A 72,089-nucleotide genomic window follows, 5' to 3' on the forward strand; every position below is an offset into this window, starting at 1 on the left:
ATCTAGGATTTCCAGACCGAAATCCAACACTAGTATTTACTATTGTATTATACACACAAATAAATATATATTTCTATCGCTGCAATATTATAATAGACTTTTACATAAAAGTGCATTTTTATGATATCTTTGAAATAAAATGTTTTGTTAAAGCAGACAAAAAAATATTTATTTTGTAGAAGAATTAGCACACAATACAGACAAATTATCACAATAGATTTTTAATCTATTATTTTTAAATTTAATTGAATTGATTTCAATTTTACTACAACATTGACTCTGTAAGTCTTTAAAATAGATTTGATTGATTGGCTTTTAATAAAAACTTTTGTTATTGAAATCTAATTAAAGTCACAAGTCAACAAGAAAAAATTAGATTTTCTCCCTCATTTTTGATCTTATCACAAGTCTTAATCATGATTTTGTTATTTTTTTCATAAACTTGTAAATTTAAATTTTTAAGCAATTTTAATTTTCTTTCTTATACTAATAATTTTACATACTGTAAGTTTTTGACCCTTTTTGTGGATTAAGAAATACAAAATTATGATTGTTGGTCTCAATTATTGTTTGATATTTAATTTTGAATGATTGAATCCTGAAAAAACTCAAATTCTATGCAATCATTTATAATCTTGATATAATCTTGTTTTTAATTTATTTATATTTTCAGCCATTTATAATCGAGGTTTCTAAAATTTAATTAACTCTTTGACTAAAATGTATTCCTTTATTTTTCAATTTTCTTCATTTTAATGTTTTTACTATAATAATAACACATTATATCTGGTTAAACTCAGAAATGCAAACCTATCATTACTTTAGCTAATATTTTTCTAAATATCCCCTTCATTCCGTCTCACACGTCATGGAAGTTCTAGGCGATCACTACACAGTGCTAATAACCAATAAAAAGTAAAATAAAAAAAAAACTCGTCAGACCCTCTGGTGTAGAATCGTTGAATACTTATATAATCGTGTGTTTTTTCCTGGAATCGGTATCGGCAAAATAATGAACCCCAAACTGATATTGTTACAAGAATAGAAAAAATAACGATTTATTTTTTCAAGATGTCTTATATTTATACATGTGTTTTAAGCAACTTAACTTATATTTATGAGTGCAAAATTGATCAAATAAATAAAAAAATTATGCAAAATTTAAATAACGTCATTATGAGAATCGTTTAACCAGTTAAGACGTCATGAAATACGTTATATTTTTGGGATTTTTTTTTACCTAGTTAGGAAGCTGCACTTTGAAAAAGATGTTCACTTAAAGGAGGGGGAGGGGGTTATTATTGTAAAGTAAAAAGCACTCAATTAAAATTGAAATTACTTATATTTTTGCAAAAGAGTTTTTATCCCTCTAGTCTGGTTCGTCAGCATTAAAAGTTTTATATTAATATAATCAATTGTTACATTAAAAAAGTCATGTTAAATTGTATGCCTAAATAAAGCACGAAAATGACAATATTCGGTCAAAGATTTGTGAGGTAGAAGGCCATTAAAAATTGCCCACTTTCTCAAAAAAAAAAAAAAAAAAGGTTTTTAAAAGTAATTTTGAAACCCATGTGTCCAATAAATTATAAAATTCACGCTATATATCCAACCAGATCATGATCAAACAGGATAGAACTAGGAAAAAACACTCAAATACGGGTATATGTTACAATAATACACGTTGGAAAAGTATAGTAGACTAGAATTTACTATTATGGCGATTATGACCTTTTCCAGTTATAGACCTCAATCAATGTGATCCATTTTTTATTGTTTGCAATAATGTTTTCATTGTATTTTTTGCACATATGTCATTTATTCATTGAAAAAAGTTTTGTTGAAGCTCGTACTCTTGAAAGTATTTTAATAGAGAAAAAAAAAAGAAATCGCTTAATTCAAAATGTACTTATGGCTTACTCAAGTTCGAAGGAGGCCAAACTTTGAGGGACCCCCAAACAGGCTTTGGTGCCTCAACAATTCTAAAACTTTACAGATCTTGTTTCTTTGATAGAATAGACATCCTGCCCAAATTTTATCAAAAATCGGTGATGTTGATAAGAGAAGGGGGAGTACACCGACATAGATTATCATAAAAACAGTTCACGATAAGTCTTTTTATGTCCTATAACTTTTTAAAGATGTCTTAATTTACTCACATAAATATTTATATTGTTCTGGGAATAAATCTATTTATAATGTGAATTACAATGTAAATACTTGAAGAGAAAGATAATATGTTGCAATTTGGAAATTTCAAAAGAATGAAAAAAAAAGAAACACTCTACCGATAATTGCCATTGATATATTTTTTTAAATCTTACTCAGCTTTTTTTTCATGGCTAATTGAAAATACAGTTAATTATCTAATGAGGAATATACTCGTAGTCCAAAGTATTTTATATAACTATATTTTTCAAAAATATTTTCAAAAAACTATTTATCATTGTTTTTCTCATTGGGTTGGTTGAGAAGTCTTTATAAAAAATCGCCGTAGCTCATGGACAACGTGTTCGGGAGAAATTATTGTCTTGAATCCAATGTGTGTTCGTGCCCAGGGATTTCAAAGAAAGAAATATACTTTCTGTATATGGATTCCACTAAAAGATTCCTAGGTCAGATGGTGTAAATGTTTACTTATACTTAATCAGTGCAACTCCATAACTCTATCTAACCAATTATAGGAATATTAAAAAAAAACAATAACATGTTTTTCCTACGATTGCGTTGTCTTTTTGTGCAAGATATTACTTCTGAGAAATGATAACAAACCTATTTGGTATAAAATAAAAATATAATACCTAAATAGAAATGTATTTAATTAAGTATTTATCTAGTTCTTTATGAATTTGTTCTTTTTATAACGTAAGATTTATTGATTTGTTGGCAAAAGCTAAGTAGATATTATTTTCCACGTTTTTTTTTAAATTTTCCTTTTTGTTAACAATTCCTACATCTGCCCTAAGTTATTTCAAGCTGTTAAATTTATTGTATAGTGTGCAGGAGCAAAATTGTTAAAGTTGATTCTAGAAACCTTGAAAGCACATAATTTGAGATAAATAAGTTTGACAACTGCAATACTTTTTAAAATTTATTCACCAAACTATTAGCTATATTTTCTATTCAAACCAAAGCCTCCACACGAAGCCTAAATGCCTTTCCAACATTAATAATATAGTCATATGGCATGTTGGTCCACTCACTCTCCATTGCAGCTTTTAAGCTGTCCACATTCCTGTGAAGAAAGCACAGGCCTTGTCCTCCACGAAGCCCCATATTCCATGGTTCAATGGTGAACAATCTGGAAAGAATAGAGGCCACCTTAATGTTGCCCAGAAATATAATAGATTTTCTCCAAGTCACTTTTGTATCTTCTTGATTTTGTGGCTAGGGGCACCATCCTGTTGCCATACATAGGAGATCCCAGTATAATTAGCATCAATTCACTATGTTATTCATGACAACCAGATACTCTTTAGTCCCTATCCTGAAACCTTGGGAACCAATAATGAGGCATCTTCTTCCCATCTGATGCAATCAGCCTGAGCATCATGGCATCTGCTCACCTCCACAATCTCTACAATCATCTTTTTGATCCTTTGGGCGTGGGAAGGCCCACAATCCTTTGTCTTTTTGCCTCCTCCATCCTTCTTCTTAGTCTGGTTTTCATTTTTTTAGAGAGGTTAAGAGAGTATCTGTATTCTGACCAAAATGTATGAATAAAACATCTGTGTTGTTAGATTACATATACTTTTTGAAGCGTAGCAATTTGGCTCGCTCATACTGTATCTTGTAAAATTACCTCCAAAAAGAAAGATAAAAAGGCCAAAAATCTGTTGGTAATTTCCCAACTTTTGCCTAATATAGAATACTACGTTGATTCAACTACTGTTGTTAATTTTTCCCAGGTTAACAAAAGCTACTTATAATTCAGCCAATCAACGTTGTTCACAACACTGATTATTTGAAGAGAAGCAGAAACTTCAAAAGTAGACAACAATATATTTAAAATTGATTTTTTTGTGATATTGAAGTAACACCATCATTTACATGCATCACTAATTTTTACACCGTACATTCATTAATGCAGTAAATCAAATTTAACTCCCCACAGGAAACCGATTCAAAAGAAGAAGACCATTAAAATCAGGATGTAGCATAAATGATGACTGAAACGTAACATTTAAATCAACTTTAATATGTAATTATACACTTTTCTTTTGAAAAAGATTTAAATAATCAAATGTAGCCTCGTTAATTCCAAATAAATGAAAGGAAGAAGAAACTTAAAAAAGTTGGCTTTTATACATATACAGGGTATAACAACGATGTCCGGTGTATTTGTTCTATCTAATTGAAATTATCATAAAATGGACATTTTTTAAGATTTATTCAAAAAATTATAATTGACCCGAGGTACAATCATTGAAAATCTATCTTACTCAATGTAGCCTCCGTTGGCCTCAATAAAAGCCTCGATTCGGGTGGTGAACAGGGTGCAGGCCTCGGAAACTAGATTTCGATCTAAATTATTACATAACACCAGCCCAGACCATGACATTAGGAGGCTTCTGGCACCTGGTGATGATGTAGTGCTCCTAAGGGAGGCTGTCATTGATCTTTCCTAAAACACGGTCTTTTTGGGCATTGTGCATGGCTTCAACAGTAAACAACTTTTTCTGTGTGGTCTCTGCCTAAGGCTTCTACGTGTTTGCCATATAATCCGGGAAAAGTGTGGCTAATTAAATTAATTTATGTACCAATTTGATTATTTTCACGATAGTTTATTCTAACAAACTAAATTATAAAAAAATATTTCTTCCTTATCTTATTCCTCACCCTGTAGTAAGTTTGAAATCGTCTGTTTTGCCTTCTAAGTGAAATGTTTGTTTATATATTTCACAACAAAATAACCATTGCGCAATTTTGAAGTTTAACCCACTTTGTACATCCTATAGTGTTGATGAATTTATTTCATATTATCTAAGAATATTTTACTGACGTCATAATAGTTCATTACTATTGTTTTATAGAAACTAAAATAAAAGGTTACATGTTATATCTATAAAAATTTGTATGGCATAATGCTATAAGTAGCAAGTGTACTTTAGTAGGAACAATATTAGAAATATTTAATTAAATTAACGTCGAAAATGACTATTTTACAATGTAACAAAGACATCCTTATTTAGTCGGTGATCGTTTCTTTTCTTGCTCTTTACTTATGAGTGCAATGTAAATAAATCAACCTTTGACGCATTTTTATGCCTTTTTATGGAAATGTCTTCAATTCAGATAGGCTTAAATCTACAAAAAAAATCTCAATTATAAGGAAAGCGAAGCCAGTTGGTGTAAAATGCAAGTTGACGTTCTTTTATAAAATTAATTAATGTTATATTTTGCGGTTGACACCATAACCAAAAACATAATTATAAGAATGTAGATAAAAAAATATGCTATATATACAATTAAGATAAAAAGATAAGAATTTAAACCTACCCAGTGTTCTTAAACTATAAAATACTAATGATCCAATTTAATATAAGGTTTAGTAGAAATAATTCTGTTATTTTTAATGGATTTGGTAATGTGTTTCAATAAATGTGTATCTCCTTGTCAAGGTTGTGCCATTTATCCGTCTAGCGGTTCTAACGGTTTGAGCGGTTCCGGTTCTTGAACCACTAGAACTGGAGTCGACAGAGTCGAACCGAGACCGTAATATATTCATTATGCGTCTCAGTTCTTAACCCTATTTCCGTTTGTTTTATTTTTTGGTATATTTATAACCTTTTAATATTCCATCTACATAATTTGATATAAATGAAACACGTCGTTACCTTTACTGTATCACGCAACCATTCATCCATAAAGAAAATGGGAAAAGGCCGGAAAAGTATCTGGTAATTAGCCAAATAAGTCAACTATAATCCTGCACTACCCCTAGTTCCCTCTCCTTAACCTCCACTCCCGACCAAACTTTGAAAACCATTGTCTTACGCAACCTTAATTTTAGGGGCCACTGAAAGAACATGGGGCACTGCGAACTCTGCGTTTGATGTAGCTACAGCCCTGTTTGTATCTTATATAATTTACTTGGCCCGAGTTTTCTAGTGACGCCCCTTGTTTTAAGGGCCTGTGACCAAACTGAACCTGTATAAAAAAGAACTGAGACCCTTAAAGCTGAACCGAGACCGAAACTGTTGAAACGAAAGAATCGAGCCTTGGACCCATAGAGCTGCTAAATCGAAACCGGGCACAACTTTCCCCATGGCAATAATTAAAGTGCTTAAATGACTCGACTTTTACATTATTCTATCCACATTTTCGACATTTAGCCTTCCAGAGCCAGAACGGAATCGTTGGAAGAGAAATTGCACGTGATTGGCTCTTACAGTATCCTAACCATAAACGCTCTTCTCAATTTCATCTGCCTGTCTTGCGTTTTCTCCTTGTTTAAAGAAATTCTGTCAAATATGGAGTATTTTCTCGATAAATTGCTGTCTATATTGGATGGGCGCTCAAGCAATACTGAGGTAAACAATTACAAAACTTTCGAAGATATTTTTTTAGAGCCAAATATTATCTTACTGACGCTTTCCAACGTAAACCGATAACACTTATAAATTACGAAATACACATTACCAAACCTATCTATTTAAAAAATAATTCTTTGTTTTTACTCCCATTATTATAACTATATTAAGAAACAAATCTAGTGCTGAGAATCATTTTCTAAATTTACAACTTCGGATGTAAAGTCAATTCTTAAATCCTTCTATTTATACGAATATCATGTGAATAATTTAAAAGCTAAATGTACTTCATTAAGTATACATTATAATATTAGTAGTTACGAAAATCGCAAATACATTTTTTTAACGTGCCGATTTTTTTGTTTTGTTTTTATTTGTAATCAGTAGAATGAATTTTCTTTTTCTTAGTAGTTTCCATTATTATTTAATTCATGACACGTGAACATATGATTAATATTCCCTAAATAGATTAAATTATATTCAAAACCTGTTTGAACGTTCGTGTGTGCTCACAAAAGACAGAGCGTACCCCTGAAGATTTGTTATAGAGTTATAAAAATAAGACCTTGTTGGACTCAGAGTAGAATTGAATATCCAGATGGAAATAATTTTTGCCGATGTCCTAGTTTATTTCCTTTCCTTTCCTCCCTTGTCACAGACTGATCTTATGAAATATCATGACATCTAAGCTGATCTACTCCGAAACTTTGTTCAAATTGTGAGGGTTACCCTGTTTCTTTTCTTTTTTACAACTAAACCTGCACTCTTTTTCTTGTTATCGATTTTAATGTAGGTAACAATTACTATGAGGATCAATATCAAAAATCTTCTAATAATATTATGTGGAGAGTAACGACTAAAAACAAAACATAAATTCAGGATATGATATGATGTGCTGTCATCAAATTATTATAACGGTCCGAGCGAGAGTCTTTTGTAATTAAACAAAAATAATAATGATTGTAAAAACTCTTAAATACAAATTAATGTTTAAATATTTTTCTCCAGTCAAGAACTTTGTATAATAATATACAGTAAAAAAAGGTCAATATATTTTTAATGGCAGCAATACATGGAATTCGGCCTTTATGGCCTTCATGACCTCTGTCAAAATGTGACGTGGAGTTCTCGTGTATACATACAATCATAAGTCTCCTTTCAAGGGTCTCTTGATGGTCCGAGCAGCCACAGATAAATCGTTGGCGAGGCGATTCATCGATTTGGTTGTGTCCTCTGTGATCTTTTTCTCCAAGCTGGACAGGCCACTCCGGATCCCTCTTTTAATTGTACCCTCCATTTGCTTTCCTGGAGAGGTCTTCTTCATCATTCTTCATACTGGCCACCTTGAAAGCCAGGCTCTTTTAGATCCCACAATGTCCATAATATTCGCCTCTTCAACTGTTTACATTAAAATATAATATTGATTTATTATTAGTACTATGAGGTGCATCATTTTTTGCACTGAGCAATAGCATATAATTTGAACTAAAGAATCTTAAATAAATCTTAAAACTGTATATCAAATAAATCTTGAATATGTATTCAACATGTTATTTAACTGCATAATTTCCCAGGAGACTTTTTTGTGGATGTAAAATTACGAGAAATCCCAGGAAATTGAATCCTGCGGATACTATACCTCTTCATAGGTCCTCTGGGTCCAAGGGATATCTCTTTTCTCAAATAATTCATGTATATGACTGAAAAAGGCTAAAATACCTCCCCTGCGCTTCATCTCAGTCGTCGAATTCAAGTTCCCCATGATGATAATAAGGATGAAATGCTTAATCACTCTGTTTTTTAAATATTTTCTAGATGCCAATAGATTAACTGATTACCTCACAAGAGTCAATCCCAACGCTACATCACATTTAAGGGCAAATTTAAAAGTATATCATCTTAAGCGTCACTAATATATCAAAATGACTTTGAAGGTCATTTTAGGCCAAAGGTAACAATGGGTTAAACAATATAAATGTGCAGCAGTGTGAGCCCAAGGCTATATAGCAATATTTTTTTTATAATATCGCACACACAATATTCCTGATTTGTTATAAAATCGCAATATACAATTTTCTTAATTTACTGACTCTAAAATTAATGGATTTTTAATTTTTGGTCCACCTTGTAGAGTGTACTGAGTTTTGCTTTTACACATAGCTTTAAAAAAAAACAGCGAAAAAAAGTGCAGGTAAAAATTAGACAGTTCCATATTTTTTGGGATCCGGGTCGGTTCAGATCTTTAGACTTAAATATTTGAGTAAATTTCGGTAGCCGAACTTTCGGATCTGGATCCAAACGAAAATTAGCGAATACTTGCGGCGAATTTTGTGAACATTTTATCCCCAAAGCTTAGACCAAACTAAAATATTACCGAGATTGAGGTTACATTTTAATGATAGCTGATGCCGAAACGATGAATAACCCAATTTAATTATTATTAGAACATAACTATTAGTTATTATACGAATTATTGTTAAAATCAGATTGGAATAAGCACAGCGATAGAATTGCTTATGTAGATGTCACTCCAAGCACTGATCACAAAAAATAGAAATGCCATGTTTAATATTAAGTAAAACTATAAGCTTCTTAAATCTAGAAAATACCTCGGATTTTTTTAGAAAAGTAAAAGTTCGAGTCCCCGAAGACAGGTTTTTGGTTACAACTTGTACAATTTGTTTATACTAGTTGCAACTTGTACACAATATTTATAATATTAGGCTGGGGAAACCGTAATTTCGTATTTTTCTTTATATTTCAATGCTTTATAAGAAGTTTTACAATCATCGAATTTAAGCCAAGTGTGCCTTGTTCTGTTTGATTACTTGTTGTCAACGAGAATCCAACTTCCTATTGTCTTCGTCTTTTGTCTCTATTGAGGCCAAATTTGTACCACAAGCGTGTTGTCCATAGACAGGAATATATAGTAGTCAGTTGGTGCTAAATCCGGACTGTAGGGGACATAACTTCCCATCAGAGCTCCCAGAGCTTCTGGCGCGTCATCAAAGAAATGTGCAGTCTGCCTTTGTATTGATGTAAAACAATTCCTACCATATACCAGTATCTTTTATGATCCAGCCTTCTTCAAATTGTTCAAAACGGGTTTATGATAGATTCTTGGGGCTGAATATTTGGTATAGTAAACTCTTTGGACCTCTTCTTTTGTTTTCCCAGCCAGGGATCGTTCCGGCTGTTGTGGAATTGATCAACTGTAAAAAAAAAATTGTCCGAGAAATTTTTCACAATTGACGTATTTTCTTCGATCCAGGTAAGGATTTTCTTACACCTTTCTAGCCTTTTGGCTTTCATGCCTCTGTCAGAGAGTTGTGTGGGGTCCGTGTGGGAAAAAAAATAAGCCCAAGTTTTGCTTTATAGCCCTCCTGATGCTCCTAGGAGCTAGAGAGAACTCAATGGCGAGGCGATTTATCGACTTAGTGGGATCCTCCTTAAAAACCAGGCTCCTAGAACACTTAACAATGTATGTAATTTTCCTCTCATCAACTCCGGTATCCAAGAGACTTAAGAGGTGCTGCCTTTTTGCTTGTTGCTTGCTCATGATGATGTTTGGTTATGTAAAAAAGAACGGCGGAAACAAAAAATCAATAATAATCACTAAAGCTTTTCATAGTAATGAAAAAACAAACTTTGATTATAAGTCCACGTTTTGCTGCCCTACCCTGTATATATGCACACCTTAACAACACTCTATCATCATATTATTTGATGTGAACAAGTTATACTTAGTTTTTAAAAAAGGTCGGGAAATAAGAAATTACTCTTTTTATAATATTTTTAAAATCAAACAAAAACACACCTTAAATGATCCCACAAATTTGTTATATACTCACATTCAAATAAAAAATGCATAGACGCTTCCTTTGATGATTTACAAAATAAGCCAATTCTCCCTTTAATGGTCTTCCATAACACACTACCCAAAACATGATATTGAAATCTATTTCATATTTTATCTAAAATTGTGAATCATCGAACAAAGGGTTCTCCAGGCCTTTCACTATATCTTGAACGGAGCCATCTAACCCAAGCCCAGTTTTTATTCTTTCGATTTGATTTAAAAAGTTTTGTTTCGTTCATATCTCAACTAATTAATATCGAAGATTGTTAATGTTATTCTAAGCCTGGTCAATTGTTATGAAAACAGTCCCTGGGGCCTGTTATTTCCTTCTTGAATCCTATTTTTTTTCAAAATGTGTCTCCTTCCACAATGTCATTGCGCGAAAAAATAATCTTATTGTTGAAGATTGCCCAATAAAAATCGATTTTCCTTTTAATTTACGAGTCTGGTCGGTATCAGGAAAAAATGGAAAGGGAAGAGTGATTAAGTGGAAAAAACGGCAATATTTTTTTAACTGATATAATATCGATCACAAATGTATATTAGAATAAAAGAAAAATAAACAAACACGACAGCTACTCGAATGGAAGTACTGCTTATCACTTAATTCTCCATTATTAATTATAATATCAGATATCCATTATTACAAACATATGGTATTGTATCATACTAGAAAAATACTCTAAAAATTTGATCATAGACTCTATAAGCCACTTTTTTCAGATTGTTTCAACTGTACTGAGCTTTACAGTTTTCCTCGCACTCTCCAACTACCGGACCTATGAATGCCTCTTCAAATCTTCTCTTGGTTTGTCTTGCCACTCCTAACTGCCTTTTGTTCTGACACATCCTAGTTCATAACAAAGTGAAAATAACTGTTCTTGTCTAGTATTATGTTAATGCTTGTTCGTCAATCCATGAGTCATGCCTAATATGAATAACGATATTAACATTGATAACAGAGAATTAAGTGATTACCACTTCTTTCATTCAACTTTTTTTTTTTTCTATTTTAATGTTTACTAAATTAGGGATAGGTATTACAACAGTTTAAAATAACCCTACCATTCTTTCCATAAGTCATTTTTTCTTGACATTTTTTCCTAAAATCGTCTGATTTATATTAAAATCTTCTTCTTGTTTTTGGCATCAACCTCCGGGTCGTACACAGGGAAGTGGGCTATAGCCCCCAAAGTTCAATTTTTTTTTGTCTTAACCAAGAAAAAATTGTTGATTTGGAACAAAAATTTTAAGGAGAAATTGTTTTTAAGGATCTCTTTTAAAAAAAAACAAGCCATAACCCCCATAATATATATATATATAATCACTTTTTTGTGACAGTTTCTAGTAAATTTCAGCATTTTTCTTCCAAAAATCAATGAGATCCAGAAATAACTTTTTTTTTTTTTTAAATTAATATTCCTTTAATTGTCTTGGAAGTCCATATACTTACATTAAGTATATTTCTTTATCTTGGAACGACCGAGTGTTGAATTTACGCACGTTGAGTTTAAGAAACCGCCTCTCCCAAGCGCGTTGTCTATTGAGCTACGTTTTTACATATTTGTTGTGACCTTCCATAAGTTTTTTAAGGTACTGAAAACCCTTCGTATCTTTTTTAGATCCGTAAAAGCTTGAGCACCCCAAGCTGAATTGGGTCTCGGATCTTTTTCAAATAATACAAGTTTACTTTTTCCGTACCTAGGTACTTCGAATCTGGGTTCACTACCCGTCCGATCTCTAGGTGGGTTACCTACTAACTACTTCTAATAAATAGAAAATTACCATTATACTTAGATTGACCAAATTTATAAATTTGATTTTTATCATGTTGGAAATAAAACCCACTCTGAAACGGAATACATTACCAGTTGCAAATACTAGTTTAAATATTTTATTTAAATAGGCAAGTGCGTAGTTATTATTTGGAATATGCATGCTACTTAACTCAGTATAATTTTCCCTTGAGTGGGTTTAATTTTGATTTTTGATGAAGATTGATTTTTTTTAACAATGTATATTTTACAGTATTTAATTAATCTTTAAACTTTTTTGTGACTTGCTAAATAAAATAAAAACCCTTTGTGTAAAAAATATTACCCATAAAAGAACGTCAAATTAGGATTACGGGAGATAATATCCAAATAGTTTCAAAAAATCCCAGACTAAAACTATTTATGCATAAATACTTTTTGTACTTAAATAACTTCTTTTTGGAAGTATCAAGAAATACTTCATCTATAGAATGTATACCATTTTTAACCAAATTGGTAAATGATTATAATATAAAAAAAGAGATAATTGAATCGTGTAATGAATATCTTAAGGAATTAAATAAAAAACTTTATTTTCTTAATTATAATTAGGTATCATTATAATTCTTACAATATACTAAAATAAATTAATAAATAAAAATAATTCTTATATTTCCTTTATACAATCATTTTACAATTCTCTTAATTATTATCAATATTATCGCCTTTCATTTTATAACTAACTTGATATTCTCATAGTTGAAAATAAAATGATGTGTCGTTATGCTTAAAGAAAAGAAACTAAAAATTAACCTCGTCACTCGGACAGTTTGATTTGTTTTTTTTTTACATATTTGTTGGGACCTTCCAGTCATCTAAGTCAGGCATAGCTGTCATGACGTTTTATTGTATAAGCTGCTTGCAGTCATAAAGTAAGGAAATAAACACCAATCCTGCTCCGTATCTAGTAATGAAATATGCAAGAATTATAGGGATGTTGGTCTTCAATTCTACTCCAAGTTCAACAAAGACTTATACTATAACTTTGCTAAAATCATCGATATTACTCATGGTCTTTCAAATACTATTTATCATTTCATACTTTTTTTACCAGCTATGGTAATTTTATTTATAAGCAAATATAAACTTTTCGGTAAAACCAAAAGCTTAGTAAATCATATAAAGCATAAAAATTTTCAGCTTAAAAATAAACAATACAAATAAGAAAATCCAAAATTAAAAATAAAGATAAAAACAAAAAGAGGAAAAAATAAACTAATGTTAGTGGCATTGTCTTCAGTAACTGAAGAACTAGTTTATATCTTTAATTACTTTGATCTATAAATTTAGCATGGGGATGATGCCTGTAAGGTTCAAGTATTTCTTAGTCCTTTTTGCTTATATTAATAGTTGAGTTTTTTTTAATAATGGCGTTGACCTTGCCTTCCTCCTTCGCACAATAGTCTCCTAAAAATTGATTTTATCAGTTGTTGCTCCCAAATTATCAAACAGTCCATATGAAATCTGCTTATAAATTTCTCTTAAAATCCTACACCTCCAGAAGAGATGGTTTGTAGTCTTGCTTGCTTAAATGCAAAACGGGTAAATACTTCGTTGGTAATTAAATAATTTTGTTCTAACCTTTAGAGGCTTAATGGAAAGTGCTGATTTTCTCTTGGCTTACAAGATTGAGGAAAAATAGTGACTTATGGGAGATGAGGATGAAGGGTGAGTTCAAGAAAAAACTGGGCATGATCTTATTGACAGACTATTTATGGGACCATCGGAGCTATTTGGGGTGATGCAAAAATGGGGTAAATACTGGAGACAATAGATCGTGGGAGTCCATTATGAATAACATTCTATGAGCTCTAACGAACCTCTGAACTTTAATCAAAGGTTGAAAGTCAGAACGAGTTTTTAAAGGTTGGAAGACTAACTTTTGTTGCTCAATATCTACCTCGTGGAGATACGGGGCTATGCAATTATTTGTATACTGAATGATATATTGGAGAAAATGAAAAGAGCGAGGGAGGGATCTAGAAAAAAAAGAAAAAAAAACACATCTTAAAAAAAGAAGTTTACCTGTTTTTATGTAGACGCATGTGCAGTGTTATTTTTTATTATTTTTTTAAAATACTTTGATTATGCTTTTAATTTATTCTAACTATGTATGTATGTAGCTGTAACCTATTGTAGTTATATCTTACTTTGATAGTTGATTTTTTTAAACATCTCCTGATCTTTGAATAATAAACCAAGGAGGTTTTCATCATGAACGCCCCAAGGAGCCTTTTCACACCCATAAAATGACCTAACCTTGATTGAAAGGACTGTTCAGCAATTCTATCAATTAGTGAGATTGACTAACAAACGTCTGCAGCAATATCAGCGGAGAGGGTGGCACCTCTTGGAAATTAAAGCATCCTCCTATGGGCAGCCCCAACCGAAAGAAATTCCGAACTTCTTAGTATCATATATGCACCCTTTACATATATACTACATTGGCTTGGAGTATGATGCAAGATTCTCAATATCATTTTTAAAACTAGCATAGTGATTACCTTTAGAAAGACTTTTCTCTCTTCCAGGAAGTCATTAAGAATAAAACACAGGGTGCATCTCTATTCCATATCTTTCTAACCCAATAAAAGTTCAGATACTTCAATATTTCTGAGGCGCTCATCTCAGACAGTCCTCCAGTATTCAGTATACCATAAAATTCCATCATGAGATGTTGCTTCTCCCTATCGCTAGGAGAAATGAGCTCTCTATAGCGGATATATTTTTAAGAGTCTTCCCATTGTATGGAGTTACTTTAATAAAATGAACCACTTTTGGGACAACCTAAAAGTTATTACTTCATATTTATACGTTCTTTCTTCATAAATAAATAAAAATAATGATAACGGCTTTGAAAATTAAAAAATAGTGTACTACAAAAAGTAATTACCTCTTCAATTATCTTTTATATATATATACAAATTCTACTAACTAGCAGAAGTGCTTGGCATTGCCCAGAGTAATTAGGGGTCGACTAAAAACTTTTTTGCTTTAATAATGTAGAATATAACATACCAAGAAATAATCTGGGTTACTTTCCTTTTTCCATGAGCATGCTCATATGTAACTACTCAATACTTATATCGATTTATATTTGTTCTGTCCCCAATAATGAAAGAAAAAAATTAATAATAGTATTTAGTCTTGATAATTTGAATACCTATTTATTCATGATGGGATGATCTTTGAATGAGTTTCGTTGAAATTGCCTTGCTTATATATATTTTGTCATACAGACCATAGGGAAATTTGAGATAAAGAAAAATAGTCATTGGTGTAAGAAATTAATCTTCTTTCTTTTCACTGAATTTTCTCCCTCTATTGCATTGGAGACAGTTTATGTCAAAAAAAAAATGTTGAACATATTTCTAAGAAGCAATAAAAAAGTCTTTTTAATCTTGGATTTAATTAAAGGGAGTAAAAAAAAATTCCATATTTCCTATGTAGACATGACAATGTGCTGGGTCTTGTTGCCAGATCCGAGACCAATCTTCTGTCACATTTGATACCTCCCAATTTGAAATCTACAAGTTGCTATGGACAAATGAACGGCGTTCCTCCTCTGTAAATTCAATCTTCTTTATATCTGGAGCAGCTGTCGCCATGATCCGCAAAATTTCCCTAATGTTACCTGATATAACAACATTTCCCACGTCAAAGAAGGAGACTCCATCTGACAGCTGCATAAAAAAATTGCCGCTCTACACAAGCTTTAGTTTTAGTAGGTAATCTGAAAAGTGTATTGTTTTTTTTAAAGCTATTTTCAATGTTCTATCCTTATTGAAGAGAAAACATCTTAAAGCAATCACGAAGTGGTTGTGCTCATGAAAGACGGATAGTAATTGTTGGGGCTATAATTATAAATCCTTGTTTTATTCAGATTAGAATTGACAGCGGAATATCCCAAGGTCCTTGATAGATACTGATTGATATTAGTGTTAATTTACTTGCTATCATAGCTGTTTATAGCAAATAAACTAAAACTTCATCGCAACAAAGTGTCTCTTCTACCAAACATTCTTCTCATTTTTTAAAGAAGATGGACTTGTCTCAACCAACACAATAAAGCAAAGATTTTCAGCGGATTAGTAACATTTAATCAATATGAAAGTATCTGAAAAATTAAAGGAACATTAAACAATAATGATAATCTTCAGGGTTACTATGACATTTTTCGGTGTCTTATATTTTTATAAGCCAATAGGTCATATATTATAGAATTCAAATAATTACTTCTCTAGGACCACCCGCGAATCAAACTAACGCACATTGAGTTGAAGAAAAAAAATTCTCCTGAGTGCGTTGTTCACTGAGCTACGTTGCTCCTTTTCGTTTAATTTTTTTTAGATTTGATGTAACTTTTTCATAAAAAAATATCTGAATGAAAATAAACCAGCAAAATAATATACTAATTTCAAATATATATTTGTTTTTACATAAAAGGAACTCATTTAAAGCGTAAATAGTTGTACTTTTATTAATAAAAAATAATTTGTTTCTAGTAAGTCTAGTTTAGCAGTAGTGTTGATTTGATGATAATCTTTTTAGGCAGAAGTTTATTGAAGTTAAGTGTGGATATTTGAAGAAGAAAATGCATATATATTTTAACGTACAACAGTTTTGCGACAATTTTTAAAATTTAATAGGTCAACATACACTACAACTTTTACTCTTTTTGTTTACGTTAAATTTAAGATATTAAGAATGATTACCATGTCACAAGAATAACAAAGGCAAAAGATTGCAACCTTTCGGCCACCAGAATGCCCCATTAAAGAACGCCTGGATAAAGTGAGGATCTTGGAGAAGCCCTTAGGAGTAGTTGTTCAAGAAAATTGATTACTGAAGCTTTACTTAAAACATTTAAGTAGCAGCCAGATCTCTCCATGACGTAAAATGACATAGATGGCTATGGATGTCAATATTTCAAGGTTCACCGTGTTAAGGCAAATAAAAGTGGTTGTTGGGTTATTTCTACGATCTCAAAAAGTACCACCCATGACAGCAGAGTAGCTTATAAAAAAAAATGAAGAACTATACCTATTAAAACTAAATGAATTAATAATGTCCGTTTACAATTTGGATTGTATCAAGTTTCCCTAAACCCTATATTCCAAGTTATGCAAAAAAAAAAAAATCATAAATATATCCGTCAACACATACAAAACGATCGTGCGAATTTGTTACTTGAGTATTATAATTTTATAAATTTTGTTATAAAAAAATTTATGTTATAAATGTTCGAAAACTGAGAAGAAACAAATTGAACAAAAACTAAACGTGAACAAATGTGTTCTAAACACAGGTTGACGGTGCAGATATTGTTATTTTAGGTTAGTAATATTATAAAGGGATATAGGAAAGCTAGTCTCTGTACACTTTGTCTTTGGGAAGTTTACCATGGGATTACTCACTCTGGGAAAAAGCTCACCTGACAGAGGAATTGTCTTTCTTTAGTTAATGTAAATATTATTTCCATTAAATAAATTAAGGCGATTTATTTTATCATTTGTAATTCTTAGAAATTTATAGTAAAATGGTCCTTTTTTTAACTATTATTAAAAATATTAAAGAATCGGAATCAGCATTACTAGTTAATTTTTACTAGTATTGCATCGGCATCGAGATTTTTTTGGGGGAATTGTTCTATCTCTACTACCTAGAGATGACATTGTGGAGTAATGAAATTTTTCATTGGTTATTTACTTACCATATCACGACTTTTTCGAACTAGCTGTAATCAAAAGTTGAAAAACAAACGGGCCTATTGTATACGTTGCTCATTATCATCAAAGGCTTTACATCTATGCTTAATAAGTGGACTTTTCGTTACTTTTGGTTGAAGGGAATTTTTATAGCAAATATTATCTTCATAGTAATCCGGGGCATTGCTTCATATCTTTTAATATATTTTACAATCATCAATTGACAGTCTTATTCCTAGTTGATTACATCAAACTTCAATGCAGATTATAATTCAATTAAATATTTAATATAGAGTACATCTCTAAATTTAAATTTTTTCACAGTTATTTAATTAGCATAGCTTTCAATTAATACAGGTATTATAGTCTTATTTGATTTAATTGGTATTTGTCATCATACTTTTATAATCCTATCTAGTTTTTTAAAGTATTGAATATACCTTCATCAATTTATTATCTACTTAAGTTAAGTTTATTAGATTTGAATAATTTGTTTATTGAGCATAAAGGTATTTTGACTCTTACAATATAATATTTTCCAACTGTTGCACAGAAAAAAATGTTATATTTCTCTCAAAAGTTCAATATGTAGCGAGAAAATTATAATATATTTTGAAATATGAAAAAATGAACGTGGAGAACCGAGGAAACAAAATATATTTTTCAAGGAAAGGGTTTTGAATCTTTCTCTCCTTTTTTTTTTCTCTCTCTCTCCATTAGCAACAAAGTATGCCTTTCAATAAAAAACCGAAATCCTCGAAGAGCTAAGAGGAAAGACGAGGAAAAAATATAGAAAGGATATTTAAAAAAAAGCACATGACCCGTCGACAGCGTCCTTATTTAAGTTTTGACATCCTTTCATATAAATATACATCTATTTCTTAATAGTTTTCCCAAGACATCAATTACATGGTGAATAATATTGTGATTGTATCTTTCAAAACACATCAAGAGATAAATATACACTTAATTTAGTATGCCTAGAAAAAAGTGATAGAAACAAATTACTTTTGTCATATTTGTGATTCCTCAAACAAAGACTTTCATTCAAATCCTTGTTTTCAAGAAACAAAATTAAATTTAAACAATTATGGCTAATTTCGCTCAATTAGTTCGCCGACAGACTTCCCGCGACAGTTTAGATGGTCACTTTTCTGCAGATGTTCAGGATCGAGTTGAAATGCATCAGTATATGGCCCCTCATTCTGGAAATGGAAAACAGCAGCTTGAGCGAGGAGCCAAGAAACGAGCGTCTGCACGAGTCTCTAAGAGCAAAAAGTATGGATCCATTTCTGATGAAATTGAGGAAAAGGATTCTCCAAATCAGGAGGTATGAATTAATATATATTCAATAATCAATGTATATGTAGATCTTTTTTACTCATTTTTAATATTATAATGAATTATTGTTCCTTTGATGACATCTTTGTAAGCTTATATGTCCGTATACTTCCTTATGAAAGTCAATATTTCCATTAATAAATGTCTTTTATGGCTCTAATGAAGTACCGTTAAGTAAGAATAAATCAATTAATTATTTTTACACACAAAACATCCTTAAAGAATTATGCCATTAAACTGTCATAATTTTGGAAACAACCAATATGCAAGGAAAGAGCGGTGCAATATTGGCTACGATTAGAGTTGCATAAAATATGACTTAAACCACGTGCAAGAATTTTTGGGAACGTCAAAGTACAATGTAATAACTAGTGCGTGCGCTCAAGAAGGACGGAGAGTAACAATGAGGATTGCTCGAGAAGTGTAAGACCTTGTTGGACTCGGAGGAATTCCTGCATATATCATTGCTAAGTATAGAGGTGGTGTTTGTGTTTATTTTCTTCTACCCACAGCAGCTTGAAGCTGATCGAATTAAAGGTTCATGACTGCTAAGCTAGTACATGTTTTAATGAAATACAGGGAGTAAAAATAAGGGTTTGTTGGGGAAGTGTAGGTCCTTGTTGGACTTGGAGTAGATTTGAGATCGACACCATTGTAATTCCAACCTATGTCATTGCTAGATACAGGAGTTGATTTTGTGTTTATGTCCTTCCTCTCTCTATGGAGGACTTCAGCATCCTGCATAGTGGCTGCATAGCCTGCAAATCTACATCTGGTTGTGATGTCCTTTTGGTTTCCCTCTCCAAAGTGGCCCGTATAGAAAAGTACAGTGAGTTCAAATCTGGTGAGGAAAGGGCAATATCTCTTTGGACCAGAATCGAGTCTTCTTATCAGCCAAGAACTTTCGGCACTTGGCGGATGTTTAAGAGGGGGCCCCGTACTGAGTCCACGCATAGTTACCCTCCGGGTAGTTGGTCTTAAGCCATGGCAAGATGTTGTACCTAAGCATATTATAGTAGGCCTCCTTCTGCCCAGCCTTGAAAAAGAAAAAGAGGCATCTTCTTTCCATCAGATGTAACAACGCTGAGGTCCAATGTTTGGGCCGGATATTTGGTGTGGTAAACCCCCCTGAATCTCTTTTATTGTTTTAGCAAGCCAGTGGTTCTTCTGGCAATTGTGAAATTCATAAACTGTGAAAATCTTCTTGTCCGGGAAAATTTCCATAATTGACCTGTTTGCCTTGATCCATGTGAGGATCTTCTAACCGCTCTCCAGCCTCCTGACTTTCGTGCCCTCTTGCAAAGGTGACACGGTGTCCTTGTCAAAGAAACTAATCCCAAGTTGTGCTTAATATCCCTCGTGATGGTCCTAGGAGCCACAGAGAAGTCGTTATTGAGGCATTTTGTCGACTTAGCGGGATCCTCAACTATATTCTTCTCCAAACATAACAAGAACTTTGTATCCCCCTTTAAAATATGCTCTCTACTTTCTGACATCCTGAAGAGGTTTTCTCTATTTTTTTTTTCATCTTGGTCAACTTAAAAATCAGTCTCCAAGAACACTTAACAATGTCCGTAATCTACATCACATCAACTCCAGTATCTAGGATATCTGCATTTTTGCTTGTTGCTCTCTCACGATGACGACATGACAAAATGATTAGTTTGTGTATGCAAAATAAACATTAATTAATAGTCCACGTTTTACAGCCCTACCCCGTATATTACTTTTGAAATGAAAAATTCAAATTTATACTTAATCTTTGTCATCAGCAAGTCATAGCTCAGATTTTTTGCAATTAATTGCAAGCGTTATTTTGCAATTAGTTTACTCTTAATTGTTCAATTATTACTTCTTCTTTTCAATATTTAATTTTTAACATAGATTTTGTAGCGTTTCGCTGTGTATTTGAGCGTTAGAGTATAGTTAGTAGTTTTTAGCTCAGTCTTTTAATATTAAAAAATAAATATCACTTAACTACCTCTCAAAAATTCATGTTACATTTGGGCTTGGCTTTAATTGGTTTTGACTATTTTATTACTATCATTTGGAAGGATTAAATATAATTGTCTGCATATTTTTTAGACATTTAAAAAAAAATATTTTCAATATATGAGTCATTAGACTTTAGTATACAATATATTTATTTAAGTAAAATAAAAAAGACATATACAAAAGGTATCTTTATATATACAATTTATACCCAAAGTACTGTTAAATTATAATCGTCTTATAAATTGTTTTGTAATGTTGAAAGCCTTTTAAACACGTTATAAAAGTGATTAAACAAATAATGATAACGACAGAAAAACACATTTACGTATTTTCTAAAAAGGTTTATAAATCAAAATGTATTCTTATTTATTAGTAAGTTACTGAAAGAAGAATAAAACCATTAAATAAGGTATATATTGCTATGTTACCAACCAAATATTTGCAAATAATATGGTTGATTCATATCTAAATTTAACTTCCATGACAGATTTTTTTTGTTATTATTGAAAAAAAGATATTCAAAGAATAAAAGGTCAAGGACATTATTTTGTGATGAAATCAAAATTTAATTTATATTAAGAAATCAAAGTTTGATTGAATGTATAAATGTTTTCCGTAAAGTCATTTTTCAGCGTATTTTAGAATGTGTATATTTTTGATCTGAAAAATAACTATACGGCCGAGTGTGCGCGTCATATTAGAAAAGAAAATAGAGTGTTTATGTACAGAGTTGCTTAAAAAGGTATGTAAAAATTAATTAATTCTTGCGAACGTTGAAGTCAATCTTATTTTCCATATTAAGAAAAAAAAAATGTATGTACAGACTTGAGTATTTTCACTAACATCGACTCTTACTTTTTTCAATCTAAAAGGATGTTAAATTCAGAAAATGTGTAGAACATTTGAATTTCTGACCATGAGATACGATTTGAGTATTCAGTAAGTTGATACAGTTTTACTGAATTGAGTAAAAATTTGTTCTTTAAAAAAAAATTCTTATTAGTCGTATTTTTTTTTTTTAAAATAGGATTGATTGAACTTAACAGCTATCTAGCGGGTAAAAAATAAGATGTATTGCTGTATGTAATCTGTACAGTCCGTTTTGATCTAAGAAATAACTTTTGAAAGGTTGTATGGTAGTTGACGTCTCATAACTCCGAACAATACTGGGTACTATTGCTATTATTAAATACTAGCAATAATTTCCGGAGTAATTACCTGGATAAATCAGGGGCTTTAATAATATAGAAGTTAACTCCCTAAGAAATCATCAGGGTTACTTCCCGTTTTTCATGAAGGCACCCCCGTGTAACTACTCAATACTTATAGTTACATCAATTCATATGTTGTCTGTCTTCAAGAATAAAGAATAATATTAAGAGGCTTTAGTGCGTTCACTAATAAAAACAAATAATAATCATTTACCATACCAGCGTTTATATTTAGTTCAAATCTTAACAAATACTGAAAATATACAAGAATTATGATATGATATACATAAGAGACTAATAACAAACAGAAACAGTGCTCTTGTTATACATACGACTGCAATATTTCATGGATTAATACCTTTCTTATATTATATTATATACAACATGGATCACTATATACTGTGAACCTGTTGACTCGTTTTCATATATTCATACATTCACATAGACTAACTTGGCTTTATTAATATAGATATTGAAAGAGCTTATTCATAAATGTTATTGATTATAAAATAATAGTAAGGAGTGTTATAGGAAACGCTATAAATTGTGTAAATGTGTATTTGATCAAAACCGGTTCTAATATATCAATTCAATTACTTTAAGTCTTTGTCATTCCAAATATTTTTTTTTCTTTTTTGATTATACGAAAGACCCGCTAGGTTATAAATCAAAAAAAAAAATATTTAGTGTATACTTTGTCTAAATATTATTTAATACTTTAGCCTATTTAACTTTTTAATTTAAATAAATTAAAAAGATTTATGGTTTAACGTATTTTTAACCTACTTTCTGGAGGATTTTCATACAAGGTTAATACGGAAACAGGATATCTCCTGTCATTTAAACCCCTATCAAGTACTCCCCCCCCCCTTCCGTCCCTTACTTCCTAGTATTGAGAAGTAGAAGTAGTAAATGACTGTTTTGGTGGTTTGGAGCGGTTGTGGAGCAATATCACTTTTAAGTTGGAATTGCAAAGTGATTATAACTTTCTATAAATTCTCCAAATTTTAATTCTAAAATATAAACATTTTTCAATTGAAATAAATACTTTGCCTGATTGTTTTGCCATAGGCATGCCCTATAAGCTTCAATAAATATTTCTACTTTATTTTATTACAAAAAGAATGTCAAAAAGTTGAGTTTAAGTTGGTTATTTTATATCAATTTTTTTAAAGTGTGTGTACATGATGCTATAATAAATGTCTGTGAATAGATTTTAGGATAACTCATTAAATACAGTAAAAGAGGGTCATGAATATCAATAATAAATATTTAAATAGGTTAATTATATCAAATTTTTAATAGATTAATTATTTCAACATTACAAAAGCCAAATCGAACCATGTCGAATCTTCTCAAGTAATGTGAACGGCATATTCATATTGGAAAGTTTTAAAATACTGACATAGGTGCATTTGCATATCTCATGTTTGATGGATATATTAGGCCTAAATACCTTTTAAAGTATTTCATTTTGGTATCAATGACTGTTAATAAAAAAAAGTTTGAATGTTTGGTCTTGTGATTGCTATTTATTGTTGTAGAGATTAAAATGCTGGGGATTAGATGGTTCAAGTATAAATGCTCGGAGGGTGAAATAATTGGGGTTAAAAGGAGGGGATTTACTCGACTAGGAGTAAAAGAACGGGAGATAGTTGTTCAAGGTCTATGTACCCTGGAACCGTTTAATACATATCTTAAATGAAACTGTAAATTTGTTATTTTATTAATACATCCTATTTTTATTTGTTCATTATAGGATGATCAAATAGTCCCTATTCAAAAGCCGAAGGATTCCATCTCTATTGAACTCAAAGACGCATCAAATAACTTCCTCAAACCAGACCTTCCTCTGGATGGAAATATAAGTCGGGCAACTTCAGTGTCTCAATTTTCTCAGCCTCCGGAAGGAGAAGACGAGCCACGAGAGTCTTGGGACTCAAAGCTGACTTTTATTCTTGCAACTATTGGCTACGCTGTAGGACTCGGAAATGTGTGGAGATTTCCATATCTGGCTCAAAAGAATGGAGGAGGTGACTATTTATTTTATTGTGAATAATTATTTCGATTAATGAATTATATTTATTTTTTCATTTTCCTCAACAACAATGGACTACAGGGGCATTTTTAATACCATACTGGACAATGTTGTTTATAGAGGGCCTCCCTCTATTCTTGTTGGAAATGGCGGTTGGGCAAAGACTGAGAAAAGGATCAATTGGTGTCTGGAAACAGATCTCACCGTATTTGGGGGGTATTGGAATTGCATCTGTGGTTGTATCCTTTAACGTTGCTCTTTATTACAATACAATTATTGCTTGGTGCCTCTACTACTTTGCACAGGTATGCAAAAACAGCATAAGGATGTGCCCGTCTAGGTCCTAATTAACTTGAATAAATACACTGTATTTTATTGTCAGTTGTTGACTTGTTTTCTTCTTTTCGGTGTCGTTAATGTTGATTGGTTAAATTAGAATTAGCTCTTGTTAAGCTGTGAATAATTATCAACAGCCATAGAACAATAGTTACAAAAATTGGAAGAATTGTCTTACTAACTTTAGGCCTTATTTCTGTGTGTGCGTTTATATATATATATATATATATATAAAAGTTGCAAAATACAATAAAGGTAATGACGTGTTATATTGAAACAAACAAATGAGAAAGAAAAAGCAGGAATTTCAAATAAGCATTGCGTTTGTATTTAGACAGACACACTTGTACCTTTTTGGCAATAATATTAAATAGTGATGTTATGTATTTGCAGAGCTTTGGGTATCCCTTACCCTGGTCGGAATGTCCTATGGAAGAAATAAATAACACTACCATTCAAGTTGTGAAAGAATGTGAGGTAAGGAAAATATTTACTTATTCGCAGGGCCGGAAACAATTGGATGTTGATTGAAAATCTTAGATTATTTACTTAGTGACTTTTAAAAACATTGAAATGTAGGGTTTTTGTAAAGCAAAATATACCTCTTTCTATAAAAAGGACTATTTAGAAATAAATCAAAATATTACTTCATAAAAAAAGTCCTAAAACTAAATATCAAAAAAGTCAGATCATTAAAAAAAGGAAATACATCATTTTCTTTCTACAAAAAAAACCAATTTGGTTAACCCTCATTAGTGAACATCCTTTTTAAAATAACTATTTTTTATCTGGGTTAAGAGTCAGCCCTTATATAAAACAAATTGTATTATATGATACACCGTAAATATCATCTTAAAATTAGATCTTTTTAATTTGAAATATTTTTTTTTCTACCTTATTCATTTTGTCGTCAAATATATCAATTCAAAGACAAATTTATTCTGATGAGTTCTAAGTACAGAGAAATAAGTATACTATTATTTAAAATAATCTCAAAATACAAGATATAATTTGTTATTAACATATATGATAAAAATTTAGAATTTGATATGAAATATTCATTAGTTTTAGCAAATTTTGGGTGCCAAATATGTACTTACCAATTTCAATAAAGTTACGTAGTATATGTGCATTAAATAAAAAAATATTCTACAGACTTATTCGTTTTACAAATTAAAAACATTGAACGCTACTGAACGACTTTGTAAATAAATTAAATTCACTAAATCTTGTTAAAAATTGCAAAGTTTACGAATACATCCTAAAACCGACATTATTAGAACAACAAAATGTTTTTTATAATTTTGCTTGGCGTTTTAGGAGCATACCACAAAGTTTGGGCGATAAAATGTTGTTGAAAGGAATCAAAAGTAGTATTTAAAGTTAGGTACACAAAATCTCAAATCTCTAGCAAAGGCTTAAAAATTAACCAAATAATTATGTAAAACAAAGCCTGTTAAAAAATGAACAGCCCAATATTTTATATACGAGAAAAGTCACGCCATGTTAACTTCGGTCGAACAATTTTTAAAAAAAAATTTCTCCGCCTAAAGAAAATTAGCCTTGTTTGTTCAATCTTTGTTTTTCATTTTCCTTGTTCATGAAAAAAAAAATACTATGCTCATTCCTATACCAAAAGATTATTATTGATTTGTGAATGAATAAGTGTTTTTACATGGCCCTCATTCAATGAAATGATAATAAATTATCATGTTTTTAATGAATAAGGATAATTAAAATATATTTCGAAATGAATCCATAGAACCATTATTTACATACACCCAACACAGCTCTATCTATTCTTTGAAGAAAAATAGAATATTGAAGAAGAGAAAAACAATTCAGAAATGGTTTTTCAAATGAATTTCTGAACGCCATATTGTCAATTGATAAACAATTTTTATTTTAAATTATATCTGTACATTTGTTATTCTTAAACTATTAAATGTACATAAAAGAATCATTGAAAAATAAGATATTTTGAAGATATATTGTAAATGATTTAACGTTTTACTAAATATAATCTGCCTTTTTAGGTATATATACCAAGAAATTATGATTAAATCAAAACTCTTCAATACGTTGAGGTTAAAATGTTATTTTTTAATCAGGAATTATAAAAAAAACCATAAAGGATAATCTATTTATTATAAGAAAAAGATAAACTATTTAAAAAGTTAATGATGGTTGATTTTATCAATTAAAGGGGATTGTAAACTTGTTAACAGAATAAATATCATAACAAATTGTTAACCATATCTCTTGGTTGATCAAAAATAAATAAACCTCCATGTTAAGTGAGAGACAACAGGTGCCATAATCTTTAAGTAATTAATTTCTTTAATCTACAAATAAACAAATATTGATGGGTTAAAATTTTATAAATATTCCCAAAAAATAATATGTTTTTCTAAATTCAATCATTAGAATAGTGATGTTCAAAAGTACTGAAACAGTTTTACCCAGATATCTAAATCTTGAATCCTATGTACATACATTGCACAGGGTTGGGCCGCAAAACATGAAAAGTGATATACAAGTTGAGAGAAGAGCAACGTTGGATATACGCTAGCATATTTGGACAGCGTTTTACAACTATATTACAGTGTTATACATAATTAGTTGACTCTCATTTGTAGGTACTATGATAAGCATTTAAACGGTAGTATTAAAGGTTCGCTCACTACAATTTCAACAAACTTTGAGCTCACCTAGATCCTGAACAAATGTATTCTGACGATTTATTTTATTTAATTTTTTAGCATAGACGGTAATCCGATATTCATTCTCAATATAATCTCCATGTACCTCAATCATTGCATAAATTCTCCAAAGGAGTAACCATTTTACTTCATGGAAAAGAAATATTAATCTTGAAAAAACTTTGTTGTAGCATCAGTAGATCTTATGAATATACACATTTTTGAATAATAAAAAAAGGCTTGCATTTTCTGGCCTAGCTTTTCATTTTTCTTTGAGTTGTATTTTTTCAAGGAATAGACGTTTAATGAAAGCAAATTGAAACTGTATTAAGGTACCATTTGGATACTTTGGTATTACTGACATTATATCTTATTTTAACTCATTCATGTCAATATTTGGCCGTGATGCAATTATACGGGATTTGGATAAAGTCAAAGTATGTTCTAATTTTAGTGCATGAACCTGTTTATACGAGTAGTTCGTATTTTTATCTTCAACAAATAAATATCAATAAACTACCTTTCAAAATTTAGCATAATAGGATACTATTGAGCATTGAAATAGGGTTTGTTTGGCTGTTAAATAAAATATATGTAATATTATTATCGTATGGAAGACTTAAGTAAGGAAACTTTTAAGTAGATTTCTGTACATATAACTTGTATTGTTTTAATCCTTATTTAGGACTGAAGACCAAAGTTCCTTCCAGTTCAGCCTCTGTCCGGTCCAGTTCAATAGCGCATACCAGTCCTAAAACTTATAAAAGTTTGTTTTTGATGACGTAAATAAACTTTATTTCTTCTTTATTAAATTAGTTCTAGTACTGATAGTCGGAAGGACCGGTTGCAAAGGCTGATAGGACCTGTCCTAAGACTGGAATGGACCCAAAAAAATAAAGACAGACACAACACTATACATAACCGATATCATCGTTAATGGAAGTGTACAAATGTTGAACTACATAAAATACTCTTATCTAAAAGACTGTGACAACAATTGCATACAATTTTTTGTAAATACTTGATGGATGTTGACTATGACTAAAAGGTTTTAATTTTTCTACAAAAAATAGGATATTAAAAAAAAAAAAAAAGATTATTGTACAAATCAATTAGTCATAACTTGAAACAGGATTTATATTACTTGAATTCATTGTTATGTTTTTATTCAATACTATCAATTTAGAGTGGTTGTCATTAAAAAAACGAATGTGACACTCCGAACAAAGTTTTTTTTTAAATGTAATTATTAATATTTTTTTCTTCTTTCCTAATTAGTTGAGCAGCCCTACTCAATATTTTTGGTATAGAAATACTTTGGATATTGCAGAGCATATTGAGGATCAAAGTTCAATCAACTGGAAAATTACTGCATGCCTTCTTTCTTCATGGATTCTTGTATATTTATGCATCATTAAGGGAATAACTGAGAGTCCTATAATCATTTACATCACGGCAATTTATCCCTACGTTGTTTTGGTCATTTTCTTCTTTAGAGCTGTCACTCTCGAGGGAATGGAGCATGGCATCATTCACTTATTCAAGCCAAAAGTATGCTCTTCTCTTAAATAATTCTTACTATAAATACATTCACAATATTTTGTACATATTTTTTTCTATTAAGTGGCACAAATTGGCTGATCCTACTGTGTGGTTAGAAGCCGGCACACAAATATTTTTCTCTCTAGGCCTTGCCTTTGGGGGACTCATAGCTTATGCATCCTACAATCCTGTGAATAATAATTGTACTAGAGATGCTCTTATTGTGGCATTTACCAATTGTTGTACGTCAATGTTTGCAGGAATTGTAATATTTGCAATCATGGGTATTTAAATAATAATACATTTTGTCGGTTTAATGTAACTTTATTCTTCTTTTTAGGCTATAAAGCAACATTGGTATTTAAAGATTGTCAGAAAGAAGTTGATCAAATGCTCTTAGACACATTCAATACGAGTAACATCACGTTTCCTGAGGAATCCATAGTTACTTTATACTCATCTGAGACAGGGGAAACTCAAAATATGACCTGGCCGATTTGTGATTTGGAGAGAGAATTAGATAAGGTACTCATTTATTAATGTTGATTGGATTAATATGTGTTCGAATGCAGATATATATACTTATCAATCCTCATAGTCAGCAAGTGGAACTGGATTGGCTTTCATTTTGTTTACAGAAGCAGTGAATCAATTTCCAATGGGTAATTTATGGGCAATTATGTTCTTCTTGATGCTTTTTACTCTTGGATTGGACTCTCAATTCGGAACATTACAAGGAGTTGTGCAAGGGATAGCAGATATAAAAATTTGTCCAAACGTTCGGAAAGAAATTATAACTGGCGTTATTTGTACCATTTGCTTCATCATCTCATTGAGCTTCTCCTGTAATATCGGGAATTATATTTTTACTTTGTTCGATAACTTTGCTGGAAATATTCCACTTCTCATTATTGCCTTTGCGGAGTGTACGGCTATATCCTACCTTTATGGAGTTAAAAAGTAAGTATATCATTTTCTTTTCTTGAAGTTAATGTGTGTAAGTTCGGTTCACGTTCCCTGCTAGAGAAGTAAATATGCAGGGTGCTAAGATCAATCGGGAAATTTTTCAAAAATCTTTAAATTGTCACTGAGGCCACATTTTTCGGCGGATTTCCTTGAAAATTGGCTGGAATTGTAGATATAAATAGTAAAAAGAGCTCATTAAATATATTTGATTCCAGTATCAATCATGGGTCTGGGTCCAGGCGTCGAAGTAGGAGAAGGTGGTGACGAGGTAGTTCCTTGACTTGTTTTGCATTGTCTCCTTGATGGAGGCAATCAGAGAAACCTTGATGGCATGAAAGTCCCCATTTCCTTTAGATTCAATGAAATCCCACAAAAAAAAATAATCCATTGGATTAAGATTCAAAATGCTGGGCCCATATTTTCTTCAAAATAAAGTCATAGCAGTACTCACTCGGCACTTCACAGACCTGCCTGAGATCTGAACCATTACACACTCCCAATTGGGACACCAGTAAAACATTCGAGACCTACCATTTTTAAATATCCATCTTTCTGTGGACAAAAATCATCATCAAACCAACGCCGTTCCTCCTCTGTAAATTCAATCTTGTTTATATCTTGAGCAGCTATCGCCACGATGTCCAAAACTTCACTAAAATTTGTTGATACAACAACATTCCTGCTAGCAAAAAAAGAGACACCATCAGACAGCTGTATTATAATAAATACGCTGTTGTACAAAAGCGTCGATTTGATCTTAACACTCTGTACATTATGTATCTGGGCTTCAAAGGCCATTTCTAGGTCAAATGGAGTAAATGTAACTCTATCTCACGAATTAAAGGATATTTATGAAAAATATTTATATTATTATATAATTTTATGTGTAAAGTTAAAACCAATATTGTTTATTTGTAGGTTTTCGGATGATATTGAAACAATGACCGGCTCTAGGCCATGCATGTATTGGCAAATTTGCTGGAAATATTTAGCTCCTTTAGCCATGCTCATCATCTTAGCTGCCTCATTACTTCAAATGATATTTACAGGATCCGGGTATGAAGTTTGGAATAAGGAAACTGGGAAAACAACTGAAAGAGCCTGGCCATCCTGGGCGTTTATCGTCATTTTCTTTTTGATTTTCATCTCTGTCTGCTGGATTCCAATTATAGCTGTAACAAAGTAAATGAATATTTATTTTCTGCTTCCCAAGCAGCATACATATATTAATCTCATATTTTTGTACCTATAGATGGTTAGGATACTCCATCCTTTCTCCTGATCCACCTGGTTGGTTTCCTGAAGAAGAACTTCGTGAATTTCATCAACTTAGTAAAGAGCTACCAGAGCCTACAGATTTTGAAAGGAAAGTATTGGGTGTACGAGATGATGGAAGTGAAGGGATTTTATTCCCGACAAAGTCGAAGCTTCATACAGCACCTCTCATTTCTAAAAATACAGAGGAAGAAGAAGATAAAATTTCATAAAAACAAACCAAAGATCAAATTTTAGTCACATTTTAGATATCACTGCAAAAATAAAAAATGTTGGTTTTTTTTCTACAACTGATTAAATGGCTTTCAGATATTCGAGGAAAATGTTTTGTTCTAAAGTTTTTTTTAAATTATCGTTTGATTTGAATGAAAACAAAATATATATTATGAATATTGTTATTATTGTGGATAAACGTTGAAACTGCTTTTTTTCCTTTTTTAAATGACCATATTGGTTGAGAATGGCATGAAACAGATGATTTTTGATTTTAAATAAGAAACTGTTGTGAGGTAAATTCGTTCACTGCCGTATCCCCCAAAAATACACAAACAAAAATATATTTTTTAGACGTATTATCTTCAAAAAAATATACTTCGCTTAAAATAATTTTATATATACTTTACTAAAAGGTTCTTCTTACGTACAAATATTGTCATTATTTGCTGTTTGTTCTTAAACAAACTTCATTTCAAATCATATCATTTGACTGTTATGACAAATCCCACAAATTGGTCCAAATCATTTTTTTTAAACTTTTTTGTTGCTAATACAAATATTGTAGATATGTTATTATTGTAGTGCCCTGCATAGTTGAAAATAAATACGAAATACTTTAGTTAATTTCTTCTTATACACGATGTAACCTCTAATTAACAACCAACATGATTTTGTTAATGGATTATCTACTCAACTAAACATTCAATTTTAATAAAAACCATTGCGAAATGAAAGTTGAATTAAAAAATTGATTGTGACTCAATAAAATCGTCTGGGGTGTTAAAAAAGTGTCAACTCCACATTAGAAACCAAAACAGGTCTTGCGGACAGTCTATTTTGGGAGATTCCAGAATTCTTCCTGGATCCTAGATATCAACTTGGATTTTTTGGTGGAGAGGGATCTATTGGTTTGCCCCTCAACTTTGCCCCACACAAATGAGGTAATGGGGGTTGTGATCTGGTAAGCTTTTAGGGACTGGGTACAACAAAGTAAAAAAAAATGATAACCAGCTACTGAAGTTTATTTGCACCTCTAGACTCTTCCAGTTATTTCCAGACTCTCCAGACAAAGGACTTATCTTGATTTAAAAAGTTTGCAATCTCATCATTTTCTCGTCAGGCTCGGATTGCAAAAAGGACAATCTACCTTCTTCACAATAGTGGACTAAGTTCTTTGTTGATTGATGCCATTTTTTTAACAGACGCGAAATAAAACTGCTTAGCCTCAGCACAACGTACAACGTCCTCCTAGCGAATGCACAGCTATCGATAGCGATGAAAATTTAATGTTAAACAACAGCCCACGCTACACACATATTTATGACTCTTTTTCTCTGCATCTTAAAATAAAATATAAGAATAATTAGAGCAATATCGGGGTTTTTCGGAACTATTGATTTTTTTTTTAAATATTACGTCAAAGAAATAAGTACCGCGTTTCTTTCCTTTAACATTCATTCTTCTTTAGGTTTGTTTATTCAATAATTAAATTCACATTTATTTCAACCATGTAGTAGATTAAATTATTTAATGTGCAAACAAAATTGTTTTTCTCAATTATTTGTTATTATACTCGGATACGGTGTGCAGAAACAAAACTTAGAATTTAATTGATAGCTCCGTATTTCCCTTTATATTTATTTAAGGAAATTATTTTAAAAATGGGTTTAAAGCTATGTCCATGAAGTCAACGTAGACTGGAAAATCCCTTAACAAGAACAAAAAAGAAAACGTGTGTTTAATTTGCTCCACGCAGAAGTGCCCCAAAAATAGCTGCAGACTTCATTGACGTGTCCACAGCCACTATGTTCAACACCAAGAAGGTTCTGGATGAAGGGAAGGGCATGAGAAGATAGTCAGTCAGCGGTGGATCAAATAAAAAATGTGACGATGTTCTTGTTGCCAGTATCCAAGCAAAAAATAAGGAGGACCCCACGATCTCCATGAGAAAGTTAGCCTTACCCTTGAGGTTGACGAAAATATCATCAGGACCCTGGTCAAAAAGAGATTTGTGTATAAAGCCATATTCATAAACTGTCAAACACCAGGGCGTGAAAACTAGAAGGTTTGAAAACTGCAAAAATGTTCTAACCTCCCTAAAACACCATGACTTCACTGTGAAAATTTTCTTCGTCAATATTGTTATGAACAAAAGAAATGACAGATGCGAATCTATTAAAATAATAGATTCAGGAATTTTTTTTATAAAATTGTCAATGGTTTATTAAGTCAAATAAGATAGATGAGATATATATTAATATAATTGCACATTTCTTGCAAAAGAATATTCCTTTTTTCCTTAATAGTAATACAAATATAATACAACATGTCATATTTTTACTTAGTTCTATAATCGATTGTATTTTATCAAGAAATTATTTTTAAAAAAAAACACTCAATGAAATTACGAGGGATCGATTTTGCCTCTTTGATGACCGAAAATGGGATTGGACTGTACTGCAGCCCTAATTCAGAACTGACACAACATTAGTCTGCAAAAATTCAACTTTAAAAAGGGTGAAATATATAATTCCTAGGTAAATAATTATTATGTTTTAAAAAATTGTTTTATTCAAATGTAGTTTAAATTATTTCAATTAGAATTATGCGTTATATGGAAGAAATATTTTGCTAATTGGATTTTGAAGAACAACGAATACAAGAATATAAATTACAATGCCAAACAAAAATAAAAGTAATTTTTTTTAAATATATAGAAAATAATAAATTATAAATAAACTACGTATCAAAAGTGTGATTTAATTAGTTAATATTTTATAAAATGGGCATAAATCTGTTCTATAAACTTTTTGTATATCTAGGTAATATCTTAGAGTAATTGAACAAAACGTGAGGGGTTTCAAGTATTCATGACTCCAGCTACAGTATTTTAAAGAAGGATATTATTATATAAATTAGTATTTCTGTATACTGGTATGCAGCTTTTTAAGGAACGTGACGACAAGCAAATATCAGTATTTTACAAATCAAATTTTTTGTAGCTGTGTAACAGTTCCATTAATTCAATTAATGTCGAAAATGTATGTATAAAAGGGCTCAGTCCCCCCCTAAACTCAATTGAAAGTTTAAGATTAAGTTGGCACCTCTTGCCCTTGACAAAAATTCATATTCAGATAGCTGAGATCAAAAAAAAAAAAAAATAGGTGTGATACATTTTAGATTTTGAAGAAAAAAATGATTTATATACCTTGAGACACCCTAATGTATCTCTCTATATATAAATAATAATCTAAATTGCAAAAAGTCTAAGCAATTAAAATCACCTGAGTGTCCATGAAATGACTGCACTAATGCACTTTGGATATTAAATTTCATGAGCATGATTTAATTAGGAATATTAAAAGATACGTTAGTGTCCTCAAAATAAAAAAATAAATAATATGTTATTTTCTCGGCAAAGATTGAAATTTCATACGAGAATCCAAAATATATAAATTGATGATACACTATAAAAAAGTATTTATGTAATACTTTATATAATTATCCGAATATCTAAATAATTTCATATTGGACAAATTTACTTTTTAAAAGTGAAAATATCTACAATAATATAATATTATAGTAGGGGTTTGTTTGTATGTTCGTCCGCTTATAAAAACGCATAACCAGAGTATTTACTTCACATACAAAGACAGATAGAGACTTTAGACAAAAAATAAAATTTGTTTAGAATTATTAGTTACGTACTAAAGGCAATGTTTAATTCTGATCAGCCCAGATTACTGGACTCTGGAGGACAAGTTTATTTTTTCGCAAATAAGTTGATTTTTGTCAATAAACAAGATTGATTCTACGTATCTCACAGTTTTTTTCTTAGGAATGGGTTTTAGATTCGAAAATGTACCAAAAAATTAAAAATTTATAAAACGAATTACTCTTCTACATGAAGAAAAAAGAATAACGTATATTGAATACGAATTAAAAAACGGAATTATGAAGAGGATTAGGGAATTTATCTTTGCATGTACTAATAAAATATATAATACGGGTACGTCCTAGTAACTTATAAAATTATACAGATTGCAGCAATAAAACATACTTCCTCCCCCCCCACATAAAAAAGTTTTATATATCAGAAAAGATTTATTTTTGGTTTCATCAATGTAGTACACATTTAAAAGTTTGATTTTACACAAGATAGATAAGAATTAGTCCGTCATTGTCCATTCACTGAATAAATCAAACCAGGGTATTTTAAAACCTGTAGATTTTTTTTCTCTCTCTTTATAATACTTTTCAACATCTACTATTTTATAATTGTGGATTCAAATCATGAAAATGAATTGAAAATTCATTTTTTGTATATTAGTAAAATTGAAGCAATTAACTGCTGTTCAAAAAACTCAGAAACTAAATTGCCAGTAGTTTAATATATAAAATATTAAACCATTAGTATATTGTCAAACCATTTTTCAGCTATATGTATTTTTGAAGGCTAATGCACGTTCCTTACTATTTCAACGTTTGCTAGCAGCAAACTGTATTTTCAAGAAAAGTATAGAATCTTGCCTCTAGAATGAAACAATATTTTCCCCGCTACTACTTCTACAGCCTAATTGACATGGATTATAAAAAATGAATTTATGTTGCTGCACACTGTATATATGGAAAAAAACAATGAAGAGTTTCTATGCCATTAACTAAGAAATCAATTAACTATCCAATGTATTTAAAGCGGGTTTTTTGAAGTGACAAACGGGTCGTTTTCATATATCGATAAAAAAATACCTCTGTATTCTACCTTAAATTTCTTAGAGTCCTTATGAATTTTTATAGATGATTAATTCCTTTTCCACTAAGAATTTTAAATCTTTTAAGTGTGTACTAGAATTTTTTTCAAAATATGGTAATGAGGAATCAAATAGTAATTACCAATTTTTTAAATTGATTTTGCCATCAATATTCTTTAATGTTTAGCATATATTCTAAACCTGACGGCTATTTACAAAATTTACAAAAGTCCCACAGTCATGAAACTAGGAAAAAAATTTATTGACACACTGAGGTAAAAAGAGATGCCTTCCAACCCGTAGGACAAACTTCCAAAGATAAACCCTTTTTTCGGGAAATTCAATTAATTAAGCATCGCCCAAATAAATATCAACAAAAAAAATTCATTTTAGATTACTAAATAAGACTAAACTTTAATAAATAACCCTGATTTTTTAAAGTAACAGAACTAACTCAAGTTTATTAGAATTTTGACTACTTTGTCCACCTCAATTTGTTTGCCACTGCTTAACCCCCAAAAACTAGTAAATGTAAAAATGTTGGCAACTATTAGTTCGTTCAGGTTCTTGTTACAAGCCAAACAATGTAATGGAGGGGGGCTTGAAGTAAGTGGTTATTGAACGGTTGTTATGGATGATCTAATTTTTTTTTAGATATTATATATGTTTTTATTTGAAAAATCAATTATCTCAGTCATATACTTGTGCAATCAAGTTGTTTATTAGGCATAATTTAATCACTCAAATATAATATGATAATTATTGATTATTTAGAAGAAGAAAAAAAACGAATAGACTCAAAATTAGGAAAGACGTAATATCTACTACACCTTTCTCTATACCTTTCTTTATAAGTTGCCCACACGTCATACTTTCTCTGTCTATCTCAAAATTGAAGACAGCGACAGCATATAATTGAAATTCAATTTGACAACCTTTTAAAATATATTCAAATAACGTCGCTTTCTCCAACGAAACTATGCTTCGCAAACCAAAGAATATATTATTGGAGTAGGGAGGAGAGTGGTCTCGACTCATTTAATCACAATAGCTCAAATAAGTTTCCACGAAAGATTAGGCGATCATTGGAGTTTGTAATCTATATTTCTATTTATATATGTTTATAATAATTTTCTGTTTCAGGAGTTAATGTATTTGATGACATTTCCATGATACTTATTACGTTCATCCTGTAATTATACTGTAGTGGTTCATGGTAGACTAAGAAAAAATGGTAGTGATTTACTTAATTAGATGGGATCTCCCTTCCATTTACATTCATGATCCTTCAAAGTGCTAATTGTTCGATTGATTATCTCCAAATAGTCAAGATCCTTCGCCTCCTAATCCAGTAATATATTCTTTGCTTTCTAAAGTAATTTTCATGTTATTAAATAATACTAAAAATTAAATTTTAACTATCCACTGTCTCTAATTTCAAGTTAGAAACTTGCGAGCAAACTTATATAATATACTTCCTTCCTATAAGGAGTTCCTTATATTAAATGTAAATAAGGTTGCAGTAAATTTAAATGTTTCATGGTAAAAATCATTTATATACAATCACTTGAAAATATTTATTTTTGAAATTATGTTTCCATACATTTAGGATCAGGAAAAAAATAATGGCTTCAAATACAAAAGTTTGCTTTTGTGATTAACCAAATTAGAGATACGGGATAAAATATAAATATATATAAAAATATGTATGCAACGTATATAAAATATATGTAATATGACCCACTTGAGTCATTACTAAATAAAGTCAACACAAATGCAAAAATTGTGATTGTCATTCCTTTGCACTTATTTTGATCATTCGTTTTCTAACTCATATTTAAAAACAGTTGATAATTTAATGGATAAACTTAAGTTTGTAGTGGTGCTGCCACGATGTGAATTTTTCGACTTTTTTCAATAAAAAAAATTACTTTATTTTTTTAAACTAGACATTTTCGGTTTTTGGAAAGAGGGTCTTGCGTATACGTCTTGAGGGGATCCAAAACATGCAGTAATGTTTAATCACGATTCTGTTTTAATTATTTTTAACTGGGATAGATGTTTAAGGAACCAAATTAGAGCTGAAACAAAGATATACCAGTTTTGTTTTAAACCCATGTCTGGAAGTGTAAAAATGCCGGAGCAACAACAAAAAAGGCAACACGTGTGCAATCTCCTCCACGACAGTTTTAGTGCTGACAAGGCAGAAAAGACCATTTGGACTACCTATAACATGAATAAGTCCATTAAGTAAAATACAACCAAGAAGAACCAAAATGCAACAATATGGCTGACTTCTAGCCTGCCTCCTTGTGGCACTCTACTAGGACTAACCTCATTCCCATAGTCTTTGCAGTTTGAGGCGTCTTGGATAAAAAAAGTCTACCTCATCTCTTATCTAGATTTTAATTCGCTCCGAGCTGCGTTCAAGACAGCATAGTATGCCTTAGATACGACCTTCATCATCAAGAGCTGCCAATATGTTCAGTAGGGTGGGCCATTTTAGGGGGGTAACCCCACTTTTTTAGAAAGTGATTAATGGCTAGTGATAAAAGGTTGATACGTGCTGTTGAAAAACAGTATGCAAAATTTCAGCTCTAAAAAATAATTTTTGTAACTGCCGACACTTGATTTAAATGTTTTATGTTATAATTTTGCTAAAACGTTGATTTTTATTTTAAATATCTAAAAAATTCTAAAAAAAAATGAGTCATTTTTTTATGGTTATTTCTATTCATATTGATAAGTAGTTATATAAAAAAATATTTTTTTATTTGAGTAACAAGTAGAATTGAGACGAATTGGCCTCACGACAGCTCTTTTCATGCGAATTACTCAAAGTAAACTTATTATTCGTACATTTTTCCGCATATGAAGAATAACAATAACTTATCAGTGTAAGTAGCACTAATATTGGGAATTTTCTTTAACTCCAATAAAACATAAATATATCCGATTCTTATATAGTACATAATACATATAGGTATCTAAATAAACGATAATATACAACAAAAATTTAATTACGATAAACATAATTTATTGAAAAGTATATTCTTTTTTTAGAATCAAACGGAGATATAAGCTCCCTTGATGCAAGTTTTGCAAAAATATAACCATCTCTTGTCACGTCGTTGCAATATTTTGATGATGCCACTGTCACATTTATAATTACTCTTTGAATATTTTACAAGAATGAAAAGTTTTTCATTATTGATTTTGTTATCTATTTGCGCACTGGATAAATATCTTGTGTCAATAAGTCAATAATTTGATAATATTGACTACATTAAAATTTTCTCATGTATTTTAAACACTCTAGGGCACGATTTTGAAGGACTAGCTCGTGAAGATCAAATTCTTTTCCATGCAGTTTCTCGAATTTCATGTCTATCATCACAAACCATACTAAGAAGAACATTTTCTGCATGAGAAAAATAAGCATTTCCTTTTATAACTGGTAGAACAATTTTTTGAACTCTTTCTTCTTGATATTTAATCAATTTTATTGTTTGCAATATATGCCTTGTCCCATCTTGTAAAAATGAATTCTTCTTTAAGTTGAACCACATGGGAGTATAGACAAGTATTACAGAATTTACCAGACAGACAAAGTTATCAAAAGGATTTTTTTCAGCAACATATAGTTGTAAAATCCTATTGGCGGTAGTAAGCCATCTTACATGATTTATATTTCCTGGATTTTTAAAAGAATATCATCCGAAACATGCCCTTCCGATATATCATAATGAATTTGATATAAATATTTTAAATGATCTGTACTCAATTTTTTATAATTTATTGATGCAAGAGAAACTGAAATTGGAACAAAAGTAACGATTGCCAAAGTTTCTTAAGTTGCAAGCCTTTTTTTCTTTGGGTCCGGAAAATCCACGAGAGCCAGCTGTTTTTCCATCTATCTCTGTAATTAAATGACACAGAGAAAGTTAATTTGCATACAGCATACAAATAAACAAGTGAAAAGGTTTTTGAAGACAATCTTCCAAAAGCCTTATAATTCCGTCTTTATAACCCGTATCGACATTTGTACCATCACATCCAATAGCGACAATAGAATATAATGTAATGTTGTTGTTGTTTTTTATGCTTAAAAAGCTTATAATTCCATCACAAAAGCAACAAGCCGTTTCAGTATTTGCTATAAAATGTACCAAATACTTGTTATATGATTTCAAAATCAAGGATACGTGTTCTTTTATTTCTTTTTTTTTTCGGTAAAGCTTATCAGATAATTTTACATTATTATATGAATAATCTCGCTTTGATTTATTACTGCATACAATAAAACATATTTCGAAGGTGGTAAGTCTTTGAACAAAGTATGAGAACCGCTGTTCAATACTTTAGAAACTCTTCTAAACAAGACATCAATTCAAAATATGATAATTCATTCACTATTAAACTTGAATTTGTCGAATTATCATGCAATGTATGCTAAAAAATGAAGTATAATAAAATAATATGGGACATTAATATTTCAATCCTGATTCGGCAGCTAAAAACTTTGTCCCATACTTATGAAATTTAGGATATATGCTTATATTTATGAATAACATTGAAATATAATTAGCCAAATTCAATTTTCTAACTTCTTGGTTTTTGGGCCACCCTAATGTTCAGTAGCATGTTGAGGATATTATTGTTTGTAAAAGAAGACATATTGAATTAAAAATAAAGCTAAGTATAGTATTTAAACTTATTCCAAATTAGTTTTAAGGAGTAATTTCTTTAATAATAAAAATCATGTTTTTTATAATTCATTCATGCTACTTCAAGTTTTGGATCCCCACTCTTAAATTTGTGGATATCGTCAAAGGAAGTTAAATATTTATATGATGTAATGAAACGGTAAGTACCGGTTCTAAATCAATTTAGAATCGTAGTATTTTAAATGCGTTAGTATCCCAGTGCCACTATTGTAAGACTAAAGCTATTAGTGCATACATATACAGGTTGGGATTTTAAATCCAGAAAATTTAAGAATTATTTATCAAAATTAATTAAAATTAAGAGCAAAAATCATTTGCTCTTAGATAACATGGTCCATAGTGAATAAATTCTTCAAACCAAACACTCTTAGCTTCAACCACAGCCTCCAACCTGGCCCTGAACCTGGTATAGGGCTGGATGAGGAACTTTCTTGTCCATGTTAGGCGCTGCCTTGAGAATAGAAGCCTAAAAGGAGTCAACAGTATTATGTGCAAGTTTATTGAAATCTTTCTCCAAGACTCACCCACATATAGTAGTCCAAGGAGTTCAGATCCGTCAATTTAGAAGGCCATAAAAATAAATTCAAAATGTTGGGTTTTCCAGAATAAATCCGTTTTCAACTACCCGATTTGGCCAACTACACCAATTTTAAACTCTAGCATGACATCAAATCTGTTAACATCAATTTAAGCTCTCCAAAATCATTATCTATGGAGTTATTTTTGCCATAGACGTACGCCTGGCACGGAAATGGTTACATTAATGGCTGCACAGCGTTGGTATTCGGAGAACATCAAAATGATTTTGTATATTTTCATATACAGTTTCTGATGAGTACACTTTCATAAGCATAGATCTCATAATTGCCCAAGATATTGAGATCTAAAAGTGTTTTGGAATAAAACCCGCACCCTGATTTTGATTCACTTTAATCATATCATTAAATTTTATTGATTTTGATTTTTTTAATATCAAGGTCAAATTGGTTCATGTTGAACCAAGAAGCATTCATTTTATCATTAATAAAACTATTATCTACGCTCATAAACTTTACCATGAAATTGAACTGGACTTTTTAATCTTTTGGCGTCGATAGTCTTGCTTAACTAATTTGATCAGGTAAATAAAGAACAAAGATTTTCTTCTTCTCTTTAAACATACATTTATGTTACATTGTTTCTATCTCTGAACTCAAGTCTACGATACTATTGAGGTCAAATATACAATTATTTTTTTTTATATCGGGAAGACAGGTACATGAAATTCTCATAAATTATAGATATAAAGTGACCGATCTTTATATTTTTAAAATTGTAGTAAAAACACATCTTGAATAATTTTCTTATTACTTTTCATGTTCATGAATAATTTCCTTTATTTTTAGCAAAAAAAAGATTAAGAGTTTGGATAAAATTTCCTAGAGTATCTTTATAGAACATTGAAAATATTGTAGTATAATAACCATATTTAGGTCGTATGCAGGGGTGGGTTGGAGCTTTAGTCCCCACCCCCAAAGATAATTTGTCTTTATCACTAAAAAAAAATTACTTTGTGAGAAAAATTTATTATGAAAGAATAGGGAAAATAAATTTTCTAAAGGGTTCATTTTCTAACAAAAGCACATTTGGGAAAATTCAAACCAGTCTCCCAAAACATTTCAATTAAATTTTTTCAAAAAAATTAAACCGTCCCCCATAAAAGAAATAAATCTTGCGGACACTTCTAAAAGTGTACTCCAAACTCTTCTATGGACTGATAGAAATTTAAAAATATTATAGTTGTATAAACAGTTTTTTTATCCAAGAAGGTCAGGGGCGTCCTTAGGAATTGGGCTGGAGATGTTATAGATCCCTCCCCCAATCAAAGAATTTTTTGCCTTCATCACGCAAAAATAATCAAATTGAGGGACTGATTTAAATGAAAAAATTAATTTTGTAAAGGATTTATTTTCTAAAAAAAGGTAATTTTGTATGTTTCAGAGCGGCCCCAAAAAGTTTTCAGTTAAAACTTTTTTTATATAATAATTCTGCGGAAGTCTCTGAACATGTACACCACACTCTAAGAGGAACCAAAAATGTGATAAAGATTATTCTTTTCGGGTCGGCATATTAATTACTCATTTTTGAAACTTTTTACTTATCTTAATTTTTATTAAAGCCCAAAATTTGGGCACATTAAAAAAATATTTCATTAAGCTATGTTTTAGTAGCATAAAATGGGAGTTTTACAGGGGCGTCCTGGGGTGGTGTGGCTGGAGGGGCTGGAATCATCCCCCCCCCCTGTCCCATATAAAAATAAATTTTGTTCTTGATAAAGCAAAATTTGTAGTTTTGGAAGAAAAACATTTAATGTTGAATCCAAAAATTTTGAATTGCAAAAAGGGATAAACTATTTTTTTGTAAAGTGTCATTTCAACAAATCCTGTGGCAGAGTATTTAATTTTTGAAATTGAAATCAGAAAAATGGAATTTTTTAAAACCAACGCCTCACATAAAAATATATATATAAATACTCGTATATTTTATAACATATATAATCCTGCTTTTTTATTCATGTTTATATTTCAGTTGAGAGTACATGCATTGTTTATCGAGGTTAATAGAGCACGGCATCCCATTTCCCCATGTAGTTACAATATTCGATTCATGTACGATAAAAATATATTACCTAAACTTGTTACTTGTCCAAATTATAAATTTTTACCATATATAATTGTTCATACCATAAAACAATTACGGAAACAATACTCATAAACTTTTTAAAAGATGTTTCCCCAATAACATAACTTAACATATCCATACTAATTCATCTCCAGCTGAGATATTTATGAAATACTAATCACTCCATAAAGATATGATCTAATTAGAAGATAGAAGTGTTTATGTGTAATTATTACCATTAGTCATAAATTTGTTTACTCTGGGAGGGGAAAGAGATGGAGCCATGTTGAAATGTAAATTTTGTCTGACAATTTCTTTCATGTACATAAGAAATAATAATTTATGTATGTTAATAAAATGTGTATTTATTCATTTAAAAATTAGTTCTTTTAAACGTTCGCAATTTTCTCTGGTCTCATCGCATTCCCTTCATATTCGGTATCAATGCAAACACACACCAATGGAGAATACATCCAGTACAAATTTCACTCTACAACGTCAGTTACTCATTATGCTTCCTTGCGGACAACATACTTCTGGCTTCTTTTATTCAGGAACAAAAACGGTGTGCACTTTCTTTTTTTTTGTGCAATTTAAATGGTGAACAATGCGTATTTGGCTCAAGGGATCGGTTGCACTACTCAATACGTCCAAAAATTCAAAAAATATGACAAAAAGAATGGTGAAGACATACTGAAAATGATTTCCCGGAAACATTGTGATCCGGAAGCGGCCAAAATTTTCCGAAGACCTACTTTGGTGAGAAAAGTTAATACAAAAATTGAAAATAATACCAGCCAATGTATGGATACGAACGCTAACAGCATCGACGTCGGTCCTGCCCAACATTGTGACATCAATGAAGACTTACGATACCACAGCTATACATATATATTAGTAATGTAGGGGTTGATATTTAGCCTCCAGAACATAATGGCTGGGTTTTGTACTTTCAACCTTCAGTTTTTTTTGTTTTTTTTAATCAGTTCGTTTATCACTTAGTACTTGAGTTGTTTTTCTTTTCTTTTTGGTCTTTTACTTTAAACACCATATTTCTACTAAACAAAAATCACTCTCAAGTAGCAGGCAATAGTCAAGAAACTCACGTAAATTCACCCTATCTCACCCTAAGGTAAATGCCACACATTGTATTTTGCACACACTTTTTAAAACATGAAAAAAATTTTTTTGCTTCAATTTGATGTGAAGACCTTTAATGGAAACTAACATTCAAAGTAAGAGTCGAGGGCGGTGGATTGTGCAAATTATGATGTATGTATTATGTGTGGAGAGGGGGATAAAAGGATTTATTGAAAATCACGATAAAAAAGTTAAAGTCTGCGTGAAGAGGTATTAGGACAATTTTGAAAACAATCTATTAATTTCAATTAAATATATTAAATTAAAATGTATTCGAAAATTATGTTGAGGAAAAAATAATTTTCTATAGTATTAAAGTAAAATAAAATGTTGCAGATCGGTTAACAGAATTCAAAATGTTCAGCATCTGAAGGCTCAAAAAAGCCAACCCGGACATAACTATTATATAAAGAGAGTAACACATCAATTAGTGTTCCATCAGATCTTGGACTGATTTCTAAATCCGTTTTTTTTTTCCCACCCTTTCAGTCTTTTATTATTATCAGTCTCATATTTTTTACCAATCAACGATGCTAGGGACCCATAAATCGGTCCTTCAGTCTTAGCTATCTTTATAGCTATTATTCACGTATAGCTAGGATTGAATAATACAATGATAAATGATAGCTAGAACGTATATTAATCAGTTTTAGCCCTCCATCTTCTACTTCAAACTTCAAGTATCTTGTCTCTTAAAAGAAGTATTGTTAAACAACTGAAAGAACATATTTTGTAACTACGTCAATTCATAGTTACCCTAAAAGAACGATAATTACCGGTCCTAGGACTGACAAATTGTATTATGAACAGACTGGTTGGACTATAGTCTTTTTAGTTTTTTAAAACTATCCAACACTAATATCAATTGATTATTATGTGTAATATAATAGTTTTTCGGATCCTGTCAATGAGTCATTTTACGTCACTAAATGAATTTTCAAAACAAATGGATTGACTATCGTATGTATTTTAAATATTTATTACAGTGATTATGACTACAATTGAAAAGTCAGCAAAATAATAGTAAATAAACATATTTATGGATTTTATTTAATCCTTAAGAAAATATCATAAAAAGATAAATAGTTAGATTAAAATGATATAAACATTAAAATTTGTTCATTCTAGAATTGACGTTAGTAATAAAGAATTATATTTAACTGATAAAAAGTGAATTAGCTACTGCAGTTAGATTGAATATTGATTTTCTAGAAGGGAATATATGTAGGTTTTGAGTATATTACATACATAAATGCATTTAGTGTTTGGTTTTGGTTTAAAAATCCTAAGCCAGGCCGGCACGACTAGCTTTTATATCCACTCTCAATCTCACCTGCCAAAGGGGAAAGAAAACGTTTGAAAAACATATAGAAGATAGCCCTTTGTATTCTTCTTGTTGCCAACTGCAAATGATCATTTATAGTTATTAATGATTATTGAGTTAATAATTTTACGAAAATAAGTATTAATGACGGAGTATGAAATGAAAGGAATTCTAATCGAAGGCCCTTGATTGATATAAATTAATATACAAAACCTATGTAATCCTTTTTTTAAGATCCTAATACGTAGAATCAGCTGCTTTAAATCCTACAGGAGTCAACTTATGAAAATGTATAAAAAATAGCTGAAAGGAATATACGCAATAATCTTTTTTTTTATTTCAAAAAGTGGCCCGTGCTGAGACTGTTATAATTTTTAATGGACCGAACCATAGAGATAAAATACATCGAGTGCTTACGCTGGTCAAAAGTAAAGATACTTTTTTGAAGCTGGACATTAGTTTTATATAATTGATACTTTGTCCAAACATATACATACCTATATATATTTGATGCCAAATTTCATTTTTTTTAACGGAGACATTGCCACTTGACTACATGGTCCAAACATATTTGATGATGATTCATGCAGCAATACTATGTAACTACGATTCCTATTCATGTCAAACTAATTTCAAAACGTATTTAATTATTTCCCACGAAACGTAATAATTAAGTGTTGATCAATTAATAATTGATTTATTTCATTATGAGAATGCTTCAACAACCGCTCTTAAAACCTTTGTAACAAAAAGGATAAATAATACTCAATAAATAAATAAACTTGTAAGAGAAAAAATGTATAAAGAAAAGAAGGAGTCAATCAATCGATGAATAATATTCAATGGACAATTCGAATGAATGAATAGTTTAGATCAATGTCCCTGGACAAGTCTTGATCGATATTTCTCAATCCTGATGTTGTCCCTGACTCTAAAATTATCGAAATGCATTTGTCATTCGATTATTCTATTCGATAATTACATAGTATTGCAGAATGAATCATCATCAAAGATACTTATTATTTTTATGGCAAAAGTATCCGTTCGGCAAAATAGCATTTAGCTATAAAATTTACAGCAAAGGATTTAAGAACCATATGATATACTTAAGGGAGCACTATATAGAATGCACGATGTACAAATACTACATGCAAAACGTCAGCAACATTTCAAAGATTTCATTAATATGACTAGGTTAAATTTTCTTCAATCAAAAATCTTTGCGTTATTAATAAAGGCGTTAACTCACTAACAAAAAAATATCCTATGGATTTTCTTATTAGCTCTCGATTCCGTCGTTTGATTTGATACGTCATGGCTATTGTATAATTTTTTCTTTATACGTTTCAAAATGGACATAAATACAATTTTTGTTGATCCCTCGTATGTATATTGGCCATCTTATAATTTCTAGAAATATAAATGAAATACAACGCTTTTAATAATATATTAGAGAGAAATACTATAAAATACAATATAGGATTTGAATATTATGAAGTATATATGTACTACCCGGCATTGCTAAAGATAAAAATTATATTTTAATAATATAAAAGATATCACCCCCAACAAATCCTTGGTGTTACCTTCCGTTTTTCATGAGCACACGTATTTACTCACTCAATACTTAAGCTAAAAAAAATAATAATGACAGATCAAGAAAAAAGTATAAATATGATTTGAGGAGCCAGGATTACTTTAGCTTGTTGCTAAACCTTGTTTAAATCAAATTCATTTTTTGCCAATCTTATATAAATTATTTCCTGTTTTTTGTTGTTGTTTTTTTAATATGAGTTGCACTAAACTCCTGGGAGATTTTCTTCATTTAATACAGGGCTCCCTGCTCATAATAATTTCTATTTTCTTTTCTTCTTTAGACTGTATTGGTAAAGGCATCAGGGAGAACAATATACAGTGCACCCGGTGATGTGTTTTCCATAAATTATTGTTCTTCATCGGTAGATCTTAAGTTGAATCAATGTTACTTTTTAGACTTTTTCACAAGGATTTACTATATTTTTTATTTTTGCATAAGAACGGATGTTTCATTCAATTCAGTCAATGGACTCAATTCACAGAATACTCAAATTATATCTCATGATTACATAATAAAATGCCCTAATTTACTTAATGGAAAATTATTATAGATTTAAGTAAGCAAGAGTTGATGTTAATATGAATACTCAGGAGTGCAAGGTTGTTTATTAATAGAGATATGTAATCTACAATTTTATAAATTGTGGAAAAATAATATAAAATGATAGTCTAGAAGTATATAGCTAAGACATAAATAGCAGTTGGTTATGAAATACTGAATACTAATCTAAATTTGGACTTTATTGCTATTAATCTTTGGAGGAATGGTTGCATGATACAATAAAGATAAGGACGTGTTATATAGTTTACTTTTTTGTTAGTTGATTAATTTTAATTTTGTTTTGGATGTCTACGAATTGTGTCCCATATTACTCGTATTTTGCTGTACTACAATAGCCGAAATGCCTAAAAGTCTAACACAAATATGTACATACACCTGTAGATTGATATAATATGTATATGCCACCAATCAAAAAGGGAATACGACACAAGTGTAAGAGTGAGTCATTTATTCAAGATGTCTGTGTTAACAGTTCATACATATATATATTTTGCATTATATTTTATATGTTGGAAGTTTTGACTTAAAATATATATATCTACCTAGAATATTCATACAATATATATCAGGCTTCTCCATTCAGAAAAGTTTGTCATATAAGGAATTAACTCGTGGGTGTGTTACCAATTTTTCTTTCTACTATTAGTACTATGCATTTAAAGAAATAACTTTACACACAATGAAGTATGATTGAGAATTCAATTATATCACATCTATAAGGCAAAGTTTATTTGTCGATATGTATGAAAAACCAGTATGCCCCTGATGTATATTATAAATCTATTTTGATCTTACGAACAACAATGAAGGCGCATTAATAAAATATTGCAGGCATGTGCATATAGTATCAACGTGTGTACAGGGTGCACAGTATATAGTTATCCAAAGATTATACAATTTCAAAATCTAAACTATACAACCCAATAGCCGTGGTGTATTTTGGGATATTAGAAAGGCTCCTTAATGCTCAGGGAAGGGGAGCAGAGAAATTTAACCTGTTTTGGAACCAAGCAGTTAATCTCCACTACCCGTGACCCAAGCTTTATCTTGATACATTAAAATAGTGACGGGTGGGAAAGAAATTTAACCTACTCCGGGGGACAAAAGTTCACCTTCACAACCCGAGAGCTGGGGTGTCCTTAATTTTTAGAAACTCTGCAACAGTGGCGTTTAAACTACCTTAAAGCCCAATTATTAACATTGTTATGTATTCTTGCATTTTATTTAATTTTATTGTTTAAGGCCTAGGGATTAGTTGTAAGCATAGTGAAGTAATGTACCCTTTAGAGAGAAGAGTCAACTTATATATATATACTTTATTATCAGTCTATGTACATTTTTTGAAATAAGTAATCCCTTACAAATATAATTCAGTGTATGATTGTATCCCCAATCTAATCGTCTCCTTTATTAGCTTTGCCTCTGGTCTGTTACTTCCGTATTATAAGTAGTGTTCGTGAAACACTACAAACCTATGGTACCTGAATTTAAAACTTAAAAAATAAATAGTATTAACAGTTAAAAAATAGTTTTAAAATTATAATTTGTCTATCTATAAAATCATCCAGAGCGGATGACCTCAGAGGTTTACCAAACCTTCTGTTCTGGTAAATTTGCATAGAATCCTTGTCATGGCATTACCTCACTAACACTAAAATACCCTCTGTATTTAGTTATCAGCTGTCAATTCCCTCTTCTTGTTTGATACGTCATAGCTATTTCCAAATTAATTTATTTTTTTAAATAAAATACTTCATAAGTTTTACCATGGACGTCTTGAGTACCTGGACAACAGACTAGAAAATGTGCACTCCAAGGGCTGCCTTAGAAGTTCAAGAATATGTTGTTTTCTTAATAAAAATACATATATTAATACTTAAAGAATTTTATGAGTTAAAATCTATAAATATTTATTCATATTAGGACAAATTATAAGATTTCAAAGCTAAATACGCTCCAATATATCACCAATATAATGTACATTAATTATTTCAAAAATAGATGCATACACCAGAAAAATTAATGTTTATAGCTTAAACAGTATTAGATTGAAGTTTGGCAAACTTTCTAGAATTGAGGTTGTTTTCAGATGATCTTTCTGTCTAATGTTGTCATTGAGTTGAGAAACCAGATTTTTTCACATCACGTTGAAGATGATTTGTGAAATCTTGCAAAGAATGCCTGCCCATTTGTGACCTTGATCACACACAGTATTAACTATTGCTTCGATTGTAGTTTCTGAGCTCTTTCTTGACTCTTTATGGTGGATTTCTTTGATATGAGCAAATTTAAGGTGTAATGATGATTTAACTCCTAGACGGTTCAGGGAAAATGTTGAAGCATTCTTGCCTTTGGAAGCAGTTGTAAATATTTCTAAAATTATGTACAGGGTTGAAGATGAGATGAACTTTTCTATTGATGTTGTGTGGGTAAGTAATTGAAGTCTGGGGCTCACCACCACAAAGAAAATGAGTGAAGAACTTCCTGTTGACTGGATGGTTATCAACTACCAGTCTCTACGGTAACTGCAGTTATCAGAGTTCTATGATACTTGGTACATGGAACTGTAAGGCAATTTGACTTGAAGGTTTGATCATAGAGGGCAGTACTACCATTTTCCCACAGAATACAAACAGAAAGAAGACAAGATGAAAATATCCTTCTGTTGGGTTTCTTTAAGAATTGTGTCATCTGTTCTATAATAAAAGACCATTTCGAAGAATGAATTTGGGGGATTTAATGAGTATAAATCCCAAAGGTAACGTTTTAAGTAACAACTGATCATACAGCCCATTTACGGTTAGCGCCTCTTTTCCAAACATTTTGAGTTCCAAGGGTTCCTGACGCTGGTTTTCGAACTCAAGTCGTTGGCTACTAGCGGATGTTTGGATGGGTCTAGGAACAGGTAGAGGAGAAGAGAGGGCGATCTGAAGGTTTGTCCAAACTCAAGGTACAGCATCCTTGTTCAGTTTCCAGAAAAGTTCAGTAATATTATGTCAATCCTTGAATTTGTTCCATATTTTATTTTAATCTAACTTAGCCTTTTACCCAAAGCTAGAACCTGTTTTTGAACTCGGACTTTTGGTTATGAGTATGGAAGAAAAAAAATCTCTGATTTTTATTGTCGTTTTTCTTATTATTGTTTTTTCATTAACTCATATCAGTTATGGGTAGGAGTGTGTTATATTCAGCTATAATTTTTGTTTGTTTTTCTTTGTCAGAATTGTAAATAAAGGTATTCCTACTGGGCTTTTAAAAAAAAAAAAAAAAAGTATAGTATCTTTCACTACTGAAAACTGACTAATCAATTTTAAAAACAAGCCGTGCCTTGGAGCCAGCGCACTTTTTTATTCATCTCCATGTAGTAAAGATAGGGCTAGATGTCCATGGTTTTACGTATACTCCGTTTTCAATAGGACAGGAATAAAATTTCTTTGTTCATCCCTCGTCCTTAATATAGTATATATTGACCATTTTGTATTTTTGATGAATACATTTTGGCTATCATACACAAATACAAATGTATAACTACTCTTATGATAAAATATTAACGAAACAATATTATATACACTAACGAATAAGACACTATGTATATTTTAATAATATGTAATTCACAAAAATGGTGAAGAAATAATATGACAGTAATAGTCTGGGAGTACCTAAGATATAAATGACAATTGATATGATTGACTTATTTGGCTAACTACCAAATGATTTCGGACCATTTTCTCTTGTTTCTTTTTTGAGGGAAAGGTTGCGTGGTACAATAAAGGTAACGGCGTGCTGTAAAGATTGAGTCAGTTTTTAAATGTTCAGCCCGTATTGATCCTATATTTTTTCTCCACTAACTTTCTCACAGGTTCCACGATTTCACCTTCGTATATAAGATGGAAGGAAGACATAGCAATCATCTTACTGCTTGTGCAAAACCTATTTCTTTCATATGGTTTAGACTTATTTGTACATCCTGTGGATGTGGCAAAACGATTTCCCAACTACTTCTCCCTTGAGTTTTTGTACTGATTCACAACTACAATTTCTATCCCACTTACTCGATACCTTAATCTTCCTGACCTAGCCTATGAAGCCGTTTGGAGACCAAAAACACCTGAAGGGTAGATCTCTTCTTTTTCTCATGCTCCCTTATAATAAACTGAATTGGTGAGTGGGCCCGTGCATGTTTGTTTTATTCTCAAAATATATCCTATTGGTTATGACAAAGTTTTCTGGATGAAGGCTTAGGAATGTGATAGAGTGAGTTTTTTTAATAAAATAGGGAAATTGCAAATTATCTAAACACTTCTTAGATCCATTAAATTATGCTGAAACATTCCATCATTTTCATATGAAACATTTGGTCTACAAGGCCAAAAATGGATAGAAAGGATTCAAACTTTGCCAAATAGTTGTTTGCTTATCCCCAGTAGAATAGGTTTTGTGCATGTGAAAAAGTATAAGCCCAAAAGCAGGCAGATCTAATGTAAGGGAGCGTCCGCAAAAATTGGGCTGGAGCCCCCTCCAAACGGAATTTTTTTTCTCGTTAACATCTAAAATTTATTTATTTTAATGCTAAAACAGTAAAAAAATATTTTTTGTTCCAGTTATATTTTCTAAAAAAAAGATCACTTTTTAAAATTCAACCTCATCTAAAGAATAATAAATCATAGCTTGAACGTAGACTAATAAGTTCTAGTCACACATTTCCTACATTAAAATTCAGTTATCTTGTCTCTTGGACAAGTTTATTTATTGAAACAGCTAAAAGAACATAGTTAGTAACTACGTCAATTCAGCTGTTGTAGTTAACATAAAAGAACGATAAAGACCAGTCCTAAGACTGACAAATTTTATTAGGACCTGACTGATTGGATTGCATTGTTTATAGTGTTTTTAAACTGGGTCCAACACTAACATTCATTGAAATATTTCAAATGAGTGGGAAAAATCATCCTTCTCCGATTTCGAATATTTCGGTTATTTATTTTCTATTTGCACTCAATAAATTCCTCACTCAACTAATTCCCCCATTCTCTCCCCATCTTTCACCGTGTATTAATATTAATAGCCGATATCAATACTATAAAAATGTATATATAATTTGTTTCATCTCAACAAATTTGGAAATATGAACAATTTATTTAATTGTGCTTGGAGAGGAAGAAATTATGCAAGAAAGTTTACATTAGAATCAATCATGATAAAATCAATAAATGTCCGATTCTTACACCATGAGACTCTCTCAATTTCTCTTGGACAAGTAAAAGAGATTGCGTTGAAAAGTAAAAACTAAATAGTAAATGCGTGTATTATTACAATTTTAATTATGTTAATAAGATATTAAAAAGTTTCAGATGTCGTAATAAGAACTGAGTAAATCATGTTTCATTTTGCACTCAAGTATGTAGATTATTTTTGCTTCTTCTCTTCTTTAGACCATTAATAGGATTTATTAATATTAAATTATAAATAAACAAATTAATGGACCGAAAAAAATATCCATAGACAGGGGCGTATCAATGAAAAATTATCAGAAGATTTTATTATCTTGAATTCAATATGTTTAGTTTTGATACACGATCGTCCTTATAGAAATAAACTGTGAAGTAAATCGTATGTATTTTTTACCTGACTTATTTTTTTAGAATTGGTAACCTGAAGAATTAATTTTCTTTTCCTTAGTAGTTGTCATTAATGTTGTGTCAGTCTTTACTTAAACGGCCCAGTCTAGTCTTAGGACCGGTCCTATCGCCCCTTGGGACTGGTCTTTAAGGCCGTTAGTGTTGCGTATGATTGTACCCTCAACCCAATCGACAGCGAAGCTCACCTTGCTGGATATGTACAGCCCTTTTTTTGTCGACGGAGAGACTCCCATTCCGTCTTCGAAAGGTGGGAAAATATGGGTTGTGCCTCAGTTTGGGCCTCATGTAGGATACAAGGAAACTCTAGGCCATTACAAGAAGAGAGGGACCATGTCACCCAGGGTGGGTTTGATCCTCAGGAGGTTATTTTCTCCAATGTTCCTATTCTCCCATTCACCTCAGTGGCTGGTGAATGTCTACCTCTGGAGAACATTGTTGTTTCTACTTATTAAAAAAAAAATACAGTTGAGTACCAAAATTTATAAGTTGTATGACTTAAACGCAGGACTGAACTACATGGGACAGAGACTGAACTGGAAGGGGCTGCAGTCTTTGGAGGATTTAAAAATGCAACCGATTTGCATCACTGAGTAGTAATTAGAATCGTATTTCTTTGGTCTGTAAAAAAAAACAAAGAACCCCTGACAATTTGTAGAATGTTTTGTAGGAGAGCAGCTTAGCTGCCATGACGTTTAATTAGATCAGCTACAATCAGCTGTGACGAGGGAGGAGGGGGAGAAGTAAATAAATTGGCAAGAATGGCACCGATCTCGATCCTCAATTCTACTCTGAATGAAAACAATAGCTTTAAATTATAACTCAGCAATAAATCTTCAGTGTTTCTCTCCGTCTTTTAAGAGCAAACACGAATGTTTCATTAGGTTTTTAATATAATAGTAGTAGAAAAGGAAGTTCACTACTCAGGAGTTAAATAATATTAACAACAGCTGAGTAAAAGAAAATTCATTCTCCAGAGTACCAATTCGAAGGTGAGCTACAAAAAATATCACTTACTATACATATGGACTTGAATGACCATTTCTATTTCAGATGGAGTAATTATAATATTACAATGTGTACTCATACCTAATCTCTGTAACTCCATCTGAGCAACTAAAGGAACATTAAAAAAAATAGATACTATATAGAATGTGTGTGAAATTTATTAATATGAAAGCACAAATGGGAAAACATCTACGGAGTATTACAAAATCATATAATTTTTTTTTAAACAATATGTAGAGCAGCAGATCTTGGTCATTTATTTTTAATTCCCAAAATGGAGTTAATATGATAGAAAAGAAACACATATTCATAATTGTATGACAGGCTTCTCTCTCTTTTTCTCTTTTAGAGAAAGAGAGAGGGAAAAAAAGGAGGAGAGATGATTAATTATAATTAAATGACCATAGAGGACTACTTTTTCCAAATTATTTTCTTGAAATAGAATGAATGATATAAAATAAATACAGTATGCTTTAGAAAAAAAGATCAGTGAGGATATTTTATAATTATGTCATATATTCTGGGGAAAGAAACAGAACAAAAATGTTGTACATGAAATGGGAGAATAGGTAGATATTTACAAAGAAACGATAAAACTAATACTTTTATTTCAATAAATGCTAATATGAACATAAAAACTTGTTTAAGTAAAGATAAAAAGTGATTTCAAAAGCATACTGTACCAATAATATGGAGGAAAAAATGAATGGTAGGTAGTTATCGATATAAATATTATAATAATAGTAATAACAATATTGAAATATTAACATTAAAATATTTTTTAGAAAGCTTAAATATAATATATGTATTGGTATATATATAATCTCTAATTCTTTTTTTTTTTTTGGCATCCGAGGTAAATGAAGAATAATAATATATTGTAACGATTTGGTTAGTGTTTGATTATTCTAAAATAAAATGTTTGTCATTTCAAAAATATGTATCCTGTTTAGTTACATTGGGTTCTTTAAGTATGTGTTTCAGCTAGTGAAGAGGGATTGATTCGATTGTTCTCAGTCTCATGCCACATTTTAGATTTAGTAGAAAAAGTAGAAACCCGTGACTCTCTGTTGCTAGGACAAGAGCTCTCAATTGTGGGTACACTTTGCGAGGTTCTACCATTCGTGAGTAAGGGAAATAAATTTATTTTTCCTCCTCGAACGATTATAAAACCCACGAGTATGCCGAGAGCGAATCCAGCAAAAACATCTGATAAATGATGTCGATAATCAGTGACTCGGCAAAGGCCTGCTCCCCATGCAAATGCAAAAACTGTTAGCTGTAGAATAGGGCGTGCAAGTGTACCAGTTCCAGAGCGAATTTTTGTTTGAAAGTATAAGGAGAGGAAGGTTGCAATGTAAGCTCCCACAGAGGCATGGCCAGATGGAAACGATCGAATGGATTTCTTAATTGCATCTTCATCGTCCCCAAGGCAAACATAATCTTGATGGAACTCATTGACTCCCGGAGTGCAAGTGACATTGGGTTCGCACACGGCTAGAAAATGTGGACGAGGTCTACTCACAAGGGTTTTGCCCAGATCTGTTAAAATAACAGTTACACCACATCCAAAGAGATAGACAATAGAAACATGTGCTGAATTTAATGCAGTCATCTTCCATGCTCTTCGACCTGAAGTGATGAAATCCACAAGGGTTATGACGAGGCATGGAACTGGAATGGCAATTAAGAGAAGGAGCCAAGTGGGGAAGAGCTCATCTCGGAAAGGATATTTTATTGAGGCATCCTCACAAAAGAATCCATTCTTTCCAGGCGATATTAAATCTAGCCGAAAGAATATAACCAGAGCCAATGCCACAAGTAGGCTCAATATATTGAGTATAAAACGGTGCGTAAGACTTAATCCCATGACTTTTCTCTTCCTTTTAATTTGATTATAGGGACATCTGTAATAAAAGAGAATAATTACATAAGTTAAATAAATTAATAATGATTTATAGATCGATAGATAACGAGAGGGATTTAAAAAAATATATTTTTTCCAACGTTTCTTTTGTAGTTCTGCTAATCATTAATACTTTTCATTTCCAAAAATAACATCCTTCACTTTCACATAACTGTGTTTAACTAATTCAATAATAATCTCACTGAAAGAAAACCACATTTTCTTCGTATACCACCCTTGTCATCCCTAGAGCGTAAAAATATATCTCGCCCTTAAAATATTAACATCATGGAATTTCAAAAGTTTCAACAGGATCTTTATAAAACATATAAATAATAATAACAATAAGAGACGTTTTCACTGACGTCATAAAGAGCATCATAATTGAAGGAGACGCGCATCATCTTAGGGGATCGAAGTTCATATTTTGATGACATAAAATGCACAAATTTCGAATAAAGCTTGATGAAACCACATCCAATGTCTTTATGAATAAAAAAGACAGAACAATAGCATTGAATACTAATTGATGTAAATGATATTTGAATATAATCAATGTAATATTTTATAATTTAGGAAAATCCCTTATAATAGATAGATTTGTACAATTATTAGTATTATATATAGGTTTTGTTTTTTATTGGGGGATCAATTAGGCACGAGGAAAAGTAGGATTAATAAAGAAAAATACTTTATTTTTTCCATTTTAATGATTAATTGGTATCAACAATATGGAAATAAGATTGTTTAACGATGTAATAACATATTTTAGATACATTTTAGGGTCATAAATATAATAAAACTAGGCAATTGACCCTTAATTTTTTTACAGACAGTAAAGTTTAAGTACTTTTATTTGTTGGTCCACTTTTTGACATCCCATAGTGAATTATTTTCCTTAATATGAATTAAAAAAGGGGGTTTCACTTTTATAAAGCTAGTTGTTTAGGCTCCAAAATGAACGACATGGAAAATGTGACGTCACGTAAGTAAGATAAAAAGAAGGGTAAAAAATGCTAGGAGTGTAACTGCATGCACATTTGGACGCTGTCACCGGTGGGCATAATAAATAATTACATCAAAAAGAGTGTTGTTTCAATAAATCAAATGATAAAATGATTTTTGTACATGTTCAGTTACTATTGGCGTTGATAAGGGAGCGGGGGGGGAGAATGAAGGTATGTATTTCATAAATCAAATAATACAATATATATTACAGAGTGTGTTCGTAGGCCATTAATTATACGTATATATAGTGAATAGGGTCAAAGAATAAGGGATGTCAAAAGACATTATTAAATGTTATCAATAGAAAATAAGAGTTATTCAATTCCATATATACATATTATCAAAATCGAAACATGTTCGAGAAACAACAGCTTGTTACCGCCTCTACAATTAAAGGAAAAAGGTAATTTAACTATTTAATACTCTGATTAAATTAGCTTTAGTTGTAACAGCATAGTACTTTTTTTTTTTCGGAGTACGTTGATGATAAGAATGACTCAATCAATTCAAAGAATCATTTTTTTCTGTGATGGTTTTGAATAGTTTATTAATTCTTTACTATTATTACGACATACCCTGGTGTTTTGTTTTTTTTTTCTTTCTTGATTTAAAGCCTTAACCCCCCGTGGAATTATATACAATTTGGAATTTAAATCACAATATTGAAATGTAGAAAATAGATCAAAAGGGGGTTTCTAATGCCTTTCTCACTCTCTATGCAAATAATGTTTTGATACAAAAAGAAAACAATTGTAAAAAGACTACGAACCGTATTAAAAAGCACTCTTGTTCAGGGATTAAATCTTGATGCCTCACACCCGGAATATTGCTTTAAATATACATTTTTCACTAAAAAACAACAATCCAGAGTTTTTAACACTTGAGCACTAATTGTTTGTTGTTCGATGTGGTTTCGATGAGGTGTTGAGTTTGTCGCTGTCTTCTTGTTATTGTTATTACAATCTAAATTAAGTAGGAACCTCCCGGATTGAATTTGGATGAAGTAATGGTCACAATATAAACTTCACACAGTATAAATAATATATAAGTTAGGAGCGCTCGTTTTTCCCTTCTTCTTTTTCGCTCGTCTTCCTTAGAAGGAGACAAACTATAAATGAGCGCTCGCATGATTCGTTCATCTAAGGTAGATTTTTTTTTTTAATTTTATAGCAGGATATTTAATGATTAATTGATAATCATCAATAGCCAACAAATAAATAAATTGATTATTAAAATAATATTAGAATAAATTTGCCTAGTATTGGTTTATGGATTGCAAAATACAGTGGCAGTCTATATAAATGAAAGGAGTACCCCAAAAAGGGATATATTATGGATATGAGGGTAGGGGATGATTCAATATTATAATAACTATTAGGATCTATTTAGTTATGAAGGAGAAATAAGAAAAAATAGAACAACAACACTACGCATGAGGCCATGAGAAATACCAACAATTAATTCAGAGCTATACAAATACCAAATAATGACACTGCTGACCAAGGAAAAAAAAATTACGTAAATACAAATTATGAACGAGTAAAAATGATTATAATTCTACTTTAATTAAATCATGAGTTACACTCGCAGAAAATAAATCCAAAAATAAATTTTGGACACGGATATTCTTTTAATTTTTTTTTCATCCAAACACAGAAAATTTATAAATAAAACAAAAAATCCTTTCATTTGAAGGGAATAAATGCCCCTACAGCCCCTCTCCCCTGCAGACGCCCTGACTCGAGACTATGCTCAGAGGTGCTGGAACCATAGAGGCCAAAGAGTCATCCCCCACTTTTGCGAAATATAAATGTTACAATTTCCTGCGATTCTTTTTTCAAATTGGGCTCTATATCAAAAAAAATATTTTTGTCTCTTCTAAAAATAAAGGTTTTGGTACAATTTGGCATTTATATAAAAAAATTATGTGAAAATTGTCAAATAAAGCCTAATGGTCCTACTCCTCCCTAAAAAAAATCATGCAGCGCCCCTGATAACGTTATTATTACTTAATTTGTCCCCCACCCATTTGCAAAAACATGGGACTATGAAGGGGAGAGGGTCCTACTATATTTGACGAAGAAACACCATCAAAAATAAAAATATATGTTGTCAAAATTTGATTATTTTTTGTGACAATTAGAAATAGCTTATTGTCAGTTTTTTTATATGATTATTATATAAAGAAAATTAATTCAAAAATTTGGTTTAAAAAAAAAATTATATCAAAAAAGTAACCAAAAACATCACCCCCGCCCCCCCTCTATTTTTGGCTGAATGTGTTGTATTTGAGACGGTCAGAGATGCTTAAAAGTCCCATTTTTATCTCCGCCAACGAAGTAGAACAGAAGTTATATTTTTGCCTCGGTTTGTATACTTGTATGTTTGTAAGCGGGATTACGGAAAAAGTTATGTACCAATTTTGGGAAAACTTTGTAAGAAGATTAGAGATGTCAACAGTAGGAGGCCATTGAATTTTGAGAGGTCATACGAAACGTTCAAAACACAAAATTGACCATAACTTTTGTTCAAATTGAGATAATTAAATTAAATTGAATTTTGAGAATTCAAGCTGACAAACAACGTTAAAAATCCACTACTACAGGAAATGATTTTTTCCTCTACCGAGTGCTCATTCTCATTTCCAAATAACCCCTTAACGGATCGATCTATTTTTCATATCAGTTATAATTTATTGGAGATTCTAAAAAAGATCATATATTTATTGTAAAATAACCACACCGTATATAAAATATCTTGAGAAAAAGCATATCAATATCGATATTTGAATTTTTGGAGAGGAGGGGGGAGTCATCAATCATCATCAAGCTACTTCGAATGAAAAGTCATGACGAACTCGAAGATCCATGTATCTTGGATCAATGAATTGATCGATCCTCCAGGAAGGCAATTTATGAATTCCTTTCGTTTATCCACGTTGAAGTCATCATGGTCATTGATTCACATCGATCAAAGAGATCTTCAAGTTTATCAAGCCCCTTCCACTTCGTAGTCCTGCTTAATTTAATTAGTCAACTTCACATATTGAGGATGAGAAGGCATTTTTGGAAAAAAAAAAAATCAAAAATTATATTACAGATATTTATTTTTTTGGAAAAAAATGTCAAATATTATTTTTTTTTTAATTTCAAAAATCCATTGCTATTCACAAATTTTTAAATTTTTTCATCCTGAAAAGATTTCTAGTAAAAAGCAAAAATTCATTAATTGGGAGGGGGGGGAGGGTACAGTCCCTCCCAAGCAAATTGATGCCCCTAATTCATAAGAAAATTGCACATGTTTGATTGTAGCAATAAATATCTATGTATGTATGAATTCGTCAATGTTTCGGATCACTACAATTTGCAACACACATATATGTAATGTAGATAAGTTCATTATTTTATTTATTTAATGAGGACAGAGAACGTGAAGATAGCGATCGAAATGAGGGCAGTGCTAAGGCATATAACCCAACTTTTATGTTATGGAACAAAATGTGGACTTTACAACTCCACATTTACAACGTTTGGTTTCCAAAAAAGTTATTTATATTTCAATGATGATAGTTATGTTATGCATAATGCCCTCAGTGAGAATGAAATAATGGCTCAAAATTAGTATTGAGACTCAGTGTGGGGCCGACATTTTCGGTACAGTTTTAGGTGATTTAGTTAGATTGATTTGGACCTATATTTCAGTTGAGATGTAGGTTTCAAGTATTGGACATAAATTTAATCTTTTTCAAATTGTGGAACTATTATTTTCGGTCTCATACGAGGGATATAATTTCAATTTTTTTAGATCTTTTATGCTTCCATAGTGGTTATACTGGGCGTTGAAAAGTCTTTGACCACCTATAAGACGACGTTTAAAAGGTTTTGTAATGTTCCTATCATTTGTTTTCCATTATATCAAATGACGCTTGGTTTCTAGCTAACGAAAAAGTGGTGAAACATTGTCATTTATTATTTTTATTAATTATTAATAAAAAAGGTAAGAGATTGCCAAATGGTTCCGCACCGGCCATAGAAGCTTCTTTCATTTTTACGAGGGTAAAGGTTAACCTCCATAAAGTAAACAAGGTCAGAAAGATTTAAAAGGATGGATAAAGTCTCCAGGATTTGTATAGATATATAATTGTGATAGATCCATATAATTTCATGCAAAAAACATGAATTTCGTACCCTAAGAATTTTGCCCTCCCTAGTACCCTGATTTGAATCCTTTGACCTTTTCAATATGATGGCATAATGATTCCAAAGCCTGTAGAGTACGCCACAGCAACATAAACAAACTCAAAGACTCGGTGGAGCCCCATTGGAGGAGGATCTCCAGTAACTACATTGTTGAAGTATGTACCACCTTCCGACCTCTTCAGGAAGCTGTAATTGAAGCTGGTTGAAATCAAATTCATAAATAATTAGCTTGATAATGTGTGAATAATTTTTTCCCCCCGGTATAACCTCATTCTAATCTGTTGCAAATGGTTATTTGTAGCACAATCAATGCGGTCAAAAATCTTTCAAACACCCGGTATAACAAGGTAATAATAAGAGGCTAAAACAATTGGAACACCTTGAAAATCAAAAAGTACTCTGACAAAAACATCCATTGAGTAACAATAATAATTTTAAATGATTTCAATCAAGATTTTTTTTGTGGGATCGAATTAAAACGATCTTTTCAATAAGACCAATCCAGTCAAAACTTATTTAAAGGATCAAATTAGTTTGGTCAAAAAAAGAATAACTCTTATAAACCTTTATATTATATCCAGACCCAACCCCAACACTACTATAAATCCTCCCACGTACATTTTTCTTCCTTCTTTACACGTCCAGTTCATGCAATATGTACATTTGTGAAACCGCGCAAAATAAACTTAATGCCACCTCATTTATGACAAATGTGTGTGTTTTTTTTTTTTTTTTGTTAATCTAAAGATTTTGAAGCCTTGACAAAAAATACATATAAAGGGTGTGGACTCTTTATTAACTCTAGTTCTATCATTATTATGAAAATATTTTATGATTAGTTTTTTTAAACAAACTGTTGTTGGTCTTTTGTGCATTAAAATAAAATAATAATAAACAAACATTTTATTAGTTCTGCATCATGAGTGAGTAAGAAGCAAAAAAGCAGGGGATCCCTGATCACATTTACGTAGAAATTAGTGAAGTTCTCCAGGAGCCTCGTTTTAAAAATTGTCAGAATTAAAAATAATGGAAAAGACAATTCATGGAAATCAGGAAGCACATTAGAAAAATGGATTCTGTGGTAATGGGCAGTCATAAGAGAATCCTTGAAGGTTTTAAAGGTACTAGAAAGTCCTCAAATTGATAAAGAACCAATGGGTCAAAAGTGTAAATATTCAGAGCAGAAGATTTTCACAGTGGATAAAGCGTACAACCCGTGCAATGACTGTAGGCTTGCAAAAGAAAAAGAAGATGTTCAAGACGTGTATTGAACCAAACATCCAGCCCAAATAATGGTCTTTGGGGTTTGGCAGGCGATAGTAAAAAGATACCCCTTTCTTTTTCAAGCCCAGGGAGAAAATTGTAAGGACGCCAACTACAAGGTTCTCTGGTACACAATCTTGCCATGGTTAGAGACAAACTACCTGGAGAGATATTATGTATGGACACTGGATGGTGCACCGTTACACACATCAGTCCAACCCCAGAAGTTATATGAAAAAATTGGCAGAATTTGGTGAAAGGACTTATGAACTTCATTCTCGCCAGATTTGGATCCACCGGACTTTACTATGTGGGGGGGGTAATTGAAGAGGAAGAAAAACAGAACTCCCCCTCAAGTGTGGACTTTTGAAGGCATCCATCGTGGCTATGTTGGAAAACATGTCCAAGAAGTTTGTAATCAACTCATGCAAGGTTTTCCGGCATGTGTGGAGGCTGTAATTATTACTAATGGCGGCCTTATTGAGTGATCAAGTTAGCAAAAGCTTTATTAACAAGTTTTATTATGAAATATAATCATCATTGTTAAAAAAAAAATAACTTTGTTTTTATTTATCCAGTTCTACTTTTTGAGTCCACGTTTTCCTTACGAACCCTGTAGTTGTATACCAGGTTCGGTAAAAAAATTTACACTTTCAATTTAGAACTTAAGTCAGATGTATTTCAGCAACCAGTTGTAGAAAGGGTATGTCAATAAAATATCAATAACTAATATGATTGCTTGGCTACCTTAGTAATCGATGTAGTCCCACTTGGCTGAATTCCAGGTGGCCACGGAAGGCTTAGCACCCATTGTAGATTTAGACCTCAGACATAGTATCTCAGTGCTTTTTGACGGTGTCCTTCAGGCTACTGATATTTGGATGACAGACGGTGCAGGCCTTGGACTCAACTTTGACCCAAAAAGTGAAGTACAAATGGCATCTGGTAAGCCACATTTTCTTTGACCAGACTGGCAAGTTGTCCTTCAACCGCTTCTGGATCTTTTTGGACGTGTATGCAGGAGAACCATCCTCCTGGAACACCACGTTCATGTGCGGGTAGTTTGTCTGGACCCATTGTAACATGGAAATCTCTGTTGGTTTCTTGCCAGCGTCCAAAAGTACGTGGCCCGAAATTCGTTGGTCACGTTCAGATTGCATTTTCTCGGCTTCTAAGACACTTGGGAAGATCTTGTTTTTTTTTTTTTTTTTTTTCATTACGTTTTTTACTTATTTTTAGTATTTGAGCGGAACAATTTTACTGCATACACAAAAACGTTGATTTATGTACCAAAAACGAAGTGTAAAGATTTTTTCGCCACACCCGGTGATACAATTTTTTTTGGGATGTGACCTGACTAATGCCTAATCCTCTCTCATACTCTTAAAATACAATGAGCCTACCTACCTATATAACTAAGTAAGTACTTACATGATTAAATAAAGTCAATTTTATTAAATTTGTATTGTGTAGATAGCACGTTCTGTAAGAAGATTAGTATCTACTCAACAAAAGAAATTAAATATGCCCAATAAAGGTAAGTCCTTTTAAGGATTTATTTTCTTTTGAGTGCGTTTTGAACTTATCAACAAAAACCCCTATCTACCTAAATGATTATTGTTGATCTTAAAGTAGGTGATATTGATGTAATTACATCGGCCACTAGGAATTAATAACATTATTCATGTCATTGAATACTCTAAGTACATTGATAGATAGACATTATAGACAACCTTGTGACAAGGTGTCTCTTCATTTACAATCTAAAAAATAAAACATTTGTTGAATAGGATCAATAAGTTTTACTAATATTTGGCGTGGAACAAGACTCAGTCACTCAAACTTATAGTGTATTTTTATGCTTTACTCTTAAATGTTTTTTTTTATAGCCTGAATATAATTTTTTATCAAGTTTATCAGTTGAAAAACGTTGCATAGAAGTTATTATAACACAATCAATGATTTTTTTAATTACTTTTTTTTCTCATTACTAATTACTCATTACCTACTTAGCATGTTTTATTATGCAAAAATATTTTAAAATCTACTCACACATATCAACAGCGTTGTTTCGGATGTAAAAAAAGTTAAATTTTGGCACATTTTAGTTAAATATTATAGAAAAGTGTGCTTTTTTGTTATGTCGCAAAGTACCCAAGAAAAAATATTTCTGGGATAAAAGATCAAAGTGTTTCAACCTGGGAATGATACATGTATTACCTTTAACATTTTGTACGAGTCAATCATAAAAAAAAATACCAAAAATGAAGTATAGACCCGTTAAAGTTAGGCATCATCTTTTCAGCGAAGGATTTTCAACATGTGTATATCGTAAATCTTTAATATACAAGAAAGAGAGATGGCTAATTGATTAACAATATCAATATTATTTATAGTATCCAGTATTGTTTGTGTACGATTATCATTTATTCATTGAGTATTTTTGCTTATTTTTGCTTTATATGATAATAGTATAATTACTATGTATCTTTAAAGAGCTGATCCTAAGTCATTTTTTATTATGATTTTTTTAAATATATCTTTTATTAAATGTACACAAAAATATTGTATATCCTTTCCCGAAAAGATGATTCCTAATTTTACGGGTCTAAACTCCATTTTTTTTCTTTTTTAATTGACTTGTGGGAAAATGATAAAGGTATTTATTTCATTGTAGTACTCCCAGGTTGAAAAACTTACTCTTTGTAAGTTTTTTCAATCAAAAACTGTTCGGGTTTAGTTCAAAAACGTTGTTTACGCGAAAGACACATTAATTGTATTACGTGACTTCACAGTGATTCTCAGATACTGATGAATTCACAAAAGAATAATATTGTGAAAACTACATTGTGTTTTGCTACTTGATTTTTAACAATAAAAAAACCCTTCCCCTTACATGAGGCTTAGTATTTGAGCCTTGTTCCACTCCAGATATTTGTGGAACTCCTTGGTATGATATTCATGGGGTTTTTTTTTTGTTTTTTTTTGGTTTCTGTTTTTATTGATAATTTTCATCAATTAGTTGTTTATAATAGAGTTGATACATGAGGAAAATTGGCCGATTTGGCCATTTACATAAAATTGAGTAGATATTGCATTATGATGGGATCCAATAAGAATATTTAATTCAATCAGATTTAGTTTTGGATGGGTCTAAAAAGACCGCAGTCCTATTTGTCCGATCCTAATAAAATGTACCAGTTCTAAACCAGTCTTTATCGGTGCTTTAAAGTAACTACAATAGCTGAAATGACGTAGTTACACATTCGTTTCAGCTGTTTGACATAAAATCTTTCAAAGAGACACTATACCGGAAGTTTAAAGTAGGAAGTGTGTGGCTCGTACTTAATATTATAAGCTTCACATTTATTATCATATAGAAATACAAATGTATAGGTATGCTTTTAATAAAGTAGAGAGTATCGAATAAAATACTATTGTGGATTTCAATGCTATTATAAAGTATATATTATGACTGTAATTCATTTTAAAAAATGTGAGTAAATAATATGTTAAAAGATAAATAGCAGTTGGTATGATTGACTTATTTGGCTAACTACTATATGATTTTGGGCCTTTTTTTTTTTGTTTATTTTTGGAAGAATGGTGGTGGAATACAACGACGTCAAGACTGAAGAGCCGTTGAAAATAAAAAAGATCGGACCGATAGAAAAAAAGAAGACTAATTTGGGGAAGTAGTCCTACGACCGATCCAACACTAATCAGACATGACTGTTGTCAAAGTACAAATGCAGTATACGTTCTTTTATGACATATGATAATGAGATAAGTGCAACAACGTGAGTGAACGGAAAACAAAGGAGTCAAGTATTATTGATGTCAATCTTAATAACTTAAAAAACAAAAAAAAATAAAAAAATGAGACGATAAAAATTGATATTGTTTTTTTTCTTCACAATAATACTCCAGAATACTCGATAAATATAATTGAAGGGCTGTCATATTTCAATTAATGTCTACGTATCCAACAATAATAAAAAATTTCCAGTCGTCGACAAAAGTTGCGTTTCTTTCAAGAACATTAAAGAGCATATTAATATGTCAATTGATTTAATTCTCAAAATTTATTAATGAATAGTCTTCAAAGGTAGCGAATCACTGTGTTAAATACACTACATAAATGTACGTCATTTAAGAGAAATTCATTTGTTCAAAAGAAACGATTAATCATACAAAATATAATTATATTTTATTTATTTGGTGGTTAGTAGATCATTATTACATTTACTTTATTAAACGATTTGGATATTTATAAATGATGTCTGGACGCCTAAAATGCCGCAACTATGGATACATACCTACAAACATTCTATAAAAATAAAACATACTATTGCGATGATATCACTACTTATTTTGTCTTATCTTACCAAAAATTTCTAAATTCAACAATTTTAGACGAATATTGATAAAAATACATTCAATTTTTAGTACTTTTATTTTTTTTTGCTTCAAAAAAGTTGTGTCAGAAAATAATATTTGAATAAATAAATGAAGAATTCCTTTATAAGGAAAACATATTTAAAATATTGATTAAGTAAGAAAAATATCGTTCACGATCAAGTCTCGAAATGCCGTCATAGAAAAAGGCAACAAAATGGTTACTTTTTTATAAATTTATGTATTATATAAAATCCCATGTACATTTATTAACGAATAAAATAATCATCTAAATGTGTATGTTTGTATGAATATATGAAAATGAGTAACCGGGCATAATGTATAAAATGCTCACTTATGTATATCCTAAACATATTTTGATCTAAGAAATATCAATGTATGTAGTTGCATAAATAAAATATTGCAGGCGGGTACAATGTGTATGTATAACAAGGGTACTGTTTCTATTTTTTATTGGTATATTTTGTATATCATTCATAATTCATATGTAATTACAGTATGTATTAAGATTCAAATAGTGAGCCCTCTTAAGATTAAAGTACGCAAATAATTAAATTCTTTCTTTTTTTTTCCCACAAAATCTCATTATTCTTTTATTCTAGAGGACACATTATGGTATATCAATTGATATAAGCTCATGTATAATGGAAAGTAACACTGAAAATTTCTTGGGGAGTTTTCTTTAATATTTTATATTATTAAAGCCAAATTTGTCTTTTTGCCAACACCTAATTTCTCCGGACAATGCCAAGTACTACGGGTAATAGACCTATAAATGACAATGATACCCTGAATAAACGCTTCTTTCCTATGATTTCATTTAATTCTTAAATCTTCTTATAATTTATTAAAGTGCTTCACATTTAAAAATAGAAAAAAGGTCAATTATCATGATTATTTTTGTAAAAACATACTTCTCAGCAAGAAGAAATTGGTCAGGTATAAAGCAATTTCAATTATTATTCATGCATTGATATTCTTTTTGTTTAAATATTTCACTCAGAAAAGGGTAAAGTCATTCCAGTTCACAATAAAGCTATGTTATTGTTTTAAAATGAAACAAAAAGCATGATGACACAACTAAAGTAGATGACTAATTGAAATAGGACTTAATGTAGTTTGTCCACAGAATGGAGAAAGGAGTCAACATAACGAGGTTTGTATGTATATTAGAGGTGGACTCGGGTTAGCCCCAAAACCGGAAGACCACCTTCCGAGCTTCCTTTTGTCTATCCCAATAAAGCCCATGGCTCGAATCTTCAGGATCAACATTTATTTCTTATATAAAATAACTCCTTTACAACTAATGGACGACGTCATCCTCGATTTGACACTTCATGGAAAAAAACCCTTACAATGATGTCATTGATTATTTGCAAACAGTGTTGGATCGACCTTAAAAATTTAAAAAGACTCCAGTCCTATCTTTTTATCCCTAATAAAATTTGTCAGTTCTAGGATCGGTCTTTTATGCTAACTACAACAACTGAAATGACTTAGTTACTAACTATGTCTTTCAGCTATCCAGCACAACCTCTTTCAAAGAGACAAGATACCTTGAAGTTTAAAATAGGAGGTATGTGACTAGAACTTGATATTATACGTTTTAGCTATCATTAATTATTTTCTTCGTTTTTATATTATTTAATCCTAGTTAGTAGCTATGATTGTAGAAAACAAAAAGATAGGCAGGACTGAAGGACCGTCGTATCGGTCCTTAGACCTTTGAATGGTAAATAATATCGGATGGATAAAAAAAGGCTTATTGAGGGAAAGAATAATGATTGAGAAATCAGTCTTAGGACCGATCCAAGACTATTTGTAAGTGCTACACTAATTAAAATATGATCGAACGATTATATTTATTATTCTCCTCGAGACATGACGTAAAATTATAAAACGAAAAAGGAGTATTTTCATTTTTAAATTACAGTACAATGGATCTCGAGGACTCGTGTCTTTCCTGGACGATACAAACTATGAAGAAATTTCATCTTATATGAAAAATTTGGAGAATTCTATAAAAATGGCTAGAGATCAAATATGAGCGAACTCTCATCGTCATCATCAAAACGTGTTTTGTTTTTCTGAAAAGTTGGAACTGCTGGCTTCAATGAACTACTGAAATGTACAATATGATCAAATGAATATCCAATATCACATCAAAAAGGAAAATACGTCCACACTATGAAGACTGCCAAGAAAGAACATACAAAAAAACTAGAGAGATCTATTGAAAAATCGAGTCAACCTTCTCTGAAAGACATTTTAAACAGTAACAACAGTAATGAGTATATATTGGATTACTTTGATTGTATAGATTCTCATATTTTAGCCACAATGCCTGCACCTTGGCCTATCACACAAAACTCCGTAGCCCAATCCACCTCTAAAGTTCCTCAATGATAATATTGAAGGAATATTTTTTATAACAACGATCGAAAGTATTTTGGAATGTTATCACAAAGTAATAAAAAAATGTCACATAAATTATAATTATTGATGATTTACATAAATGTCTTACGAATAATTTCTATTTCTAAATAAATGTCAGACATCATTAAGGGAGTCTGAACTACATATTTATATGTATGCAAGTGAAATTATGTTCATTAACTCAGCTTAAGCATTTATGTACCTTCAAAATATACATATTTAACTGATAATTAATTAATTATTTAACATTTTTAGAAATACATGATTTAAATGCAAGGTTGTGCCCTTATCGGTCTAGCGGTTCCGGTTCTTGAACCACTAGAGCCGGAACTGATAAAATGAACCGAAACTGGAACTGAGACCGTAATATCTTACTGATACGTCTCAGTTTTTGTCCTTTTGTTCCTATATAGAACATATAAAGAATATGATATCTGCATATATATAAAAGAGAGATTGTGTGTTTGTGTGTAGATGTCCTGCCCTTTTATATGTATCCACACGATGGAACTTAGGAGGCTGAAATTTTGCATGGGTCCCTCTTTTGATCTTAGACAGGTGTGTCGATTTTTGGGGAGGTCATATAAGGGGGCTTATGCTAGACCCAAAACCCAAAAACCGTTTTTTGCAGCTCAAGAAGACAAGATAGAAGAGGGTTGATTAATTTATCAATAATTTATTGGTGTTTCAATAAACAACTATATCTCTCTTTTTTCATAAAGGAACTTAATAACTCAACCATAATGTGCGGGGACTTCAATATTTCTGCAGTTGACTGGAATACTCTGACACCTTATTCCAACTCAGCAAATCTACTTATCCAGGCTTTCTTTGACTCCTTTCTCCACCAATACATCACGGAATCTACACAAATGAAAGGAAACATATTAGATATTGTCCTCTCTAACTCATCAAGTAATATTAAGACCGAGGTAATGAAGGAAGTGTACCTCTAAGATCACTACCCCATTGTCATTGAAGTAGATTACATTGTCAAGTTGAAAAAACCACCCGAGTCACCCAGCCACACTCTAGATTTTAATAACGCCAATTACATAGCAATCCAAACAAGCTCGTTATCCATTGACTGGGGTTCACTCTTCTCCGCCCAAATATCTCCACGAACATGGTACCAAGTGTTGAGGATAAGTGGTCTACATTTCGTGATATAATTCCCTCCCTTATTGATAAGTACGTTCCCAACAAAAATCTCATAATGATAAGGGGTCTCCATGGACTAATATGAGCATCATCCTATTAGCAAGGAAGAAAAGAAAATCCTGCTGTGAATAAAAAAAAATTCGCTGTCCTCAAAACTTAGAAAAGTATAAAGCTCTCCAAAATGATGTTAAACTTCTGGTGTCTTCGAGTAGACGTAAATTTGAAGATAAATTGTTAGCTAACATTGATAAAAATAACCCCAAGCCTGTTTTCTCTTATATCAAACACAAATCATAGCATTGCAAATCTTTTTAACGACTTCTTTCACTCAGTTTACTCAACAAATTCTGAGACTCCCTACATTGATCAACTACTCCCAGATAACCTTCCTCTCCTATCCAAGATTTTCTTTGCGGAATCAGTTGTCCTAAAAGCTATTTCCTCCTTCAATAGTTCTTTCTCGTCGGGTCCTGATGGTATTTGTGCTTTCTTCTTGAATATTTACTTCCCTCTTATAATAATATTCAACAATGCAATGTAGGAGGGAGTGGTGTCGTTTGACTGGAAATGCGCCAATATTATCCCAATACACATAAAGGAAGCCATAAGGATGTTCGTAATTACAGACCAGTTTCGATCACAGGCCAGATCTCTCGACTAATGGAGAAGCTAATCAATTCTAAATTGAGAAGTTTTTTTGCACAACACAATTTAATATCTCCCAGACAACAAGGATTCCGAACTGGAAGGTCTTGT

At 31.2% G+C, this 72,089-nt stretch overlaps 2 protein-coding genes and 1 long non-coding RNA gene across 7 annotated transcripts; 2 read left to right on the forward strand and 1 right to left on the reverse strand.

Moving 5' to 3' along the window:
• The first annotated feature begins 18,703 nt into the window (after window positions 1-18,703).
• Window positions 18,704-32,155, forward strand: LOC121118389 (sodium-dependent neutral amino acid transporter B(0)AT3). Its single transcript, XM_040712961.2, has 10 exons — window positions 18,704-19,244; window positions 24,221-24,494; window positions 24,581-24,804; window positions 25,229-25,312; window positions 28,816-29,088; window positions 29,162-29,363; window positions 29,420-29,604; window positions 29,678-30,039; window positions 30,964-31,227; window positions 31,298-32,155. Exons 1-10 carry the CDS (start codon window positions 19,005-19,007, stop codon window positions 31,530-31,532), a joined length of 2,343 nt encoding a protein of 780 aa, XP_040568895.1. The 5' UTR covers window positions 18,704-19,004; the 3' UTR covers window positions 31,533-32,155.
• A 22,926-nt stretch (window positions 32,156-55,081) lies between these two features.
• Window positions 55,082-58,906, reverse strand: LOC121118065 (phospholipid phosphatase 1). Of its 5 annotated transcripts, none has more exons than XR_011779978.1 (3): window positions 57,051-57,193; window positions 55,625-56,848; window positions 55,082-55,373 (listed from the first exon to the last, which is right to left on the reverse strand). XR_011779978.1 is itself a non-coding variant. In XM_040712613.2 (2 exons), exon 2 carries the CDS (start codon window positions 56,809-56,811, stop codon window positions 55,909-55,911), a length of 903 nt encoding a protein of 300 aa, XP_040568547.1. In that variant the 5' UTR covers window positions 56,812-56,848; window positions 58,625-58,906; the 3' UTR covers window positions 55,082-55,908. The 5 variants fall into 5 exon arrangements, 3 of the variants coding, with proteins under 3 accessions (XP_040568547.1, XP_040568544.1, XP_040568546.1); XR_005864324.2 differs by having other exon boundaries at window positions 56,981-57,155; XM_040712613.2 differs by lacking the exon at window positions 57,051-57,193 and adding an exon at window positions 58,625-58,906 and having other exon boundaries at window positions 55,082-56,848.
• A 9,436-nt stretch (window positions 58,907-68,342) lies between these two features.
• LOC139905544 (uncharacterized) lies at window positions 68,343-70,295 on the forward strand. The gene is made up of 3 exons (XR_011780410.1): window positions 68,343-69,557; window positions 69,670-70,011; window positions 70,072-70,295. It is a non-coding gene; the product is annotated as an uncharacterized lncRNA (long non-coding RNA).
• Window positions 70,296-72,089: the final 1,794 nt, after the last annotated feature.

The sequence above is a fragment of the Lepeophtheirus salmonis genome, chromosome 5, assembly GCF_016086655.4.
Source record: "Lepeophtheirus salmonis chromosome 5, UVic_Lsal_1.4, whole genome shotgun sequence".
Lineage (NCBI taxonomy): Eukaryota > Metazoa > Arthropoda > Copepoda > Siphonostomatoida > Caligidae > Lepeophtheirus > Lepeophtheirus salmonis.

What these genes read in the sequence shown, in the direction of transcription:
- LOC121118389 (XM_040712961.2), top strand. Translation starts at nt 19,005, where the DNA reads ATGGCTAATTTCGCTCAATTAGTTCGCCGACAGACTTCCCGCGACAGT. An exon ending in AAGTTGTGAAAGAATGTGAG is followed by an intron (nt 25,313 to 28,815) that starts GTAAGGAAAATA and finishes TTTCCTAATTAG; the next exon opens with TTGAGCAGCCCTACTCAATA. An exon ending in TGTAATATTTGCAATCATGG is followed by an intron (nt 29,364 to 29,419) that starts GTATTTAAATAA and finishes TCTTCTTTTTAG; the next exon opens with GCTATAAAGCAACATTGGTA.
- LOC121118065 (XM_040712610.2), bottom strand. Translation starts at nt 57,066, where the DNA reads ATGTGGTTTTCTTTCAGTGAGATTATTATTGAATTAGTTAAACACAGT. An exon ending in GTTATTTTTGGAAATGAAAA is followed by an intron (nt 56,849 to 56,980) that starts GTATTAATGATT and finishes CTTTTATTACAG; the next exon opens with ATGTCCCTATAATCAAATTA.